This window comes from Apium graveolens, chromosome 9, assembly GCF_009905375.1.
Source record: "Apium graveolens cultivar Ventura chromosome 9, ASM990537v1, whole genome shotgun sequence".
Classification (NCBI taxonomy): Eukaryota; Viridiplantae; Streptophyta; class Magnoliopsida; order Apiales; family Apiaceae; genus Apium; species Apium graveolens.
In genome coordinates, this window is record NC_133655.1 from 245,123,610 (window position 1) to 245,195,698 (window position 72,089).

Consider the following 72,089-nt stretch of genomic DNA (forward strand, 5'->3'; position numbering starts at 1 on the left):
ATTATTGAGATTAATACAGGTTTCAAAGGATTTGATGGATGTGTGACGACCCAGATTCGTGACCCCGGATTTGGGGGCGTTACACCTTAGTAGATTTTACTTAGTGAAAAATGTAGCACTCGACGGATAAGGAATATAATCCCGACGGATGACTCAATATAGTCCCGACGGATGATGATTAATTATCCATCGAGTGAGTAGCTTGTGTAATAATGAGCCTGTAGCACATTTCTGCATACACCTTATTTAGATTCTGTAGTAGCACTCAAGTCATGTTGACTTTAATTAGATATGCAGAATAGGTTGATTAATTGTACATAGATGATGTCTTGTAATTCTGCATAAATGAAATGAAGTCAAGTGCCAGATAGCTATCCGACGGATAAACAACAATGCCACTCGACGGATGATCAACAAGGCAACCCGACGGATGATCATGTACCTGACGGATAATCAATTCAAACATTTGTTGACAATGACAACACAGTCACATGCGTCGAGTGTATGCAAAAGGAATGTGGAAGCCTACTCAACTGGGTTTTAGAGAACAAAGAAGCATTGTCATTTCCATGCTATTATGAATATATTCAAAGATGCTGGAATAGAGTAATGAAGCAGCATAATATTAGACTTGATAGATTTTTGTTTTATTATCTTGTCTTATTACTTTGTAATCTTGCTGATATATAAACCAAGAAGTAGCAAATAGAACAAATAGAACAAGACTAAGAACATAATCTCAGAGAAATAATTGTAAGCTGCATCCTTAGCATTTCTCTGTAAACTTAGTTGTTCATATTTGTAAGCAGCTGTGAGCTAATCTTGCTACACAGAGTTCTCTTGATATAATATATACCTCTGGTGGACACATTCAAATCCACTAAAAAGTTTTTAAAGACTTGTGTTTTTAGTTACTTGTGTTTTAATTTTACTAACTTCTTATTCCGCACTTTGCAAATCAAACACTCAAGCCAAATTCTCTTAAGAGAACTCAGAGACTTTGATAAGTCAAAATAACTATGGAGTGATGATAGATCTCGATAAGCCAATATACTTATCGAGATGTCAAGTTCTCTATATATCAAACTGGAGATCTCAAGGTAAAACTCAAAGTACAAAGTGCAGACCAGTTCAATATCCAAGATTATCAATCAACAAACAATCTAATCAGTTGGATTGACAAGTCTACAAAAGCAGCTTGAAGAGTGCAAGATCAAAGGACAAGATTAACTGGCAAAGTAAAGTCACAGGCGTGCAGGATTAGCAAAGATACACTAAGCCAGAAATAGAAAGATTTGATTATTTAAAAATAGGGTTTAGTACATACTGTTGCATGCTGTGTAACCAGTGTTTACTGTTCTATAAAGTAAACACTGGATGCTTTGTTAGCAGAAACAATTTAGATCAGAAAAATCTTGTATTCTCTCAAGGAAAAAGCTAAGCTCTTTATCAACAAAGAGCCTAGAATTTTTTTAGCAAAACATTCTTAATTTTAATATAAAATTAAGTGAGTTTTAAAATATTTGTGTTCACTGTTTTATTTGTTTAAATTCAGTACTAACACATTTTACTACAAGATTTTAATTTATTTTGTTCACCATCAAAAATACCTCAAGAAAAGCAGAAAAATACTAACACACATTCACCCCCCTTTGTGTGTGATTCATTATCTAACACAATTCTAGGATTTTCTTTTGCAAATATTCTTCTACTCACCTCAAAGTCAAATAATTGAATCTTTGGATCTTTGTATAACATAGTTGTCTTTCTTCCTTTAACTTTCAGAGTTTGAAGAAATTGACTTGCTTCAACACCAACTTCTATCTCCAGAATACCCTGGTCTTCATCAGCAACAGTTGGACTTCTTGATAAGTCATTCTGGAGTTCTCGAATGACTTCTCTACATGACTTCATCTGTGACTTGTAGATATCTTGACTTAAAACATTTGTCCTAAAACAGATTTATTCAACTCCAAGTTTCTTCACCTTTTCTCTGAGGCATGATCTTGTTGATCTTTTTCGAGAGTTTATTCTTAAGCTTGAGACTGTTCACAGAAAAATACTTCAGACTGATCTTTAACATTTTTACAGACTGAAGTGATACAATACAAAATACATATTTAGACTATCATACAACTGAATCTTAGGGTTGTCAATGTGACACTTAGTCTTGTTATAGTACATGCATGTCTTGCATAACAGTGGACATGCCGTAAAAAGTAGATACACCATACTTTTTAAAGAAAAAAAATTAAAAGCCTCGTTTGTTTTTATGTAATCAGACTATGTAACTTGAAGTTACTTGAATTTAAAATGAGTTAAACTGTTTATTTTCCTGTATTTTTAACTCGGTAAGGGAACTTGGAGTTCCGTGATTTTTGTAATTACCACAAAACATGTAAAGTTAATTATCAAGCCCCCGTGATCACCACAAGTTACGTAGCTATTTAATATAAAAATATTAATTACTTACCAAAATTAACTATGTAACCTCTAGTTACATATCAATAAACCAAACTCGTATATTTTAATTACCTTAAAATTTTTGTTCAACTCCAAGTTTCTTCACCTTTTCTCTGAGGCATGATCTTGTTGATCTTTTTCGAGAGTTTATTCTTAGGATTGAGACTGTTCACAGAAAAATACTTCAGTCTGATCTTTAACATTTTTACAGACTAAAGTGATACAATACAAAATACAGATTTAGACTATCATACAAATAAATCTTAGGGTTGTTAATGTGACACTTAGTCTTGTTATAATACATACATGTCTTGCATAACAGTGGGCATACCGTAAAAAGTAGATACACCATACTTTCTAATGAAAAAAATTAAAAGCCTCGTTTGTTTTTATGTAATCAGAATATGTAACTTGAAGTTACTTGAATTTAAAATGAGTTAAACTGTTTATTTTCCTGTATTTTTAACTTGGTAAGGGAACTTGGAGTTCCGTGATTTTTGTAATTACCACAAAACAGGTGAAGTTAATTATCAAGCCCCCGTGATCACAACAAGTTACGTAGCTATTTAATATAAAAATATTAATTACTTACCAAAATTAACTGTGTAACCTCTAGTTACATATCAATAAACCAAACCCGTATATTTTAATTACCTTAAAATTTTTGTAGTTGTAACTTAATTACGGGAAAGATCATGTTCCTATTTAATTATAAAATTTAACGAAAGAAACGAGACCCGGATACGTCGATGAACTTCTAAAATCACCGCATTATTTTTGAGAGCACTAAAATTAAAATATTTGTTTATGACTTATAATATTAATCATAATTCATCAAGATTATTAATCAATTAACTCAAGTTATATATTGTTTTTTTAAAAAAACTCAAACTATATAAGTTACTAAAAAATAATTTTAGTCCCGCAAATTACTTTTACTTTTCACCTATAAATTCCAAATGTAGTAAATCGTGATTATTTTATTAGTTATTTTTCAGTAATGTATTTGAATAGTTTATTAATTGTCGACATAATTCATATATTTTTATAAAAATAATATAATTCTAAAAACATATTATTAATTTCATTTAGTTAATGGTACATTTTTTTAATTTAACAAAAATAAATTAAATTTCTAATTTAAATTTAACAACCTACATCTCAAAGTAACAAAGCAAGAATCAAATCCCTCTCTATCTTTTGGCAAATGTTATATCCTTCAGAGCAAAAAACCCTCTTAAAAAACTGAATTTTTACTAGATTTATTAATGTACATTTAGGAAGGATATTTTAGTCTTTTCATATTACTTTTGCTGTGAAAATTATAACCGGATTTAACCTTGAAAATGGACTTTGCATTGAAGTGCCCAATTCAATTGCATCTGTGGCAACAATAAAGGTGGGTGGGTGACATGAAAAATTACATTAGAATGTACCTCCCCTTCTTTACTGTACAGCCACCAATGTAAAACTGCAACAGTAATTACTAGTAGAATGCTACTGTAATTTAAATATCAGCTGTTTGTGTAAATTCATTTCATACTCTCTTAAACCCTAATTGTTAATAATTCAAGTATTTAAAAGCCGCTCTTTTTCTTAAACCCCTTTTCTCTCTACAGATTACAATTTATATTCCAATGGGCAAATCTTCAAAGAAATCAGCTACCAAGGTCTGTAATCTCTTTATTTCAAACCCCTTTTTGTTTCACTGAAATATATCTATAATATATATTTATTTATCTGTATTTATATGTGTGTTTGTGATGGTCAATAGATAGTGTTATGTGTTTGTTTTTTTGTATCCATGTTTGTGTAATTGGATTAATGGAAGTGTTTGTTTTTTGATGGGCTGGTTTTTTAGGTTGAGGTGGCTGCTACCAAGCCATTAAAGAAAGGTTTGTGCTTTCTTGATTTTTTTGGTCTTTTTAAGTGTTTGTTATGATTGGTGTGTTGAATTTTGAGTTTTTGTTGATGGGTTTTGTTTGTTAAGGTAAGAGAGAAGCAGAGGAGGCTGCTGAGGAAGTGCCTATAAAAAAGCAGAAGCAAAATGAGGCAGCTTTGAAGCAGGTAGTTGCTAAGAAGAAAGCAGAGGCCAAGACAAAGAAGAGCAAGAAAGCCGAGAGTAGTTCGGAGGAGGATTCTTCTGATGAATCTTCCGAGGAAGAAGTCAAGGTAGAATCTTTTTGTGATTTTACCTGTTTCTTGAATTGGGTTATGATAATTTTTGAGTGGTTATGATTTTTGTTTTTGTTTGATGCATATAATGTAGCTGAGTGGTTGTTTTGTTGTATGGATTATCAGGTTAAGCCTGCTGCTAAGAAACTCGTGAAGAAAGTCGACACTAGTAGTGATGATAGTTCCTCTGATGAGGTATGTTTCTTTGATCAGTATTTGTTATAAATGCTGACATGTTATTTATTGGTTACGAGTTTACAATGGTTCTTGTTTTGGATTGTCATAGGAGACTGTTGTTCCGGCTAAAGTAGCCAAACCTGCTCCTAAGGCTAAGGTGGCCAGCAGCAGCTCTGAGGAGTCGGATTCTGATTCCGAGGATGATGTGAGTTAATGAAATACTGTTCCAAGATTAATAATTGTGTGTTTCTGTTGAGTTATGTAGATTACTTGACTATGTACTCACAATATAGCATTATGAAAGTCCGTGTACTGTACGGCACAATCTGGCATGATTTGTTTGATGTTTAAATTTCGAATATTGGAATAAGTTTTTTTTTGTGGAATTGAAGTTGGTATATAGTTGGTGTTCATCAAAGTCATGAACACTATTCGTGTCTGCTGTGGTGCTTAGAATTTAATGGAGTGATGCTAATATTAACATATACCCGGCTGACAGTTTACTTGTTAATATCATACATTAATCAAAGGAATAAGATGCCACTGAAGTATAAACCGCTCCTTATACATTGCAAGAATATGTTTGATCAGTAAGGACTGCAAATATTATTCTGTTCCATACTTACCTGAGTGGAATGATGTGTGTTACTTGTATCAATATTATTAATACTGTTCTAACAGTCAGTAATTCAGGAGCCCAAGAGTAAAGTTCTAGTGAAAAAGGTACCAGCAGCAACTATTGCTAAAAATGGTTCCGTCGCAGCCAAGAAGAAAGTCGAGAGCAGTGATGAATCTGATTCAGAATCTGAAGAGTCTGATGAGGAAGATGTGAGTTTGAACATTACACATGTTATCATAATTGAGTGGTTTTGTGTGTAAGAAATAACTTTATTGTATGATGATAATGCTTATGGCTAAACCATTCTCATTCTGTGGTCAAATGTTTTTTTTTTGTATTTATAATTGTTAAATGTTTTGTTTGTTTTAGTTTTTGATTTGACATCAAGTTGTATGCAGCTCTGTGTACTGTCATCACAGTTGCTGACAAAAACCTTGTCTGTTTTGTTGCTTTAATTTTACATTTTAATTGGAAACTATAAACTGCTACTTGTATTTTGCTAGAATAAGGTATATCCGCATGTATTAATTTTTGTTCTTTGCTTCCTTGTCAGAGTTATGCATGCATATGTTGTTCTAATAGTCTGTTATTTAGGAACCCAAGGCCAAGGCTCCAGCAAAAAAAGTTCCTGCCGCAACTGCTGCTAAAAATGGCTCAGCCAAAAAGAAAGCCGATGGTAGTGATGATTCTGATTCAGATTCTGAAGATGACTCCGAAGAGGAAGATGTAAGTATGAGGAAATTGCTCTTGTTACTTGAATTGTCCTTTTCCCTATGCCTACTCGATGCTGTATATCCATGTGCAATAATATCTGCTGTTTACATCCTTATTGGAATGTGTATATATGTTGTTACTGATAGTCAGTTCTATAGGAACCCCAGGTCAAAGTTCCAGTGAAAAAAGTTCCTACAGCAACTGTTGCTAAAAATGGCTCTGTTGCAGCCAAAAAGAAAGCTGATTGTAGTGATGATTCTGATTCAGATTCCGAGGATGACTCCGATGAGGAAGATGTAAGTATGAGGAAATCGCTCTTGTTACCTGAATCATCCTTTTCATTGTGTCGAGTGGGTGATCAGAAGTATAAAATTTATGTTGATTATGGTTATGACTAACATTTATATCTAAACTAAACAGGAAACTCCTGCAAAGGTAGCTTCTAAGGCTGCTCCTGTATCCACCAAAGGAAATGATGATACCTCAGAGAGTGAGTCTGAAGATGAATCAGATGACAGTGACTCTGATGAGGTTTGAACATTTTCCTCTGTACATTTCAAGCATTTCTTGATTTAAACTACAAACTTGCACAATTTATATTTAGTCATTAGTACATACCTTTTTAAAACCATCAATAATATAATATCAACACACTCATCTTCGAGAAGGGCATGAAAATCTCGTGAATATCTCATAGTTGTAAATCTATTTTATTACTTGATTAATTTCTTTGGGTATGATGTGCAGCAGACGCCTAAAGTTGCTGCAGCTAAAAAAGATGATAGCTCTGATGATGAGAGTTCTGAAGAGGAATCCGAGGAAGAAGACATAAAAGCTCCCAAGACACCGAAGCAAAAGGTACATAGCAATCCCCGAATAATGTTACATTAGATCACTGAATAATTCTTGCCCTTTGGGTTGAGTTGTAATTTACATTTTGCTTAGGATTAATGTTTGAGACTCTTTTGGTAAACAGGGTGGTGATGTAGAAATGGTAGATGCGGTTTCAGCAAAGTCAAATATCAAGAATGCTGTAAGTGCTAAACAGTGGTTGATTGTATGTTTTACCTACTTGTAGCTTATGTTGAATATGACTTTCTGTTGCAGCCAAAAACCCCTAGTACTCCTCATGTTGAAGCTACAGGATCCAAAACTCTTTTTATGGGCAATTTGTCATTCAGAATTGAGGAATATGACGTGTGAGTATATTTCTTTTAAATAAGGTTCTACTATCAGAAAATTCTAGTCTAACGACTATTGTCCTAACAGGGAACATTTCTTTAAAGATGCTGGTGAAGTTGTTGATGTTCGCTTTGCTCTCGATAGAGAAACTGGGGACTTCAAAGGCTTTGGCCATGTTGAGTTTGCCACAGTAGAAGCAGCTCAAAATGTACGCCCGTCTCTCCCTTTCACACTCTGTTTTCTTTTGCACCCAATTTGCAAATTTCTATATTTAGTCTTCCAAAAACTTGTTAATATAAGCTCGCAATTATGCCTGTGGATCTAGTTTTTCACACTCATTTAACTCACAATTCAGATTTACTCGATTGTGCAAAATAATCGTCGCAGCAAATTATTTATCTTGCCTTCTAAACTATAATGCAAATTGATGAAGTCCTAAGTCTCACCAAGAATGGTGGTATCTGGGAAGTGATTCTAATGCTAGAAATGTTTCTCCGATCATTCTGTGTTAAATTCAACTGTTAGAAATATATTCACATAATCTTTAATTAACTTAGGAAATGTCAACTGAGCATTTTGTTTGTAGTACAACTTGGTCAGATGTTGTAATCGTTTTGTGTTTTATCCTATATATCTAGAAGACTACAAAGTCAAAATGGTATCATGCTGTGACTTTTCCTTCACAGGCTCTTAAATTAAGTGGTCAGGATCTTTTGGGTCGCCAGGTTAGGCTTGATTTGGCCCGGGAAAGGGGTGCATTTACTCCAGCCAGCGGGTAATAATTCCTCAACTTAATTGCAGTACCAAGTTCTTTATATTACTTCAAAGAATTTATTTTGATCAAACAATATTCAGCAACGAGAACTCGTACCAAAAGGGAGGAAGAGCCCAAGGTCAAACAATATTTGTGCGAGGTTTTGATACAAGTGGTAGGGAGGACCAGGTATGCACTGTCTTTTTCTGCTGTACCGTATTTACAAGTCGATATCGATCTGACATTCTGAATGTTTTACATACGACAGGTTCGTAGTGCACTCGAAGAGCATTTTGGAGCTTGCGGACATATATCAAGAGTGTCTCTTCCCCAGAGTTACGAGGGTGGTTTAAAAGGGTATGTAATTAATGTTCTCTCAAAATCTTAAGTTGCTCATTGAGCTCATATTAGGCACATGCGTTGTTAGCTACATGTAAACAATTTTTAATAATTCATATATTTGTATGACATTGCTTAGTAGCTCTTAACAGTACTACTGTTGTTTTATGTATCTGTTCCTTTCTGTACTATCATAGCTTTGTCAATTATTAAGACGTGAAGTGCTTACCCGGTAATGATTCTTCCTACTTTCTTTTTCACTTTTCCTTATATAGGATTTCATTCGGAATCATCATGGAATTTAGTGTGATAAATTATATATCTGTTTACTTGTGATTCTTGTGAAGGAATTCCTGAATGATCAAACCAATGTAGTCTCATCTTCATTTTTGGTAATAGAATCCTGCGGTCTTTCGGATAACAAATGAGATTGTGGTCTTGTTGTCTCTGTCAAAATTTATCTCATCAATTAGCAACAACTTATAAGTAATTCAGGACTAGATTCATCTACTTTTGATGCCTATACTGTTTTTAATATGTATATCTCCATTTTGCAGGATTGCTTACATGGATTTTGCAGACAGTAATGGTTTCAATAAAGCTCTGGAACTTGATGGATCAGAGCTTGGAGGGGGAACATTGACAGTTAATGAGGCGCAACCTAGAGAGAGCAGTTTTGGCAGTGGAGGTGGCGGCGGAGGTCGTGGTAGGAGTGATGGAGGTGGTAGATTTAGTGGAGGTCGTGGCAGGTTTGGTGGTGGAGGTAGAAGTGGTGGTCGGTTTGCTGGAGATAGGTTTGGTGGTGGAGGTAGAAGTGGTGGTGGCCGTGGTGGGAGAGGACGGGGAGGATCTAACAGACCTAGCATGGCTACGCCTGGTACAGGTATAATTTAATTACATCCATGTTGTTTTGTCTCTAAATATCTAATCTGAAATGATTACACCTATACTGACAAGTCATTAAAATTTATCATTTAAAAATATTTGGACAGAATGCTTAAGTATTGGTTTCAAGTTTCTGCTCCTGTATGTAGAGCGGGCAATTTGGTACACGACACGTGAACACGACACGAAACGACACGAAAAATACGGATATGGGTTTTAATTTTTGGTACACGAAATACGAATGTACACGAACACGAAATTACACGATAGATTTAGTGTCGGATATGGGTTTCAATTTAGGTACACGAAAGTACACGAAATTACACGAGATAAATATATTTATAAATTAATATATTTAACATATACATATATTTATGTATATAATATAATATAATATAATATAAATATTTACAAGTTTTTATAGAATACTATGTAAAAATATATATATTTATATATACACTCTCCATATTTCATTAAATTATACATTAAAATAGATTTTTTTATATATTATATGTATATATATATATTATATTAATTTTTTATTTAATGTACACGAAAAGTACACGGAAAGTACCCGACACTATTCGAGTCGGATATGGTTTTCACATATGGGTACACGAAATCATTTCGGGTCGGATATGAGTTTCATGTTTACGTACACGAAACACGAAATTACACGACACGAAAGTACATGACACGACCCGATTGCCCGCTCTACCTGTATGTCCTAGTGTGCATAGTCATCTTATGTTAGCATTTGTAGCTAACATGGGGTGGTATATTAGTAATTTGAACAATATATCTGTCCTTAATGAGTGTTATATTTCTTATTCCAATGTCTCGTTCTTGTTTGATGCAGGAAGAAAGACAACATTCGATGATTAAGTTAGAAGCGGTTAAATTTGGAAGCTGGTTATGGTTGCCTAAAAAAATTTGTTTTCTAATATCCTATTTTAGTAAAGTTTTCTCCACATAGTATATATAGTAACATGTGGCTGAGAAGTTTTTAATTTGAGGTTTGGAATGCTGGAGTTTTTTTTAGTTGAAACTTGAAATGCTGGATTTACAGTATATTAGTTAGAATGTTTTTGTAGGCATTTACGTCTTATAATTGTACCAGACAGACAAAATATGGATGCTTTTAAGTTTTTTTTTTTTATGTTAAACAAGTTTTGCATAATAAAAGTTAATTGTTCTTCGTGGGGTATTGTCGATGGTCATGAATCTGGATAAAAATATGAAAAGTATTGTGTGGTACAGTGGTCAAAATATTGTTTATTTTAGATAATATGCAGACCTAAAAAATTGTAATCGGAATTAATCCACAAGCCATCCTCGTTAAAGGTATAATTAACGAGAATTGTTATTATACATAACGACCAAGTAACCTGTGAAATCAACAAAAATTTTAAATTTTAACAATACAGTAGGTTATTATTCTCCGATAGAGTGATGTATTATAAACCTCCTCAACTATTATTGAAAATTCATACAGTTGACGTTTATTTTGCTCATCACTTTGAAATTAACAAGGTATAAAATAAAGGAGAAGTGATGTGTAATTTGTGTGCATGACTTACAAGGGCATACATGTCTTTACATCACATTTTATTATTTATCTTTTAAAGTTTTTAAAATATGACAAACCAGCTCAATGTCTCTACTTAAATCAAAAGGGGGATATGAACTGCAAACCCTAATTCTACATTTCTCTGTATCACCCTAATTACACCCCTGAGTCAATTCCATGGAGACTCTAGCTCAGTCAAAATCAGGTAATTATCAATTACATATAAATATACGCAATTGATGTTTTATTACAAGTTTATGTTTCATTGCCATTCATGTACTTGCGCATGTGTTATATGTAGTTCTGTATGTGTGTATACATTTGTTTATAAGAGTCATTAAGTGATTAAGTTAGTCAACTTATGCTAAATTCATTTAGATGGAAAACTCGAATAATCTGTTCTTGTTTTGTAAAAATGGCCATCCTGTCTAACCAAAATGTTGTTCCTTTTTAAGAAGAATAATGTTTCGAGAAATATTTGGTTGCTGTGAAATTCGATTCGATATTTTTTTTTAATTAGATAAACTTATAATGCATATCAGTCACGATGTTAGTTAATTTATAGTAGTTAATTTAGTTATTATAAGCAAAAGTAAAAATTGTGGGGATGTGGAAGGGAAGAACTTGTTTAAGTTTGTGAGTGGAAGGGTAGAAATGGGATTTGGAGAAAAGTATTAGTTACACCAAAATGGTGCAGATGATTACTTTTGATGCTGTGTTGCAGATGACCTTAATTACTAGATTATTTTTAGCTTGTAATAGTGTTAACGGTGTGTTAATTCTCATTTTAGAAATTTGTAAAGCATGTTTTGTCTTACTATTGTCCAATTACTCTCTTAGTGGTTCTTCGAGAAGCCTCATTGTTCAAAAACCGTCTGCAAGAATACGCTCAAAAAGCTGGCATCCCTCTGCCAATATATCATACGACAAATGAGGGAACACCGCACGCCCCAATGTTTAAATCCACGGTGGTAATTAATGGTGCAACATATACATCACCTAATGTCTTTTCACATCGAAAAAGTGCAGAGATGGATGCTGCCAGAATAGCTTTGCCAAGTTTGCCACTTCAAATTGATGAAGAAAATTGTTCGCTAGAACTAGAGGTGATTGCATAGAATTCTGATTGTCTATAAATAATATTTTATCTTCTTTTGATGATATTTATTATATTCTCTCTGAAAGGTTCCATCAAGTCTTTGCTCTATGAATTCCTTAAATTAACTTTCCTCAAGGCAAATTTGTACTTGAATGTAGGGGTGTGCATTCGGTTAACCGAAATTTCGGTTAACCGAAACCGAAATAATAAAAAATTCCCTACCGAAAATTCGGTTTTAATCGAAACTGAACTAAATAATTCGGTTATAACCGGAAACCGGAATATAAAACCAAATTTAAGAAAAAAATGCCATAAATTGTAAAAAATGTTTCTGATTTCTGCATTCTGCTGGTGCAAGCCGGAAACCAACTACGAAAACACAGGAACAAGATTTAACATTGACAATTCTTTAAACAGCTTCAGGTGTATATATGTTTCTAATTCCATGACAAGATAAAAAGATTATATACAATATATCAATTGAAAAATTGTTAGATATACTTAAAAATAATGATTAATTATAGAAACTAGCTTTTCTTCTAAAACTCCACAATTAAACAAAGAAATCAAGTAAATGTGAAAGAAGGAAAATTAGCACAGTTGGCCTAGTTTATAGAAGTGGCCAATATTCACAGGGCAGCAGAAGATAATCGGATTGAATGGATTGTCAATGACGATGTCGAATTGTTGCGTGGTTAATAACCGAATTATCGAATAACCGAATTTTACAATTTTTTGTACCAAAAATCGAACCGAAATATGAAGTTTGGTTAACTGAACCGAATTTTTTTCGGTTATTCGGTTCGGTTATCGGTTAACCGAACCGAATGCACACCCCTACTTGAATGTTCTTTAGTTAGGGTAGTGTCTAGTGACTTAAGTCATATTTTTCCTCTTTCTGCTATTCTGTTGAGCAAGCAAGACCCGTATTACTATTTTTTGCTTGTTTCTTGTAAGCCAAAATTTTGAGGACCGTTAGATGTTAAGATCCAAAATGAGTTAATATGAAAAACTCATTCTGAGATTGCGTTTTGCCCCCATAAACACGAATTGAAGTTGCGTTTTCAAATTTATTTTTTAAAAAAAAATTAAAAACAGAACACAAAATTGCGTTTTTCATTAATAACAAAAACTTCACCCGAAACTCCGTTTTTTGAGTGACATTTGGGGCCAATTATTCAGAAAGTGACAATGAGGGCCATTTGCCCCCCAAAAGTGACATTTGGGGCATTTTTTCGCAATTTCTAACAAGCTATCATCATCAACATTGTCTCTGCCTATGTACAAAGAAATAAAAGATTGTAAGTAAATAAAAATACTTGCAAAAAAGTAGGGAAATATAAGTATATATTGACCGTACCAACATCCCAATATCTAGACGGACCTTCAGTGTATTCCTTTTCCTTTCTTGAGAGAAGTCTAACATTGTTGTGATTGTTGTGTATGTAAACCAAACTCTCAGTTCTCTCATTAGCTAATCTGTTTCTCTTCACACTTTGCTCCCATAAGTGCTCCAATTGCGTTCACAACATGATGACGAGGCTGGTTGTGAAAGCAGTTTAAATGTTAGACCTTGCAACAGTGGTGTGAATGAACCATAATTTGCCCACCATGATATAGGGTCTTCTTCCGATCGTGATGCAATAACGCGTGGCTGGCCAAAATATTCAAGGTCACAAGCAAATGAACCAAACTCTTTAAACACCCTTTTAAGGTCATCTGGATTATTAAAGTCTTTTAAGACACATGTCCCTATTTAGAGACACCTCTTCATCCTCATTTGGTGATGCACGACGAACACCATGACTCCCTCCTCCCAACCACTCCTGACTATAATATTTTGGGACAAGAGAGTGTGCTAAACAATGAAGTGGTGTATTACTTTTATTCCACCTATCTTCCAAAACCTTTTGAATAGCATCAAAAAAACTGATTTACCATTTAACAAGTCCTCATTCTCATGCTAAAAAATATATGACTCCTCACATCTTCAATGATAGTATCCCACGTATCATACACAAAATGTAAAATACTAGAATCTCTGTCTGCAACTCGCAAGAATACCACCATAGGCTCAGTAAATTTCAAAATATAATTAACTTTGTCCCACCAAGTCTCACTAACCAATGTGTCCTTAATTTCTCTAGATTTCAATTTATTTGCATTCCTCATATTACCTCTATTTTTTTCCAATCAGGGTCCATTACAGTTTTTTCCAAGGAATTTTTAACTTTCCTAATCCTTGACAACATCGCAATATGAGAAGCAAATCTTGTTTCTGCAACTTTAGTAACCTTATATCTGAGTAACGAGTAAAAATCATCAAACTATGATTTAATATGAAATATGTAATTTCACTAATTCGTTTATCCATACACAATGATCATAATGAGCAGATGATGGACTAGGTTCACATATATATTTTATTGCCAAATTCAAACAATAAATTACACATGGAGTCCAAAAAATTTTGGGATACTTACTTTCAATCAAAGCACCTGTTGCCTTATAATTTGAAGCATTATCAGTGATTATTTGCACCACATTAGAGTCACCAATCTCCTCGACAACCTCCATAAATAGCTTTGCGACAAACTCGACATTTTTAGTTGTATGATCAGAATCAAAAGCTTTCAGGAACATTGGTCCAGCCGCAGCAGCAACCATAATCATAATATTGATCAAAGCATATTGTCTATTGTTGGACCACCTATCCGAGCATATTGACGCTCCCTTCTTCTTCCAACTATCTTTAATGGGTTGTAGGAGTCTTTCAACATGTTCTTTTTGTTGAGACAAAAGTGTTGTACGAAGGCGATTGAAGGTGGGAGGTGCATAACCAACAACATTAGAATGATCTAAAATATAAAGTTAATGAATCAGGAAGTGTTAGAGTCTTATTACAATGCAAATTTAATGATAAGGTTTAGAAAATGAAGTATGATCAAGTTCAGTGTACATTCAGATTCATGAATAAGTTAATTATAGGAGCCCTAATAAGTCTAGAAGTTTGCTACAAACTCGAAGGTCCCTAGAAATAAATATTTCATTATGGAATTATTATGGGTATGGTAATTAAGTGAGTACATCAGAATGGTTCAAACATTGTTGCAAGACTTTTTTAGTATTGCTCCCGACGAAGTACTTGATGCTTTTCCTCCAATGTACAATATACAACATGCAATTGATCTATCCCACGAGCACAACTTCTAAATTTTCTGGCATACCAAAAGAGTCCTACTGAACATGAACATGCTGAGCTAAAGAAGCAGAAGGTCTCTTGTCAAATGGATTCACCATGCGCGGACCCGACTACTTTACTATTTTAACACCAAAGAAGGATGGTAGTTGAAGCATGCGCATATAATTTTGCAATGAACAAAATTACTTTAACTATCGCTTCCGAGTACCATAACTCAATGATTTGCTTGATTTGCTTGTCTGCTTCTCTATTTACAAAGGTAGATTTAATGAGTGGTTATCATCAAATCAGAATTTTGCCTAGAGATGAATGGAAGACTATCAAGAAGAGCACAACTCATTTTAATAATTACTACTAGTAAATGTTTATTTTCTCTGTTTTTACCCATCATGTAGGGGACTGTTTCCATATCAGTTGGGACAAAGGTTGTTAGTCTGCTTTGTCTGTTGTTCTATTTTGTCTACTAGTAGCTTTCTACATAAGGAATGGAAGACCATGATTGAGATTGGATCAAAATGAAACATTAATTATTCCTTACCATTCTTTCTCTCCTAAATTTATTTTGTTGTTCTTTCTCTAAGATGTGAATGATTGTGACAATCTCAAGCTGTGAGAGTTGGACATCTTCAAGATGAAAGCCAACTCTTTATTCTTTTTATCTAGATCTTTTTGGAGTGCAGCTCCCTGATTGAACCTTTTTCACATTTTCTTCTAGATCTACTTTTCTCTTTCTTAAATATGACCTCTACACCTTCAAGAATCTTTTTTCAAGACATGGTAACCCATTATTTCTTTATCCTTCTGATGGAACAACATCCATTCAGATTGAAAAACTACAAGGATGCTCAGATCATCGAGCCTCCTGGAAACGATCGATGAAATAAACCAACTGACTGAGGCAGTTAAGCAGAGCTTTGGGAGATAGCAACAATATGGTAAATAGCTTGGCTAAGTAACAATGTTTCTTCTTTGATTATGCGATCCATAATGTTTATGACATGCTAGAGATATATGGGTTAATCTTGAAACTCGATTTGCACTCACAAATGGATCTAGAAATTACAAACTGGATAGTGATTTGTATGAGTGAAAATAGCAGTCCAGCTCTGTTAATGACTACTATACATCAATGAAATCTTTATTGGAAGAACTAAATATGTTAGTCCCTAACAATGCAACAAGAGTTACAGAAGGGGGGTTGAATGGAATTCTTGAACCTTTTTCAAAAAAAAATATAAAATGTTCTATCTTAATAATATATAAGTGTTTGATTTGCAAAGTGCCAAATAAGAAGTTAGTAAAATCAAAACACAAGTAATTAAAAACACAAGTCTTTGAAAACTTTCTGGTGGAATAAGAATGTTCAGCCACCACACAAATTTCTTTACCATTCCTGAAAATTTTAGCAATTCTCCTTTTCAAAGCTGAATCAGTTGGATCCTTGTAGAAGGCAATGGATCTTGACAACAGTTTCTTCTCATTAGGTTTTGGTGTTTCATACACTGTATCCAAAGGGTTCTTTAGTGATGATTTTGGATAGTTCACCCTTGGCTTCAAAAGTACTTCAGCCTTTGGAGATTTGATGCAGGATGACTGTCCTCTTTCCAGATAGTTCATGCTCATTTCATTCACAGAGATTTGCATGACTTGAGAGTGATGAATGACTGACTTTTCTGGCTTCTTTGCTAGCCCAAACTTCTTTTGAATATCCTCATCAATTTTCTCCCAGTTGATTGGATTCAACTGCTCCTTTTCAGCTGCTTTCAAAGTAGCTGCTGCTTCCTTTATCAGATCAATATTGTCCTTAGCTGGTGGCTTTGAGATAGTAATTGTAGGCACAATTACTTTGCGAACTTGAATGTTGAGCACTTTTTGCTCCCCCTTACTCCTAGAACTCTCTTTCTCCCCCTTTTTGTTATCATCAAGCTGAGTAGAGGAGGAGGTTTTTGCAACCACCAGTTTCTGAAGCAAGTCTGTTTGTTGAACTTGGTGTAGATGAATTGCTGTAAGAGATGCTTCCATTGCTGTCATTCTTGTATCCAAGGTATCTATCTTTGTGGCAAGATCAGAATTTTTCCTGAGTTGTCTCTTAATGTCAAGCATTGTAGCTTCTAGAAGTTTACAGTCCATCTTGTCAGAAATGGTCTTTTTCATCTCATCAATATCACATTTGATAGTGTTGACATCTTGAGCATGTTGAAAACCTTGGATTTGTTGTAGTTGCAGAGAAGCAAGATGTGCTTGAAGGAGCTTTTTGGTGCTGGCATTTGTGGTGGTTTGAAGAGCAGAATTTGTCTGATTTATGAGTTGAATCAGGGTTGTCTTGAAGTAGTGTTCATCACATTGCTTTGAAAATGCCCAAGATGGCATGCCTGATCTTGAACTAGAGCCTACTTCCCCCCTATGTCCAATGGCTCTTCTTCACTATCTCCACCTTCACCTCCAAAGAATTCTTCTGAACCACCAGTCTCATAATCAATATCACCAGCTGTAGAAGGCAAAGCTGTGATGGCATCCTTGACTCTTTGCATGGACTGTGTGGTGTGCACCAAGTTTAGCATCCTTTCTGCATTGTCATTGCCCTGTCCAGCTAGAAGTTGGTAGTCCCTCCCTGTCTGCATCCTGGACATTCATTAACTCACTTACAATAACATCCACCGTTATATCTTCAGTACCTGCTTTTCTCTCATTTTCTCTCTTTTCTTGCATCAATGTCTCACCTTGGCTCACCACCCTCACACCCTCACCTTCACCATCTAAGGTGGGACTCCTCACACTCTCTTTTGCCAATCCTGAAGAACTGGATTGCATATTTTCACTCTTTTCCTCTCATTTTTCCTGGGAGCAACCCAGACTCTCACTCAGTTCACTCTCTTCCCTCAATCCTAGGAGTGATTGTATTACCACTAAGTCTTCTGCACTTGAGATAATTGATGAAATTTGAAGCTGTGCAGAGACACTCGACAGATAAGAGATATCCGTCGGGTTAGCAGTTTGACTATCCGACGGATAACTGCTGTTAAGCTTATCCGTCGGGATACAATCACTACTCGACGGATGAGCAGTATCCATCGAGTGAGTAGAAATGAATGTGTTTGGAGTGGAAACTATTGTGGACTCTGTGCAGATTGATGAGAATTTTGGCACAGATGTCTCAACAGTTCCTGAAAAAATTAGCAAGTGAGCCAACAAATCATCCAAAAGATGATGCTCACTTGCACTAGATTTTGGCTTCCCCAACAGAGTTAAAGACGGGGAATCAGGAATTTATGTGTTGATCATATCCACATCCAGAGAGTTTGTGGGAGAATTTGGTGTTTGAGGTGCTTCTATAACTAAAGATTTTGGCTGTGACTCCACATTTATTGGAGCCACATCAAAATGACTTTGAAAAGGTGCAGTGACTGTGTCTTCAGCACCAGTTTGCACAGTGTGTGAACCCTGTGCATCCCCAAGGGTTTTTGGTTTCTTCTTTCTAGTATAGGTTTGGGGTGAACTTGTGTCCCTTACCCTTTTGGTCTGTGCTTTTGGCTGAGAGCTTTGTTCAATAGTCACATCCTTTTGAGAGGATGCAATTAGCAATGAGCTTATGTCCTTATTAAGCCCTGCAGTTTGTTGGGAAACTGCAGTGTGGCTAGGCTGGGAAACACTCACCTTTCCAACCTTATCCTTAGGATTTCTTTGATGTTCACCCTGTCCCTCACCTTTCTTACCCACCTTCACACTCCCCTCTTTTGGTTTGGTGAATTTTGCAACTGGCATCTTTTGAGAGATATCAGAGGGGGCTTTCTTTAACTTGAATTTAGAAATTTTTGATGGTGTGGTAGCTTGGGTAGGCAACTGTTGGGTCATTGACACAGTTGCCAGAGCTACACTATAAGGCAAAGAAATTTGTGAGGCTGGAAAAGTAGGGACAGCTGATCTTACCTCACTAACCTGAGGTGCCTATATAACAGGAAAATAGAAGAGCGACACCTCTTTGTGATGGTTTGCCCTGTTCAAATCTGCAATAATCCTTCTCTCTTGAACCCAACAATCTAATTTGTTGGTTGGGTTCTCAAGCACAATATCCTCAAAGAGGTGGTTAGCAATCATCATTAAAAATCTAGCATAATAAACATTTTTACCCCTCTTATTTAGCTCCCCTAACTTAAACCCCAACTCAATTATGATAAGATCACTAAAGTTGAAAAATTTATCAGTAACAATCATGTAAAGCATGTTAAGCATAGAGATATTGACGGAATCAAAATTACTGATTTTACCAGAAAAGACCTTGGTAACTACATCACACAGATAACTCCATTCATTTCTAAGACCCAACCTCCTAATTTCACTTAATTTAGAAGTAGAGAGTGCATAGTTCATGGAGTTAAGCATGTTAATAATGTCAGTGTCTGTGTGGTGAAGTTACAGTATTATCAGGAATCTTGAAACATGCTTTAACAATGTCACTATTAACACATAATTCCTTACCTTTCACTATAATAGTGAAAGTGATAGTCTTATCAGCTGAGTTGTATGTAGCAGTTGTCCACATCTCTTCAACAACCTCACAGTAGATGGTGGGTGATTCCAGCATGGCATAGTTAAGTTTGCAGTTCTTCACAAAATCCATCATCTCGTGGTAGTCACCAGTAGAGCTGTTCGCGAACCGAGCTATTCGCGAACAAGCTCGAGCTCGGTTCGTTAAGGGCTCGAGCTCGAACACAAAAATATGTTACTTAAGAAAACGAGCTCGAGCCGAGATTTTGGCATGTTCGGCTCGAGCTCGACTCAGCTCGGCTCGAAAAAAAAATTAAAAAAAAAAATTATTTTTTATATATTTAATTATTATGAATTTTATTCATATTTTTTATAAATATTTTTAAATTATTGAATTATACTAATGTCAAACTATATTTTGAAAAAAATCAGATATTAAAAATAAATTTTTTAATTTGATATTTTAATAATTAACAAGTGATTTAACTACTACTTGTAACTAGTATTTATTTCCCGATTGGTGTTTCGATTTTTTAAATATTTATGAATGATATAACCGTATGAATGTTAATATCTATATATTTTAGTGACATGATAAAAATTTTAGAAAAAAATAAATTTATTTTGTTTGTTATTTTGAATATCAACCAATTGTTTCAACACTACTTGTAACTAGTGTTTAGTCTCATATTAATGTTTCAATTTTTTAAAAAATATTTATGAATGATACAACTGTACGGATGTTAATATCTATATATTTTAGTGACATGATAAAAAATTTAGAAAAAAATAAATTTATTTTGTTTGTTATTTTGACAATCAACCAATTGTTTGAACACTACTTATAACTAGTGTTTAGTCTCATATTAATGTTTAAATTTTTTTAAAAATATTTATGAATAATCCAACCGTACGGATGTTAATATCTATATATTTTAGTGACATGATAAAAATTTTAGAAAAAAATAAATTTATTTTGTTTGTTATTTTGACAATCAACCAATTGTTTGAACACTACTTATAACTACTGTTTATTCTCATTTTAATGTTTCAATTTTTTAAAAAATATTTATAAATAATCCAACGGTACGAATGTTAATATCTATATATTTTAGTGACATGATAAAAATTTTAGATGAAAATAAATTTATTTTGTTTGTTATTTTGACAATCAACCAATTGTTTGACCACTACTTGTAACTAGTGTTTAGTCTCGTATTAATGTTTCAATTTTTTTAAAAATATTTATAAATGATCCAACTGTACAGCTGTTAAGATCTATATATTTTAGTGACATGACAAAATTTTTAGAAAAAAATAAATGTATTTGGTTTGTTATTTTAATATTCAACCGGTGTTTTGACCTGTACTTGTAACTAGTGTTTAGTCTCGTATTAATGTTTTAATTTTTTTTAAAATATTTATAGATGCCAACCGTACGGATGTTAATATCTATATATTTTAGTGTCATGATAAAAATTTTAGAAAAAAATAAATTTATTTTGTTTGTTATTTTGACAATCAACCGATTGTTTGAACATTACTTGTAACTAGTGTTTAGTCTCATATTAATGTTTTAATTTTTAAAAAAATATTTATGAATGATCCAACCGTACGGATGTTAATATCTATATATTTCAGTGACATGAAATTTTTTTTAGAAAAAATAAATATATATGATTTGTTATTTTAACAGTCAACCGGTGTTTTGACATATACTTGTAACTAGTGTTTAGTCTCGTATTCATGTTTTGATTTTTTTAAAAATATTTATAGATGATCCAACCGTACGGATGTTAAAATCTATATATTTTAGTGATGTGATAAAAAAATTAGAAAAAAATAAATATATTTGATTTGTTATTTTAACAGTCAACCGGTGTTTTGACCTGTACTTGTAACTAGTGTTTAGTATCATATTAATGTTTCGATTTTTTTAAAAATATTTATGAATGATCCAACCGTACGGATGTTAAGATCAATATATTTTAGTGATATGACAAAATTTTTAGAAAAAAATAAAAGTATTTGTTTCGTTATTTTAACAGTCAACCGGTGTTTTGACCAGATTTTTTTAATTCAGCTCGGCTCGGCTCGACTCGTGTTTTGACCAGATTTTTTGATGGAGAAAGCTCGTGTTCGGCTCTGTTCGACTCGGCTCGATTTTGTTCGATAAAAGCTCGTGTTCGGCTCGTTCGTTAACGAGCTCGAGCTCGAACATGAGTTTTTGTTCGTTAAGAAAGCTCGGTTTGGCTCGTCTCGGTTCGATCAAAACTCGGCTCGGCTCGGTTCCTGAACAGCTCGAGTCACCAGACTGTTGAATCCCCTTGTTCACAAGAGCAGGGAAGTTGTTCTTCTCATAAATAAATCCAGTTTGAGACATTATCTTGACGACAGGTGCCATTGTTAGAGAGTAAAAACTTGCAGAGAGAGCAAGTGCTTTTGAGAAAGAAAGAAATTAGAGCAGATGATTTGAGAATGATAAAAGAAAAGTAATGAAAATGAATTAAGTTTTTATACTATCTTAATAATAACTGTCAAAAATAATAAAGTAAAATAAAGTAACCAATAAGAATTGCCCAAAGTAGCTGTTTAAAAAAAATAAACTGTAAAAATTCCATCAATTATCCGTCGTCAAAATAAACTGGAATATTGGTATACTCGATGGATAATGTTCAGAGAATCAACGGCTAAAAATAAGACAATTCGACGGATGAGGATAAATCAGTTATCCGTCGAGTCATAAAAATATTCCAGAAAAATGATTGATTTTATTAACAAAATGTATACCGACGGATGATCAAACTCGATGGATAGTGATCATCCGTTGAGATGTAAATTTTGACTTAGCCAAAATTTCATCCAAGACTGAAAAACCAATCAAATCAAGTTGATTTTGGTATCCAAGTTTCCTTGGGTCCTGCCTTGTTAGCTTTCTTTTTCTGTTTCTTAGGTTTGATCTCAATTGAGTTGGGGATATCAGATTCATCCTTAGTCATTTGAGTTGGACCTTTGAAACCATTCATTACAGCTGAATTATCATGCATATTTTGATTAACAGGAAATGATATGCTACTAGTAAACATGTTATTCCAGTAAGGCATGCTAAATGTCATTTGTGGCATACTAAATGCAGCATAATAAGGATTAGGTGCAAATGGCATATTAGCAAACTGTGCATTCATATTCTGTGTAGACATATCATTCATAGGCATAGAAGACATGACATTTATGTTGGGAAAATGAGGTGGCACAGATATGGAAGTAGGCATGACAGTTTTGTAATTAACAGACAAATGATTTACACTACAACACTTGACACGATTTTTCTACGAGCATATTTATCAGGTGTGTAGTTGTTATGCTTGTTAAATCCTATTTACCATTTCTATTATTTTTCTTTTTAGCCTCTGTTTTAACCTCAATCTTTTCCAGTCTGTCACTCAATTGCTTGACAGTCATATGACCAACATTAGCCTTTTTCTCCTTCACTTGACTGGATTCTCTTGGAACAAAATTCTTGGAAACTGTTCCATATTTCTCATTTAACTTGGCAAGTTTGGCTTTACTCACAGGTTTGCTCACAGTCGACGGATGAAGATTTATATCACTCGACGGATAACCCTTTTTGTTATCCGACGGATGACCCTCATCATCCGTCGAGTCGACATCTGTTAGCAATCCTTCAACCAAATTGGATTCCAGCTTCTCCTTATTCTTCTTCCAGTCTGCATCACAAAAGGACTCAATACCTTGAACTTTGGTGATTTGAGCATGAACATCTCTAGATGTTTTCCATGCCTTAATCACCTCCTGTTCTCGTTCAAGCTGCTTCTTCAAGATCTCTTCTTTCTTTAAGGACTCAGTTAATTCATCCTTAGCAATTTTACACTCAATTCTCAATTTTTCAAATTCAATGAACTGGGACTCTAGCACATTATTCCTCTCACTTAAAAACAAATTGTTTTCTTTGATTTTAGCATATTCCTTAGTAAGAGACTTAAGTGTAACACGCAAATGATATAATTACGCAAAGGTTAGTGGTGATTACCTGATTACTTGAAGAACTTGTCTCTGTTTTATCAGACTTGGCCATTAGGGCTAGATTGACATAGCTGACATCCTCATCCTCATCCAGACCATCTGTTGCCCAGTCATTTTCTTGTGTAATGAAAGCTCTTTCCTTTTGTTTGAGCAACTCAAAGTATTTCTGTTTATAATCCACATGCTCAAACTTCTTTTTGCTGGAATCTGACTTTCTACACTCACTGGCAAAGTGCCCTGCTAAGCCACATTTGAAACATTTGAATTTTGATTTATCCACCATGTTTCTATTTGGCTTAGCTGCTCCAAAGTTCTTGTTGAACTTGAGCTTGGCAAATCTTCTGGAAAGAAATGCAAGATGTTCATCAATATCCTCCATATCATCTTGGCTCAAAAAAATTTCATTTTCTGCTATCAGCCCCTTGCCCTTGTTTTCACAGACCTTTGAAGTTGATTCAACAGCTTCCATCTTCATCTCCCTCTCTTTCTCTAACTCAGCAACTAGTGCAATGGATCTTCCTTTCTTCTTTCCTCTCTCCATCCTCTCATCTTGTTCTATTTCAAGCTCATAAATTTTCAGGATGCCATACTGTCTCTCCAAAGTAAACTCCTTGTAATCTTGAGAGTTTCTCAATGAGACTGTCATAGGTTTCTATTCCTTTGGAAGAGATCTAAAGAATTTAAGATTGGAGTCTTTTGTCTGATAGACTCTTCCATGCAACTTCAGAGCATTTAGTAGTTTTTGAAATCTACTAAAAATGTCAGTGAGAGACTCACTATGAAAGTGCTCATATTGCTGAATTAGCAGCTGCATCTTATTTTCCTTGACTTGTTCAGTGTCATCACAGATAATCTGTATTGTATCCCAAACTTTCTTGGCAGTTTTGCAATTGATGATGTTGTCAAAAATGTTACCATCAACTCCATTGAACAGAATATTCATGGCCTTCTTATCCTTCCTTCCTGACTTGTTCAATATCAGGATCTGACCATTCATGCCTTGGCTTGGGAACTAATGGCTCATTTCCAGTTGCAGGTCTCATTGGTACATAAGGGCCTCTCTCTATGCAATCTACATAAGTCTCATCTTGAGAAAGTAAGTGAAGATGCATTTTTACCTTCCAGTGATGATAATTATCTTTGTCCAGAAAAGGAATCTTGCTGTTTGTTGTGATCTTTAAACTCTTTGTTCTTCAAGAGCTTGCTCTGATACCAATTGTTAGTCCCTAACAATGCAACAAGAATTACAGAAGGGGGGTTGAATGGAATTCTTGAACCTTTTCAAAAAAAAATATAAAATGTTCTATCTTAATAATATATAAGTGTTTGATTTGCAAAGTGCGGAATAAGAAGTTAGTAAAATCAAAACACAAGTAATTAAAAACACAAGTCTTTAAAAACTTTTCGGTGGATTTGTATCCACCAAAGATATATATTATATCAAGAGAACTCTATGTAGCAAGATTAGCTCACAGCTGCTTACCAATATGAACAACTAAGTTTACAGAGAAATGCTAAGAATGCAGCTTACAATTGTTTCTCTGAGATAATGTTCTTAGTCTTGTTCTTGTTCTATTTGCTACTTCTTGGTTTATATATCACCAAGATTGCAAAGTAATAAGACAAGATAATAAAACAAAACCTATCAAGTCTAATACTATACTGCTTCATTACTCTATTCCAGCATCTTTGAATATCTTCATAATAGCATGGAAATGACAATGCTTCTTTGTTCTCTAAAACCCAGTTGAATACTCTTCCACATTCCTTTTGCATACACTCGATGCATGTGACTGTGTTGTCACTGTCAACGGATGTTTGAATTGATTATCCGTCGGGTACATGATCATCCGTCGGGTTGCCTTGTTGATCATCCGTCGAGTGGCATTGTTGTTTATCTGTCGGGTAGCTTTCTGGCACTTGACTTCATTTCATTTATGCAGAATTACAAGACATCATTTATGTACAATTAATCAACCTATTCTGCATATCTAATTAAAGTTAAAATGACTTGAGTGCTACTACAGAATCTAAACAAGGTGTATGCAGAAATGTGCTACAGACTCATTATTACACAAGCTACTCACTCGATGGATAATAAATCATCATCCGTCGGGACTATATTGAGTCATCCGTCAAGACTATATTCCTTATCCGTCGAGTGCTACATTTTTCACTAAGTAAAATCTACTAAGGTGTTTTATTAATGAAATCATCAAGTTCACAACATATCCACAACAAAATACACTAAACACTCTCCCACTAGTATCTTCACCTAATGATCAGGTTAAAGCTTTCTTGCTTGCTATCTCAAATCAGCAAGAAGAGACAAAATTGTTTGAGTTCTTAAATGGTTTAGATGAAAGCTATAATGCACAGAGTAGCCATTTCTTGTTGCTCATTCCTCTACCTAGTGTTGAAACTGCATCAATTGCCTTGCAACAAGAAGTACAAAGAGAGGCAAAGTTAACAATGATTTAAGTGTTATGTACAGCAAAGTGCAAATAGACAGACCAACTGTTGTTTGCTCAGCTTGTGGTGTCAAAGGACATGGAGGTGACAAGTGTTGGACCGTTGTTGGGTACCCACTGTGGTATCCTAAACATACTACAACCAGGGTAGAGCTAAACCTCAAGGTAGATTCAATCCTAGAAGAAAGAAGAACACCTGGTTCTAAGCAAGGAGGAGTTACGCACAGAGCTATGGCTGCTAATGTGTCTTTCACAGACTTATCCAACACATTGTTCACACCCAACTTCCACAACTTGCTAAACTGGTGCCTCAGTTGACTCGACCAAGAGGTTCAGATATTGATGAAGAATTGGATCACCATTTCTCAGGAATGATTTCCTGCAACTCTGTCCAAGGCAGCAACAGCTCTTGATTATTCATTTTGGTGCAAGTGCATATGTGACACCACACATAGACAAGTTGTCTGACTTAGGGAGTGGCTGCAAACCTACAAATAACCTTGCCTACTGGAGATAATGCTGTAGTTACACATGGGGACTGTCCGCCTTAATGCCGATTTGGAGCTCAAGAAAATGTTAGGTGTTCCATTATTTAATTACAATTGCTTGTGAGTACAACAGTTGATTGCAAATAATGATTGTCAAGTTTTGTTTCATCCAACACACTGTGTTATACTGGACAATGCTACAAACCAGATCAAAGGGATATGACAAGCTGAGAATTGGTATTATTCAGACAGTTACCTGCCAGTTGCTGTATTTGATCCTCAAACTGACGAGGCAGCTCCAAAAATGAGTCTCTCTGCTACTTTTGATGATCCAACTAGAAAATCCAAGCATGTTATTCCAAGTATTAATGATTCTGTAGAGTTGTGGCACCACAGACTTGGCCATGCTGCCACTCAAAAGCTCAAGCACATTCCACGTATCAGCTCACCTATTCATTCTACAAGTAAAGTATGTTTAACTTGTCCAATGTCTAAGTTTACAAAATTGTCATACTCATGCTGGTAGCTCATTTGATCTTATTCACATTGATATTTGAGGGCCCTCCAAGGTCTGTACAAAAGGGAAATTTAGATTCTTCCTTGCTATTGTTGATGATCGTACACGTTATACATGGGTATATTTGTTTGGTCACAAATCTGACTCCTTAAAGAATTTAGAAGCGTTCTCTAATTATGCTCAGACTCTTTTAGTAAAACTAGTAAAGTCATAGACTCATAAGGTCAGACAACACTTTGGAATTTTATGATGCTTCTTGTAAAAATTTCTTCAGAGCACGTGAGAAGAAACGCATACAGATTTTGGAGATAGATAGGACTGTTCCTCCGGCTTACCGGGGAGAGTGTATCATGATAACAGTAAATATAATTAATAGATTGCCTTCTCCTGTAATTGAAATACAACGGGCTCATATGAAATCCATCCGAAAAGGAACTAATGGCCATAGTACTATCCGTGCAAAAACGGCGACACTACTTTTTGGGCCACACATTTTTCATTAGAACAGACCAACAAAGCCTTAAATTCCTAATGGAGCAAATGGAGGTGGGTGTGGAGTACCAAAGGTGGGTAAGCAAACTGCTCGGATCCAATTTTCAAATTGTGTACAAACCAGGAGCAACGAACAAGACCGCGGATGCTTTATCTCGCGTATCGAGTGACACCGTGGAGTTGGGTCGTCTGATTTCGATGGGAGGGGTGCAATGGTAGGAGGTCCAAAAAGAATTGCAAGGGGATCAGTTTTTGCAGAAAATTAAGGAGGATTTGACGACTAGCAGACCCTATCCTGCAGGGTATGAACCGGTACAAGGCCTAGTTAGGTATAAAGACGAATGTTGATACCCTTACACTCCTCATTAGTCAGAGCTTTATTGCACGAGTATTATGATTCACCCATTGGGGGGCACTCCGGTGAATTTTAGACATACCAAAGATTGGCAAAAGAATGGTATTGGGTCGGCATGCGTAAAGCAGCCGCAAAATACGTCAAGGAATGCCACATGTGTCAGCAACAAAAACAGTCAACGCTGATGCCTGCAGGGTTCTTACAGCCCCAACAAGTTCCTACTGCATTTGGGAAGATATTTCCCTCAATTTAGTTGAAGGGTTGCCGAGGTCCCAAGGGATTGACACCATTTTGGTAGTTGTAGACCTTTTGTCGAAGTATAGCTCAGATATTCCTAAAAGAAATAGTAAGGCTTCATGGATACCCCTCAACTATCGTCTTGGGCAGGGTTCGCATATTTATGAGCCTTTTTTGGAGGGAAATTTTTCGTGTTCAGGGGTCAGCTTTACATCGAAGCACGGCCTACCATTCGCAAACAGATGGCCAAACCGAGGTGGTTAACAAAACATTAGAAAGCTATCTCATTGCTTTATTCAAGGAAAACCTTGCAGTTGGGCACGGTGGTTACCATGGGCAGAGTACTGGTATAACACATCCATTCACGCCTCAACAAAGCACTCCCCGTTTGTAATTGTTTATGGTCGAGCACCACCCCACCTCATTCGTTTTACAGAAGGGGACACGGCAGTTGTACGAAGAGCAGTTGCTAGAAAGGGACTTTAGATAATTTAAAGACAAACCTCATCTTGGCACAACAGCGTATGAGAGCATATGAGGACGCTCACTGACGAGAGGTTGAATATCATGAAGGGGAACAGGTTATGTGAAACTGCAGCCGTATCGTCGGAAATCCTTAGCTACACACAACAATAAGAAACTGTCACCTCGGTTCTATGGACTTTTTCCTATTATCAGTCGTGTTGGCAAGGTAGCATACAGATTGCAGTGATCAGCCACTTCTAAGGTGCATTACGTATTTCACGTCTCCTAGTTGAAGAAGGCAGCGGGACAAGCTCAGGTACTCCGTCTCATTCCACCTCAAATTTCTACAGACTTAGTGCTGGAAGCCGAACCAGAATATCTGTTGCAAGTTAAAAGCAAAAGTGATGGAGACCATGCCACTGTGGAAGTTTGATGCATTGAATCTACGTTTTCCTAATTTTCACCTCGAGGACAAGGTGGCTATTTGGGCCCGGGTAATGATATGACTGGGCCGGAGAGTGGACCAGCCTATGCTAGAAGGACTGAAGGAGCTTAAAGGAATTATGAAAATACATCAGGGGTAAAAGAGTAATTGCAGAGAGAAAATATATTAAGGTTGGTGTGAGTAAGGAAAGGGTATTGAATCATTGAGTATCAGAGTGTAGTGGCTGGAGTGTACCACCTCTCGGACTGTGGCTAGGTTCATTTGTAATTCCTTCGTATTGTAAGAGATTGCAATTGAATTATATTTATCCTTTCAATGAAATTATCTCTGTTTATGTCTAAAGTAGCTCTGTTCAGATTATTTCCGTTGTTACAGTTGTTAATTAAGTTGGATTGGATCGAGTCTCTAGCTGACCATTTCCATATCAGTTGGGACAAAGGTTGTTAGTCTGCTTTGTCTGTTATTCTCTTTTATCTACTTGTTCATAAGGATTGTAAGACCATGACTGAGATAGATCAAGATGAAACATTATTCATTCCTCACGATTCTCTCCTAAATCTATCTTGCTATTCTTTCTTTAAGATGTGAATGATTGTTACAATGTTAAACATTGTTATCAAAGACTAAACCAAAGATGGAGTTTATGAATAATTGGTCTTGCCATTTTGGTTATGCAATGCTCCAGGGCCCAGGCACATTGATGAGGGTATGTACCCAAATATTTTTCCCTTTTATTGTAAGTTCCTCGTGTATTTTGAAGATATTTTGAAATATAGCAAGATTAAGGATGAGCATCTCTCTTGTCTAAGATGGGTTTTAAGAATTCTACGACAAGAGAAACCCTACATCAATATGAAAAAGTGTTCATGACATCCAGTGTTGTATTTTTGGGATTCGTTGTATCTTCCAAAAGCATGGCTGTTGATTCGGAGAAAATGGCAAGCATTATCGATTGGCCAGTTCCACATTCATTAAGCGATTACATGATTGAAGTTCTCATGGATTGACAACCTTTTTTCGGCGTTTAATTAAAAATGTCAGCGCTATAATTAGAGGAGTTCTCAGCCAAGAAGGCCATCTGGTAGCATTTTTACTGAAAATTTCAAAGCCAAGCTAAAAATGCTACATACTAGAAGAATTTTATGCATTTCTACAAGCACTTTGACATCAACGTCACTAGTTTTTTCATAAAGAATTTGTGCTTTATTAAATCATGAAGCTTTTAGACACCTTAATAGTAAAAAAAAAAAAGCCAAACCAAAAGCATGAGAATTGGGAAGTGGATTGAGTTCATGCAAGAGTATACTTTTGTCGGGATCGTGGTTATTTCAGAAATTCCAGACAATTGCTATGGTAGAAAAAAGATTTTTCTAGCCATGTTTAAAATAATATCTTTAATCTAATGAGAATCATCTAGAATATGAAATTAATGAAGTGTATTGCAAAGGTGTTGGAGTCTTTATATATTCAGGTAGTACTCAAAGCTTCTATAGTAAATTATGCCTTAGGAACTATATGCATATTGAGTAACCGATCGCTCTAAAATCTTAAGGTATTAGAAGAATAAATTGTGAGAATGTTGGGGGCAGTTTCGCCTGAACTCTGATACCATGTTGAGTAACCGTTGCTCTAAAACCTTAAGGTATTGGAGGAAGACCTCAATTGCATCTTATATTTTATTCTACCAATATATCCCAGATTTGTAAGTTGTCAAGGCAATGATAAAAAAAATCCCTAAAATTTCTCGGGCAACTACCAAAGTTTGCTTAATTCAGATCCAGCTTCAACTCCTACTTTTACTTCCTTACTTGGCTGCATCTAGTATTGATAAAATGAAGCAATTTGTATCTTTAATTAGGAAAAAGTTACATATCAGATTGTCTTAATATGATAAAATAACATATATCTCAGCAGAGCACAAGTGTATGCCATTATTCTTAGCATCAGACTTGCATACAATACAAAGCTAAAAGGCGGCCAAATTGAATTGTAGGACCCAGCCTCTCATGAAGCTTGTAATAATGCTGTGTTCCCGAATTTAGGATAGAAAAGAAAAGAATAGAAAATAACCAATTTTCCTTTCTCTCCTGATCTTTCCAAAAGTGGGAAGAAGGTTTTGGAGACAAAAATAAAGAAAACTTCTTCCCAAATCTGCAGTTTTCTTTTCCTTTCTTTCATAAAAGTTGTTCGGGAACAAGTTGAAGAAATATATTCTTTACATTTCTTTTCTTTTCTCTCCAAAAAAAGTTTCTGGAACACAGCGTAAGTATGAAGCATGCAATAAGTAATATAGCTTAGGAAGTATATGGTCAGTATCTTGAATTCAAGTTATAAACTCATAGGAATTTCTGGTTAATTATTTTGCTTCTGGAAATCTGGATATGTAGCTTCACACGATAAAGCATAAACATCTGCTTCTTTAATATATATCTTTGTATCCATATGTATTTATATTATAAAATGTCTGCCGTTTGTGCTTTACAGGATAACTTCACTTACAAGTCCATCCTTAACGAGTATGCTGTCAAGATACATGCAGAAAATCTCATTTATGAAACGAAAACATCAGATGGTCTTTCCCCAGCATTTTCATCTGTAGTATTGAATGGCAAACAGTATGTTGGAGACGGAGGCAGGAACAAGAAAGAGTCTCAGCAATTGGCTGCACGTGCTGCTATCTTGTCTCTTTTAGGTACTTACCTGACCTTTTGAGTTGCTGAGTGTGTTGTTTAGAAATAAACAGCAGCCTAAAATTTCATGTGCTATTAACCTTCTTTATTAGGCTTTAGTACAAAAACATGCAGTAGGTTTTAATATGTTTAACATGCGCAGATTCTGATGCGTGCACTTGATTTCTAAGATTAACCCTCTTCATTAGGCTTTATGGTTCAACAAAGTGCAGTGTGTTTTAATTATTTAATTCATTTGCAGATTCTGATGAACGCACTGTGATTTCTAAGATTATTACTAATAAAAAGAAAAGGCTCACTGCAGCAAAGGAAAAAGATAGGTATCCATGTGATACACAAAATGAGGTCATGCCTGTGAGTAAACAGACAGAATCTAATGTTAGCACCAGTGCAAGTAAAGGGAATGAGCTAAAAGTTGTTGTACTGAATGAAAACATGCCCGGAGCATCTACTATAGAACACTGCACCAGAAATTCTTCTAGTGTTTCAGCAAAACCTGTTCCCCTTCATGAATCCAGATCACCTGAACTAGAAGCATCACTTGTTGAGGGCCTTGAGGCCAACGGTTCTCCAATAATATCTGTGCCTCCAAATTCAGAACAACTCATTGATTCGACATCTGCAGAAAAAAGGAAGCGGAGGTCTATGAAAGCTAAGAATAAAGTTGGAATTGATGCTCAGTAAGTTTTATTTCCTAACTTGATACACAAAGTATCAGAAGAGTGCTATTGCAAATATTTAGGATGCTTTTTCCATGTTAAACTATCAACACTACAAAATAAGTATATAGTAAGTCAGTAGTGCGAAATATCAATGAAGTCATTATTATGATCACCAATCATAAGTGCAATATTGCATTTGTACTAAGAATAAAAAGAAGTGGTCATTTTGCAGAAAAAACTGCAAAATTGAATTACACATATGACGTGTGAATCTTCTCTTTAGAACATAGGACTTGTGATGCTCAATATGTGACCCTATGACTTAAACTTCTTTTCTCTTCCCGATATTGAAGTCATGAGAAAGGTAAGCGAGGATAATGATAAGATTTCTATACTTCTTACTAGATAATTGAAATATGTACTAAAGAGAAATTTGATGTATTTGCATGTTTAGTTGATATGCATGTCCTAGTTATCAAGATGTATTTATTTTTATTTGAATTATTGGATAAGCCCAAGTGCTTGGATGCCTTAGTCCTGTTGCAATTCATACGTTTTTCTCCCTTTTGCATCGGGAAAATCCTTGGGATGTGAGTTCTTCGATTTTAGTTCACCCAAGTTAATCCGTTTTTTGGGCATTGTAAAGTGTGCGGATAGTTTCATATTTCAGTTTCTTATAGGCTACTTAATCATCATATGAAAGTATTGTGAAAAAATACCCGAACTTGAATTCACCTATGTCGGTGTAAGCAAATGGACCCCCTTGTAAAGAAGTCCCTTTATTTTGCAATTGTCATTATGTTATATTGCGGTGTACTACTAAAACTTTGATGATAAATAACTCGTAGTCTTTTGCTCATAAATGTTTCGTGATCTTGTTAAATCACTTGTTCCTTTCATAGGAATCTTGGTTCAAGCAGTTTAATTTTTGATTATTATAAGCTCAATTTATCAACTGGTTGCATGTATCTATAGACTAAATATTTTTCCTTTGCGCCGTTCTTTTGTAATGCAGATATATTAATGCTACACTTATTGTTAATTAAAATTTTGAATAGCATATTGTAGTCAAAGCTCTATAATGTGTGTCTATATATTGTTGTCTACTAGAATCATGATATCTAACAAAGACATGTACCATGTATAGCATCAAATATTTTGATCATAACCCATTATCTAAAAACTGGTTTACATTTAGAAGGTCAAGTGGGACACCAGAAATTCAAGGAGTTAATGTAATTTTTGTATCATTTATGTGTTAAATTTCAATTTATTTAAGAAACTTTTGGACTCATCACCCTTCCCTGTGGCAAGGTCTTGGGCTCAATTACTCATTCCCTCTCCTGTTATACTTCATAAGTAATGGGTTGAAAAATATGTATTATGCCAACAAAAGGAAGTACAGTTTACAGCAGTCTCATGTTTTAGAAATTATAAGAAATGAGATTCCATGAAAACATGCATTAGGGAGTTGTGCTTCTTGGCATTTGAGCATGTGATGCCTGTTGTGAAGGTCAATTTTTTTAGAATTATCTCTCTGTTGGTATTTGAGGTAAATTTAATAGTTCTCGTCCTTGGCTACTGTCGATAAATTAAAGTTATTAATCAAGAGAACAGTTCCTTGCCGAGTTGTATAGTTAATCTCTTATTTTCATTCATTAGATGTTCTTTTTTTGTTGAGTATGTTGCTATCCACTAGGAGAAAGGTTACAACCCTGGAAACAGGAAACAGCCTTTAAGTGAAAAAGAACAGAGTCAAGCCCTGAAGCAAGAGAGCTTCTTTTTTAAGGAAAAGCTTCATCTTCACATCTTCTTGATCAGTTTTTCTTATCTAACCAAATAAGATAATAGGTGTTGCACGGATTAAAGCTCTGCCGAGATGTGAATTTTAATGAGCACAACAGCCCGCTTCAAGCTACACAAATTGTTTCTAGATTAAGTGATATAGTTTTTTTTGTCAGGATTAAGTGATAAAGTTGGTAAACTGTAGTAATCTGTATTTTGCGAACTTGAGTGCCTAGGCTGCTTGTGGGCTATGTACCTTTAATTTTCTCGTGCTTAAATTTGTCTGGCCTTTCAATCTTCTTTACCTGACACAATAAGAACAAAAAAGAACAAACTGTATGCCCACTGAAGTGAGTTACTGAGATTTATATATTACTTATCCATATTAGTTTCTTTGCATGATTGGCAATGTTTACAACTGTTTTTGGATGGTTTTGTAAGTAATTCAACATCTTAAAAAGCAGGGTACAGATTGCTGCAGTTCCGTCAAGTGTTCTTTTGAATGACAGCATGCCTAGAACAACAGAACTCACTGGAAATTACACTTGTGTTTCAGAAAAACACGTTCCCCTTCATGAATTCGCACTACCTAGAGAAGAAGCATTACTTGTAATGGACAACAGTTCACTTAAATCAAGATCTGCGAAGAAAAGGAAGCACATGTCTACGACTGCTAAGAAAAAAACAGAGATTGATGCTCAGTAAGTATTAATGGAATAAAAACAATGGTGTTTCAAAATAGAGCTGTAAATAGTATTAAACTGCATTGGGCATGTACTATTCAACAACTTGCTTTTAAATATATGAAGTATTATATCTAATAATATACAGGCATGAGCGATGCTTGTATAAATAGAGAGTCCAGTACCATCAAGTAAAATGGCTAATCCCTAATATAATATAGCTTATCTTTTATTTTAATTTTATTATAATTTCATTGTATAATGCTCTGATTTGCGAGATAGTCAAGTGTGTGCTTGCCATTTGGAAGGTTCTGGGTTTGGACTTTAAACCGTGGGAACTGGAAAAGTAATAATGGGAAGTAAGGCGCTCATGCAAGAGAGTCTCATGTATGATAGTTTATTTCATTCTTAAATTGAACTTCAATAAAGAGGTTCCCTGGCTACTTGCCTAGTGTACACTATCCACTTTTAGCTGCGCAGAATATTGGTCTAAAATAAGTGATATGGTTATCAACCTGCAGTAATCTGTAGTGTGCAAAGTTGACTGCCTAGGCTGCTGCTAGGTTGAATATATTCCTGTTGCGCCTTGTCGAACTAAGAAAGATGTTGAAAGTTTGACTGCGTGAACAAATTTGTCTTTTGTTTTAATAATTTTCCCTGACCATGGTAAATAGAAAAAGAATAAACTGTATGACTGATTCCCCATTAAAGAAAGAGAAGAAACTCTATATTGACAAAAGTAATTTACGTAGTTTTATACATTATATACACATTAGTTCCTCAACATGATCGTTTTGAGGTGGTCTAACAAGTACTTGATCATTTTAATTTGCAGGTTACAGATTGCTGCAGTGCCATCAAGTCAAACTACTATACGTATAGTGCCCCAAGCAATGCCCAACAATTGTGTCTCCCTGCAAGGTGAATTACTGGTTGGTTTGTGATATATAGCCAATCTAAAGTTGCAGTCTTGGAATTGCGTTACACTTTCAATTATCCTACTAGGAGATTGATACGAACATATCCCTCATTTTTAAAGAGGTTTACTAATTCATTGCTTGTCACAAGTTGCAGGTTTTGAAAATGCTGTATTATCTGGATCTTGTGTCCTGCCGAAGGGAAGGTCAGGATCTGATACACATTTTCTGGTCTATTGGAGGAAGCCTCCAGAGGGATTTATTGCTTTAAATATTCGTGGAGCTTTACAAAATGGTATTGCAGCAGGGGGTGGTGTTCTCAGGAATTACGCTGGAGAACATCTATCTAATTTCTACAATAATTATGGCAGTGTTTCAATCAACTTTGCTGAATCTAAAGCAATTCTAGATGGTCTTTCTGTATGCAAAGAACTGGGATACAACAAAATCCAGATACAGACCGACTCAGCTCAGGCTGCTCTGTGGTTTCACCGGCACTCAACATTAACAGTTCCTTTGGAATTACAAACTATATGGAATGAGATATATAGGTTCCAGGATATGCTGTCCATTGAAATCTTGCATATATATAAAGAAGGCAATAAGTTGGCAGAGCATATTTCTAAGAAGGGCATTCTATCAGAAGGAACGGGGTCCATCAATATCAGCCAAGAAACATTAGCAAGATATCATCTCACAGCAGATAAGATGGGAATTTCGTACCTAAGAAAACTGAAAAACTAAGTTAAGCTTGAACAAGTAACAATGCTTGTAAGCAAAGCCACTCAGGTGCTGTTTGGTCTTCCATTAACTCTTTCCTTCTTTATGGCCTCACTTGTTAGGCCAATTCTGTTAGAAAATTAGGATTTTAGAGCTTAATTTAATTATGTTCTTGATGTTAATCCTAAAATCTAATGATTGGAAATTGTTCAATGATATTTGAACTTAAATTTTCATGTATGGTTTTAAGAATTTTCTTAATGAAATCCATATGAAATGAGAGTTGAAAGTAGCTTGGAAAAGCTTGGAAAAATTTGAGAATGTTTGTCCCACATTGAAATAAATAAAGGGGGTTGTGTGCTTTATATGGTATTACCCACATGAGTAGTATACAACTACTAAGGTGTGTGATAGTCCATTGTGTTGTTGTGTGCTTCACGCGCACACACACACGCGCGCCCCGCCCCGCACCGGACCGGACCGGACCGGGTCGAAGGGCGATTTGGGCGAATGTCTCGGCGTCTCGCGTACGCGAGGCGACCTGGGCGAGGATTTTATTTATTTGAGAATTATTTTAATTCGAATGGATTATTGGGCTGGGTACTGGAATAGGCTAAGTCCTGCAAATAATCTGATCTGTAACAAGTTCTGATATCAGAATCAGAACTTAAGAACTGATGAATAAAATCAGAACTTAACAAGTTCTGATATCAGAATCAGAACTTAAGTACTGATGAATTCAAAAGCTGTTCAGTTTTGATTTTTTCATTAATGAATTCAAAATCTGATCAGTTTTTATTTTTTCATTAATGGAGCAGTTTAATTCAGACATTAAGTGTGTGGACAGTTTCATTTTTCCTCTCCTATAAATAGAGGCTAAACTGAATGAATGAGATATAACATACACTACATTCTTATCTCTTCTCTTCAACCTCTCTGCATTTCTCTCCCATAAGTCCTGAAGTGCTGATATTTTCCGGCGACTGAGGTGCTGGTCGAAGTGGAGGTTTTGTTGCTGCTGTTAACATAATCTCCGAGCTGTTTTATCCTGGTGGAGATATTGCGCACATCCCAAACGCAGCAGGTAGGGGGCAATAATCTCTTCAAGAGCAGCCAGGACTTCGTGCAAGGTCTGGTGACTCAGCTGTGATTATTTTCTTGGCATTTTGTATCTGTAAACCTTTATTTCAGTCACTGTTGAAAGCTATGGTTTCGGGTACATCTTTCTTTCTCTCTTCGTTATTTCAGTTACTGATTTTGTTTACCTGCATGTTTTGTATTGTTAACTGTGGTCTTGGCCTAAACTTGTTAAATTCTTTATACACTTGCCTCTATGTTGCTATACTTGTTAGTGAGTTTCTCAACATTCTTGAAGAGATTATTAGTTATTTAGAATTTAACATAATGGTTAACGAAAGTGAGGTTATCGTTGGTGGTGGTAGCAGTTCGGGTGTAACTGCTGGGGCCATTGATTGGACCACCTATAGTTTCCCACAGGCTGTTGAACTAACCGGTTTACCGGAGAAATTCAACGGTGGCATTGGCTTTTCTCGCTGGCAGAAAAGGATGAAGTTGTGGTTGACTATAAAGGGTCTGTGGCCGGTTGTGGAATATGAGAAACCAGTAGTGGATCAAGAGAAGGCTGAAACAGTTAAGGCTTTTGCGAAGTGGGCTGAGAAGGATGGAGTGGCTAGGGCGGCCATTCTGGCGGCACTAACAAACACTTTGTTTGATGTCTATTCTTCTGATGCCTACTCTGCAAAACTCTTATGGGAGAAGCTGGACCAGACACATAATACTGACTCACAAGGTCTAGAAAAGTATTCTGTGGCAAGGTTCCTCGAGTTCAAGCTGGTGGACAATAAGTCCATGACTGAGCAGGTGCATGAGTTCGAGATGATAGTGCATGCTTTGAAGGAGTCTGGAATGAATCTCCCGGAGAAGTTCAAGGTGATGAGTGTGATTGAAAAACTCCCGAAGTCTTGGGAAGAGTTCTCTCTCTCCCTGAAAAGACAGAAAGGAGAGATCACCTGGACCAACCTTATGCTGGACATCTCGGTGCAAGAACAACACAAGTCCAAACAGGGACATGTGATGCCAACTGAACACGGTACCTCGAAGGTAAACATAGCAACTGTAGGACAAAAGAGGAAGGCTTTTGCTAAGAAAGCTAATAGTAATAAACCTAAGAGTGACAAGGACAAGGCCAAGAAACCCAAGGCAAACAAACCATGCTGGTCTTGTGGGCAGGTTGGGCACTGGAGTAAGGACTGCCCTACGAAGAAAGCGAAGAAAACCGAGGTAGCGCAAGCGAATGTTGTGCTTGGAACCGCAAGTGGGCCTGTAGTGAACATGGTTGTTGGTGAGGCTACGGCTTCTGAAACCAACGTTGACCGGTATGTATCCTACAACCCTGTGATATTTTCTACCTATCTGTCAAATGAATGGTTGATAGATACTGGAGCTAATGTACATATTTGTGCTGATATTAGTTTATTTGTATCTTATCAACAGAGTCATAGCTTGACTGTGAAGATGGGGAATGCTAGTGCTGCTCAAGTACATGGAGTTGGAAACGTGGATCTGAAGTTCCCTTCAGGACGTATTCTATCTCTGACGAGAGTGCATCATGTTCCCAACATGCGTAGAAATATAATAAGTGGAAGCTGTTTAGTTTCTAGTGGTTTTGAAATTTCGTTTAAGTGTAATAAAGTAGTTCTTATTCACACTGGTACATTCTTTGGCAAGGGTTACTTGTCAAATGGTTTATTTGTTATTAATGTGGATCCCGTTTTGGGAAGTTTGAATAATAATGTTATTCCTACTGTTAATTGTATTGAATCCTCAAATATATGGCATGCTAGACTAGGTCATTTAAACTTTGGTGCTCTTAAGAACATGATGAACTTAGAGTTGATTCCAAAATATACCATAGAAAAGAATTCTAAATGTCAAGTATGCGTGTCTGCTAAACAGATAAGGAAACCTTTTCATAATGTTGTTAGGGATTCAGACTTGTTAGATTTAGTACACACTGATATTTGTGAATTTGGTGGTGTGTTGACCAAGGACCAGTTTAGATACTTCATTACTTTTATAGATGATAGTAGTAGATATTGTTATGTTTATTTACTTAGACATAAGGATGAAGCACTTACTAAATTCATTATATATAAAACTGAAGTAGAAAAACAAACTAGTAAGCTACTTAAAAGATTGAGATCTGATAGAGGTGCTGAGTATACGAGTAATGCTTTTAATGAATTTTGTGCAAACAATGGTATAGTTCATGAAGTTACTCCACCATACACACCTGAGTCTAATGGGGTTGCTGAGCGAAAGAACAGAACATTTAAAGATATGATTAATAGTATGCTTATTAACTCTGGGTTGCCTAAATACATGTGGGGAGAGGCTCTAAATACGGCTTGCCATATTTTGAATAGAGTCCCTCTGAAACACATGGATAAAACACCCTTGGAGTTATGGAAAGGCAGGATGACTAGTCTTAAGTATCTTCGTGTGTGGGGGTGCCTTGCTAAGGTGCTTGTTCCTGAACACAAGAGAAAGAAACTAGGTCCAAAGACTGTTGACTGTATCTTTCTGGGCTATCTTGAAACCACTACAGCTATGAGATTTTTAGTGTTAAAATCTGACATAGATGGTATAGTGGCAAATACGATAGTTGAATTTCGAGATGCGACATTCTTTGAGGATGTCTACCCTATGAAGACTGGAATACCTGAAACGACTTCTGAGGAAGATCTTACTCACACATCAAGTTCTATTCCTGATCATGTGGAAAAGATGACAAATGTGGGGGCGGAACCTAGTAGTAGCTCTATTCCTAAGGAATTAGAGGAACCAAGGAGGAGTAAGCGTGCTAAAGTAGTCAAGGATTTTGGAGGTGATTTCATCACTTACAATATCGAGGACGAACCTTTAACTTTCCGGCAAGCTATGGATTCTTCTGAGTCAAGGCACTGGAAGGGCGCTGTCAAGAGTGAAATTGACTCTATTGTTTCCAATGGAACATGGGAGTTGGTTGATCTCCCTCCTGGGTGTTCTACTATTGGGTGCAAATGGGTCTTTAAAAGGAAGTTGAACCCTGACGGCTCAATAGATAAGTACAAAGCTAGACTGGTAGCTAAGGGTTTTAAGCAAAAGGAAGGAATTGATTATTTTGATACATACTCTCCGGTTGCAAGAATGGTAACAATCCGAATGCTTATAGCATTGGCTTCAGTCCATGGTCTTATCATCCATCAGATGGATGTAAAGACGGCTTTTCTTCATGGTGAACTTGAAGAAGAGATTTATATGGATCAGCCTGATGGATTTGTTGCAACAGGCAATGAAAGGAAAGTATGTAAGTTGATCAAGTCCATCTATGGCTTGAAACAAGCTCCCAGAGATTGGCATAAAAAGTTTGATGAAACTATATTGCCTTTCAGTTATAAGATTAATGAAAGTGATAAGTGTGTCTACACTAAAGTTAAAGGTAATGAGTGTGTTATTTTGTGCCTATATGTGGATGACATTTTACTGTTTGGAACCAATATTGAGATTATTAACGAGACTAAAGAATTCTTGAAAAAGCATTTTGAAATGAAGGATATGGGTGAGGCAAGTGTGATTCTTGGAATCAAATTGATTCAGTCCACTGAAGGAATAACCTTGACTCAATCTCATTATATAGAGAAATCTATACTTGAGAAATATGGTTATTCACAGTGTAGAATCGCTAGTACACCTTATGATTCGAAAGTTGCCCTTGTCAAGAATACTTCAGGAGTGCCTGTGTCTCAGTTAAGGTATTCTCAGATTATTGGGAGCTTGCAGTATCTTGCTAACTGTACTAGACCAGATATTTCATATTCTGTGTCTAAATTGGCGAGATATACAAGCTGTCCAAACAGAACTCATTGGGATGCTCTTGATAGAGTACTTAGATATCTAAAAGGCACAATGTACCTTAGTTTACACTACAGGAGATTTCCTGGTGTGCTTGAAGGGTACAGTGATGCAAGTTGGATAGCTAAGAAGTCTGGTTCCAATGGAGTGACTGGATACGTGTTCACCTTGGCTGGTGGAGCAATATCCTGGAAGTCAAGTAGACAGACTATTGTTACTCGGTCTACTTTTGAGGCTGAGTTGTGTGCACTTGATGCCACAGGGACGGAGGCTGAATGGTTACACGGACTTTTGTCTGCAATACCTGTAGTAAGCAGACCGCTTCCTGCTATTGCTATTCACTGTGATAGTCGAACAACTATCGACAAGATTAGCAGTAAAAAGCATAATGCTAAAACTAAGAGACACATCCAAGTTAGACTCAAGTCTATAAGGGGTTTAGTGACTGATAGGATCATAGCTATAGAGTTCATAGGAACTCAGAATAATATAGCTGATCCTCTTACTAAAGGACTGGAACCTGCAGTGGTCCTTAAGTCAAGGTTGGGGATGGGATTGTCAACCCATCATAATTCATCAACAGTGGGAACCCAATACACATGAGAGGAGATCCCTCGAAGTGTATTCAATGGGTAATAACAAGCTGTAAGGATGAGTTGGTAGTACCTTTGCTACATAGATGATACTATAGTATCTGAGTCTATCCCCTGTAAACCTAGAAGGTACTGACACTGCCAGAAAAGCAAGAGTGGTAAAACTCTGAATGGGATCAAGTCATTTGACGAGATAGAGGCAGTATATCTCTGGAGATGCCCAGCTAAGCGAATGTAATTGTGTGGTCGCAATTAGAGGATTGGGTTAATCCTTGAAGCATTCGACGAACAGGATCGAGACATGACCATTAATGTCTCAAAGCCGTAGATTGGCACCATAACCTTTGACTTGTCGTCGTCTATGGAATATGGTTATACTAAACGGATTAAGATTCAAGGTGAAACATTCCATCTAAGTCCGATAGCCATTGAAGTAGAGGAATTAGGAGGGTTCAAACCTGGAAGGGTACCGACTCTGAAAAACAAGTCATGATGGGAAATTGATCACATTTCTGTATGGATTTGTGGGGGATTGTTAGAAAATTAGGATTTTAGAGCTTAATTTAATTATGTTCTTGATGTTAATCCTAAAATCTAATGATTGGAAATTGTTCAATGATATTTGAACTTAAATTTTCATGTATGGTTTTAAGAATTTTCTTAATGAAATCCATATGAAATGAGAGTTGAAAGTAGCTTGGAAAAGCTTGGAAAAATTTGAGAATGTTTGTCCCACATTGAAATAAATAAAGGGGGTTGTGTGCTTTATATGGTATTACCCACATGAGTAGTATACAACTACTAAGGTGTGTGATAGTCCATTGTGTTGTTGTGTGCTTCACGCGCACACACACGCGCGCCCCGCCCCGCCACGCACCGCACCGCACCGCACCGCACCGCACCGGACCGGGTCGGGTCGGGTCGAAGGGCGATTTGGGCGAATGTCTCGGCGTCTCGCGTACGCGAGGCGACCTGGGCGAGGATTTTATTTATTTGAGAATTATTTTAATTCGAATTTATTTATCGGTGATTGGATTATTGGGCTGGGTACTGGAATAGGCTAAGTCCTGCAAATAATCTGATCTGTAACAAGTTCTGAAATAAGAATCAGAACTTAAGAACTGATGAATAAAATCAGAACTTAACAAGTTCTGATATCAGAATCAGAACTTAAGAACTGATGAATAAAATCAGAACTTAACAAGTTCTGATATCAGAATCAGAACTTAAGTACTGATGAGTCAAATCAGAACTTAACTTAATTTCTGATTATAATGTGGGTGTTTAATATGAAAAGCTGTTACAAATAATTTAAATTCAAAAGCTGTTCAGTTTTGATTTTTTCATTAATGAATTCAAAATCTGATCAGTTTTTATTTTTTCATTAATGGAGCAGTTTAATTCAGACATTAAGTGTGTGGACAGTTTCATTTTTCCTCTCCTATAAATAGAGGCTAAACTGAATGAATGAGATATAACATACACTACATTCTTATCTCTTCTCTTCAACCTCTCTGCATTTCTCTCCCATAAGTCCTGAAGTGCTGATATTTTCCGGCGACTGAGGTGCTGGTCGAAGTGGAGGTTTTGTTGCTGCTGTTAACATAATCTCCGAGCTGTTTTATCCTGGTGGAGATATTGCGCACATCCCAAACGCAGCAGGTAGGGGGCAATAATCTCTTCAAGAGCAGCCAGGACTTCGTGCAAGGTCTGGTGACTCAGCTGTGATTATTTTCTTGGCATTTTGTATCTGTAAACCTTTATTTCAGTCACTGTTGAAAGCTATGGTTTCGGGTACATCTTTCTTTCTCTCTTCGTTATTTCAGTTACTGATTTTGTTTACCTGCATGTTTTGTATTGTTAACTGTGGTCTTGGCCTAAACTTGTTAAATTCTTTATACACTTGCCTCTATGTTGCTATACTTGTTAGTGAGTTTCTCAACAAATTCAAACTCATGTCTTGTAAATTGTAAAGGGTTTATGCTTATTAAAGATGTAATTTTGGCAGAGAAAGAGCTCAAGAGAAAGAGCTCAACAGATGATTATTAGCAACTTTTTAATGATTTAGCAGTAATCGTTGGTTGTGACTTGTAGTTTCTTTTAATATTTTACTTAACATGTTTCATTTGATTTTTTTTTAAATTTATATTTGTCATATTTTCTTTAATTGTATTTTATACCTTGAATAGACCATTATTAAATTCCTGACCATCTTAATTTATTACTTGTATTCATATATAAGAATATATTTAATTGGTTTTATATATTTAAGCTATTGGTTTTCTAAAAATAATATAATTTCTATATGTATACTTTTTATATGTAATTATGTAGATGCTTGCATGTGTATTTATTAATACTAGTTTAAATCCCGTGCGATGCACGGGTTGCCTTTAATATTTAAATTTTTTATTTATCTCGTCATATTTTAATTTTAAAATTATTTACATAAATATATAATAATAAACTTATAAAAAAAATAATGGATAACCTGTGGTCGTAGTTTAGTAGGATAAGTATACTAGTTTAACAATTTATTAGTTTAACGGATATATGTTACTATTTTTTTTATTTTTTTAATAATAGGATAAGTTGTTTATAGATAGTATAGATTGATCTCATGTCCGTGTCTAATACATGTTAATTTAATTGGTCAAATTATTTAGTTTACTTAATTTTTGTATATAATATATGGCATTGCTTATTGTGCAAATATGAAGGTATGGTAGATATCTTAACAGGACAGAGCGCAGATTAATTTCATAGCATCAGACTTGCATAAAAAGAAACAGGGATTCAAGACAGCAAGTTAACATCTAAAAAGTAGGAGGGTCCGGGTAGTGTGACGCTTTAAATATTCCAATGAACAGATGTTGTGAAAACTGAAGCTATTGGTTCAGGATGGAACTATGCTGTATAAAAACCCTAATCAGAACTCATAGAAGAAGCCAGATGTAACTTTTACTGTCATTGACCTTGTAACTGCAGCCGATGGAATTTATGGTCCGTATCTCAAATTCAACTCATGAAAAGGCTTTTCTTGGCTCTTCTTTTCGGTTTTCGCTTACGCTTCACTGCACTGTGCCTAAACATGCCAATGATGATGATCCAAATATATGCTAGTAGTTGATTAGACATTATTGGAGATCTTATCTTTTACTTCACATTAGATATCATCACTGAAAAGTTAAGAAAAAAGGATTAGAGTAACCAAAAGCTCCTTAATCAAGACCAATGTAATTTATATATTTAGGCAGATTGCGGCATGTTGAGTACTTGGACTTTCCTTTGCATGTAATTATCACTCAATGTCATGAAACCATAGGAAAACATTTAAAGGTACAGGATATTTTTGCTTGTAAATTTCCTTCAAGTTCTCTGTAATCCCCGTTCTCCGATGTCTTCAAACCTTGTTATTGTTATGTCATGGAATGGGAGATGAAAGTAGTATTTGTTGACAGTATAGTAATTTCTGGTATTCAATGCTTTTGCAAAGCTTCATATGTTAGCTTTAGTTGACATAGTATAAAGTTGTTCGTTTCTACTATACTTTTGTTAACGTATTATGTTCTTATTTAACAGGACACTCTTTTATGCAAGTCGATTCTTAACGAGTATTCAATGAAGATGAAGGCACAAAAACCCATTTATTATTCAGAAACAGCATATGGTCTGCCTCCAGAATTTGTTACATCTGTGACATTTAATGGCAGACATTACATTGGAGCCAAAGGCAGGAGCAGAAAAGAGTCTCAGCAATTGGCTGCACGTGCTGTTATCTTGTCTATTCTAGGTACTTTTCTTTATTTTCAAGTATTTCATTCTTTAACTTAAAAAGAAACAGCTGACTAGAGAGTCTTGTGCTATTCACCCTACTCTTATGATTTAGTGTGGCTGTTAATTTCGTTACTTAAAATCAGTGTATTAAATGACAGGAATCAGTATTAGTCGGGTTCCCAGGTGTGCAATTCACGGAATTGCCAGCACTCAAGAGGTTTTCTTCACCGTGATATAAAGCCTGATAACTTTTTCATGGGATTAGGGCGAAAAGTACGTGACTGATTATGATCTTGCTAAAAAGTTTAGGGATCTTCAAACACACAAGCACATAGGTTTTTCATAAATCAAGGGTTAGGCTTTCACGGACGACACAAATAAATAATTAACGCTGTCGAGGTGATGTTTAAAAATACCCATTTTTTGGGTGCAGTGGTTGAAAATACCCATTTTTAAAATATATGGCTGAAAATACCGTTTTTGTTACGTATTTTGTAATTGGGTAAGTGTAATACGCATTTGAAAATTGGGTATCTAAAAAAATTACTAGAGATACGCATTTGTAGTTTGGGTATTATCATTGAGATACGCATTTGGCAAATGCGTATCTTAAAAAAAAATGGAAACCCATTTGACAAATGCGTATCAGGTACAAAACAGGATATCCAAATGACAAATGCGTATCCAAATTGGTATTTTTAGCCATCCACTTCCAGAATGGTATTTTCAGCAATTTGCACCAAAAAATTGTTATTTTTAACATTTTTTCCTCTGTTGATTGGTTAATTTTAATGATGGAGACATATACTCCCCACGATTTGACTGTATAAACGTAGACTCTTTTGTCATCTTCGAAGTCCCATCTCGGTTCCGATGTTGATTCCAAATATCATAAAGGATCGAGTGAATCCTTAATAATTGTGCCTTGTGTTAATTGTAGTCAAGAGAAAATGTTACGATTAAATATTGAATGTGGCAATGAGTGTAAGTTTTTGGCCAGTACATTAAGAATTAAGGAGTAAGATGTTTCTTACGGCATAGGTAAGTCCCATGTGATAAAAATCATGAGTTAAATTATTGTCCCGCTTACTTTTACGTACTTTTATGCATTATTGTATATCATTTTGTACGTAGATCACATATATATATGCACAAACAAGTCGGAGGTCTTTTGAGAAAACAGTCGCTTTATTTTTTGGAATGATAGTATAATCTACCAAACAATGCCCTAGACAGTATATAGTGGGTAGAGTTGATTGATTGGATAGAATATATAAGAATTACTATGATCCATTGAGTAGTGCAAGGATGGGTGAATTCTATAGTTGGTCCTATCATACTCAAACGTATCTTAATTTAACATATTATTTATAATTTTTCACTTTATTTTGGTTGGAATTAAAATAAATCCGGTTAACCGCACTCCGTTTAAGAAAGTAACGGATCTTTTTAAAATGTTTTGTCGAAACGTTGAATAGATGATGGGGAACTTATCTTCATCCACTTCTGCCTCATACTTTTTTTACTGCCTTTTAGTCTTGTCAATTTCTTCAAGTCTTAATTTACCAGTAGTAATTTCCAATTTTCTTAAAGACTCATCTTATAATCAAAGCATAAGAGGTTGTTGGTTATAGTAAGTTGAGGACAATATTATAAATTAACAATCATTGATTAATTAAGAATTGTTGACTTAATCGAGTTATGTCGATATACTGTCGTAATTCGTAAATACTTATTAACAATGAGTTGTTTCAGTACACAAATAATCAACGAACGCTGATTGTATCTGTTGACAATCAACGAATATTGACTTGAACCCTGTATATATGGGGTATGTAGGCATTTTGAGGGGTTACAAATTATTTTGCACCTAACAAACTCTCAAGAGCAGTCATATAAATCTAAAATCCTATTTTCACCATTGAAGCTCAAGCTCTACAAGCGCACCATTGACAAATCCTTGACGCCTAGTCTCCGACGAAAAAAGGCATCAACAATTGGCGCGCCAAATAGGGGTGTGTAGAGTAATTAACAAAAAACTCCATTAAAGTTATTAGCCGTGTCTCAATATTCAAGACTAATGATATATTGTCGTAGAGTTAGAACCTTCGTTATCCCTTATGCAACACCCAGAAGCATATTCGCCCGTGTCATCGACGTTCCCCGGTCATCCTTCATGATGGGTGCTACCAAAAGCATCTTCGCCCGTGTCGTAACCGAATATGAAGGAAACGAGATTCGTCTCCAAAGAGAACAATCCTCACGAGAAGAGTAAAGTAAGGGTTATCACCATGCCGGAGAGGGTCACGGTCGTGATGTTCAGTGGGGGCGTGAATCCGTTACTATGTTGTTGAGAGGCGAAGCTTTGAGGTGGCCCATAATCATGGAAGTAGGAGAAATATGATCGAATGTAGGAACTTGGATGATGATTCTAACCAAACTTATCATAGGGGATGATAGACGAATCGGATCATTGTCAGTTAGAGTTCTTCCAAGCACTGAAGAGGAAAAGATGCAACGCTTCAGAGCGTTAGAGCTCTAGAAGCAAGAAATATAGAAAGTACAATGACACTTAAAATTGGACATGACATGATAAGGTATTCGCCTCGAAATAACAACAAAGATGGAAATTAAAATGATGAGGTCGCGATCATCACAACGGTGATTATGGTTTTCGTGTGGACCATCGCGAACAAAGAGGTAGAACGCTTTTGTACTATCGCACCCATGATGGAGGATGAAACAACAACGGAGGAGGAAACAATATTAGCGGCGGTGGAGGTGACGGAAGAAATCATGATGATAATGGTGACTATCAAGACGGTTGAGATCAAGGTTATCATAACGATGGTCTGGGTCATTGAGATGGCCACCACGGTCGAAGATATGATGACGATCAGGATTACTATTATCAAGATGAGAATAAATTAAAGACTAGAGAAAATGAAGGAGGCTTTCATGAGAGGTGGCAGTGACACTTATTTAACGGAATCCCCAATTGGAAGAGAATTGAGAGATTATGTGTCATCGACGATCCATGACATCCCGAAAATATCAAACTACCATGGGAAAGGAGATCCTCTCGAACATGTAATACAATATGAAAGACAAATGAAGTGTGCAGGTCATGATCAGAATGTTATGTGTAAACTCTTTAAGGTGTATCTTAAAGGTACCGCACAAGGATGGTATAGAATTTTGAAGCCTAAATCTAATAGGACCTATGAGCAACCAATAGGAGAATTCCTCCAATACTTTGCTTATAATCGAAGAACATGCAGCACATGAAAGGAATTTACGGATGAGCGGAAGCGTGAGATAATAATTATTCCGTAAAAATCATATACCGCACATATAGAAAAACATATAAAAGGGAAAAACTGAGGAATCGAAATCATACCTCGTGAATCGAAGCTTTATAAAATTGGAGTGCTAGCAGTTGCTCCTCAGTGTGTGAAGCACTCTACCGATATCCACCAAGAACGATCCGCTTCGATGAACCTTTTTATAAAACTAAGCTTTTATAAAAATGGAGTTTTGGGAGAGAGAGAGAGGAAGAAGATGGAGGCTAGGGTTTTCACAAAACCAAAGTTGTGTGTCTTTTTAAATGAGCCATCCATCTCATTCTATTTATAGGACTCTCCTAGGGTTTTATAATATATCTTTATATATATTAACCCCCACATTTTATCTTCATAAAATGCTTTAATAATAATTAAAACTATTTTAATCATTATTTCTTTTTCTAAACTATTTAGAAAATAATTCTCTCTCTCATTATTTCATCAAAGGAAATATTCTTTTATGGTGTGACCCTGTAGGTTCAATATTATGCCGGTAGTAGAAATAAATAATAATAAACTTTTTATTAATTATTTATATGAATATTAAAATTCACTAAATATAATTAACTGATTAATTATATTTATTCTACATCGTGAGTGATGCTTCTCAACATATCGCGACTATCCGGATAATATGAATTCACTGCTTAGAATACCAAGAACCTGTCAGTGAATAGTTACCGTACGATTAACTCCTTCTACCCTCCAATGTCCTGATTAAATACAAGGCATGGATCTTGTGTCAAGCCTATCTAATTTAATCATTTGCTTTCCCATTCACTATGCTCAGTTCTATGTAAATTAGAAACTCCTTTCTAATTTCATTCACTCTGACCAGAGATTCCTGAACTAGCATAAGTGGATCAGCTATGAACATTCTCTTCCTTCACTGGAAGGGGTAGATCCTTTATTGATCATACACTATCTTCGTGTACAAATTCCTATACCCAGCAGAGCCCTAGTAATTGACCCTGGAGACTAAAAACTAAACCAAAGCATAGTTCAGTGTACACAAGATGACTATGATGACCTCAAGTCTAAGGATACTTGTAAAACTATCACTATGTGAACAATTGCTGACACGTGAGTGAACTCCATCAGTTGTTCAGCTGTGCGAGTCATGTTCAGTGAACTTATTCTATAATAAGCACCTACATACTAGCTATAGTGTCACCACACAAATATCTATGAGAACAGACATCCTTCAGAATGAAGCAAGCATAGTATGTACCGATCTTTGCGGATTATTAATTATCAGTTAGTAATCCTATGACCAGGAACTATTTAAGTTTAGAGTTATCATCTTTTAGGTCTCACTATTATGATCTCATCATAATCCATAAAAAGCTTTACTCTAAACTATGGTATATCTTATTTAAACACTTAAATAGATAGAGCCCGTAATAAAACAAAACAAGTCTTTTATTAATATCAATGAAATCAAAACAGATTACATAAAAAGTTATTCCTAAATCCTCATTCATGATTGGACTTAGGACATATCTCTTTCAATCTCCCACTTGTACTAAAGCCAATCACTCTGGTATCTAATACCCATATTGTCTTTATGACGATCAAAGTGACTTTCAGAAAGTGGCTTTGTGAGTAGGTCTGCTATGTTGTTATGTGTGTCAACTCTTTTTCAATACAATACAAGAAATGTTACCGCGCTGCCACTAACCCTTTTGTAGACACATGGTTCATCTACGTTTTTGATAAAACCAAACTCTTTGATTGTCTCATCAAAACGGATGTTCCATCTACGAGAAGCTTGCTTTAAACCACATATGGTTCGCAGCAGCTTACACACTAGGTTTTCATTTCCCTTGGAAAGAAAACCATCTGGCCATTTGCCAGATCTCATAGTCGTAGTAAGCACCAATCGCAAGCAAAATCTGAACTGATTTTAACAGGGCTACAGGTAAAAAGTTTCATCAAAGTCAATCCATTGCCTTTGTTTGAATCCTTTTGCCACAAGCCTGGCTTTAAAGGTCTCCACCTGGCCATCTGCTCTAATCTTTCTTTTATATACCGTATACATAGATTCCATTTCGGATTTCATGGCACTTTGCCATTTCTCTGAGTCAACACTACTCATAGCCTCATTATAGGTCATAGGGTCGTCATCATCAATGATTGACAACTCATTATCATTCTCAATGACAAGGCCATAATACCTCTCAGGTTGGCGAGACACTCTCCCTGACCTACGAATGGGCTGTTCCACAGAAGGTTGTTCAGTCTGAACAGGTGTTTCCACTTGATTCGTAGTAGTTTGTGCTTCTTGAACTTCATCAAGTTCAATTTTGCTCCCACTGTTTCCTTCAAGGATAAACTCCTTTTCCAAGAAGGTAGCATGTCTGGAGACAAACACCCGATGATCGGTGTAAAAGTAATACCCAAAAATCTCTTTAGAATATCCCACAAAACTACATTTTACGGATCGAGATTCCAGCTTATCTGGGTCAACTTTCTTGACATAAGCTGGACATCCCCAAATATTAACGTGTTTAAGACTCGGTTTCCTTTCTTTCCATATCTCATATAGAGTTTGAGGAACAGATTTGGAAGGCACCTTATTCAGTAAATATGCTGAGGTTTCCAATGCGTAACCCCATAGGAATACTGGAAGATTCGCATAGCTCATCATGGACCGCACCATGTCTAACAAAGTTCGATTTCTCCTTTCAGATACCAATCTGGAGGAGTCCACTGGGAGACTATACCCTTTTCTTTGAGATAATCCAGAAATTCTCCATTCAAGTATTCAACACCTCGATCTGATCGAAGAGTTATAATACCATTTTTGGTTTGTTTCTCCACTTCATACTTATACTCTTTGAACTTTTCAAAGGCATCAAACACATATCTGAATCTAGATATATCATCTATGAAAGTAATGAAGTATGAAAATCCACCCATGGCTTGCGTAGACATTGGTCCACATACATCTGTGTGTACCAATCCTAGCAAATCTGCAGCCCTCTCTCCATGTCCACTAAATGGAGACTGCAGTGCCACAATGAAGTGAGATCTTCATCATCCCTTTTCTTTTATTAGTTTGTTCAATCTGAAGTAAATTATGTCACATTTATACAGACCATTATTTAAAATACCACGTCAATAAAGAATATTATCTCTAAGGATAGAACATTCATTATTCTTAATAATAAAATGAAAAACCATCCAAATCCAACATAGGAATAGAAACAATATTCCTTACAATCGAGGAAACAAAATAACAATTATTTCAAACAATAGTCTTGCCCGTAGGCATATGTAAATGAAATGATCCTACATCTTCTGCAGCAACTCTTGCTCCATTTCCCATCAGTAGAATCACCTCCTCTTCCTCAAGAGTCCTACTTCTCCTTAGTCCCTGCAACGAATTGCAGATGTAAGAACCACAGGCGGTATCTAATACCCAAGTAGAAATTTGATTTAATGACATATTCACTTCTATCATGAACATACCTGAATCAGAAGCAGTAGTCTCACTACCCTTCTTCTCCTTCAATTCTGCTAGGTAAACCTTGCAGTTCCTCTTCCAATGCCCCACCTTGTTACAGTGAAAGCAAACAACTTTGCTCTTGGGGTCTTCAGCTTTTGGTGGAACCGGCTTTTCTTCACCTACTTTCTTCTTCTTGGAAGGGTTCCTTTTCCTTTTCTTAGGATTGGAACCTTCACCAATTAGAAGAACAAAACTCTTCTTAGGGAGAAAATTCGATTCCGCAGTCTTCAACATGTTGTGGAGTTCAGCCAGGCTGACATCCAACTTATTCATGTGAAAGTTCACAACAAACTGCGAGAACGAACTCGGAAGCGATTGCAAGACCAAGTCTTGGCTCAGCTCCTCATCCATGGCAAAACCAAGTTGTCCAAGACGTTCAATCAAATTGATCATCTTAAGTACATGGTCATTCACGGATGATCCCTCAAACATCCTACAACCGAACAGCTCATTCGATATCTCATATCGAGTTGTCCTCCCTGCCACATCATACGACTCTTGTAGATGCATAAGGATAGTGTGAGCATCCATATGCTCATGCTGCTTCTGTAGCTCAATGTTCATGGAAGCTAACATGATGCATTGAGCAACATTTGCATCATTTATCCACTTACGATACACAACATGTTCATCATTATGTGCATCGTTAGCAGGTTCAGTAGGCTTAGGTGAGTCAAGCACATATTCCAGCTTCTCCACCCTGAGAACAATTCTCAAGTTTCGAAGCCAGTCAGCAAAATTAGGACCAGTCAACTTGTGAGCATCTAGTATACTCCGGAGTGATAGTGCAGAAGACATAACGAATATAGTAAATCTGTGAATGATAAACACATAACAACACTTAGCAAATATTCAATTTCATTTCAAAAACACTATATGAATCGGGTCTTTATTCATAAGTGGCTCCCACTAGTTCATCTAATTTATTCAACCCCCTACGTGAAAAATTAAGCATTCATAATGCTAGTGGGAATAGGGATCCTACATTCCATCACACAACCTCGGTTGTGGCACGAACCGCCATGTAATGTTCAATAGGCAGACAACTCTTGTCATTTACATCTTATGTTATTCCCTAATCAAACTTTAGCCTCTTGAATACTTGAGTCACAGCTGTGGCACGACAAACTCAATATTCTAAGTCAAGTCTAACCCAACATTCCGTATAATTGAATCAGTCTCCAATGGCCCACGGCTGTAGCACGTACCGACCTTTAGATTCTAATTCAATGTACACAAATCTATGTAATAGACAAGTATTTCTTATTTCAAAATCAAAGCCCTCGGCTGTAGCACGAAACGACAATGATTTAAAATATAAGAACCACTTTCTATCATGTTGGAAGGCTATGACCGACACAAGCCCGTTGTGTCATTAGCCAATTACTACTTGATATTATTTAATTTTAGAGGGATTATATTACGTTACAATCATAATCATATTATAAAGAGATTCTTCCTTTTAAATTAAATATTTCAAATCAATAATCGATAATCAGATGATTCCCAGATCGGGTGGAGCATTGTCAAGAGACGTCACTTAATAACCCTTTCTTACAGATAGAAATCTGTTGTTGACAGAATCATCCTTTCTCTCAAAATTGAAAATTCATATTTAATTACGTGTTTCATAAACACAAGAATCTCATGATTGTATTCATAATATTATTGTCAAGGCAAGAAACGATTCCTATTCTAGATTTTCTAGAGCACGCCTTATATTGATTTAAGTTCACCTAAATCTATCATCGCATGGTAAATATAGGCATATATCTCATATATAAAAATAAATATACAAGTAAGCATGCAAGTAATATCATGTCACACATTGATATAATGATGTATGGATTTATTATAGCATTTAAAAGCAATTAAAACAATTAAAACACGCTTTAAAACACTTTCGGGAATATAAACAGTTCAAAACTTTTATATAAATAATATTTGACCACTCCATTAGATCCGTCTCGGAAAAACGAATCCAACGATATATTGCACGCCCAAAACGGAGTTACGAAACTCCCAAAAAATCAAATTTAATGAGAACATACGGGCTGTAACGCATGTACGTAATGCGTTACAACACTATTGAGCCATTTACGCGTGTAACGCATTCCGTAAATGCGCAACAGTGTGTAACGCATTCACGGAATGCGCAACACACCCCCGCCCTGCGTGCGCTGCACGCGCCTGCAGCAGCCGATAGCAGGTTTTGCCCCTCTTTTTTTTTATTTCTTCCCTGCTAATGCCTGTTGCCTTTCTGCTAATGTTACAATTTATGAGATGTAACCCCCCATTTCCCTTTACTCCCTCATTAATAACTCTTTATTAATTTATTATTTTAATTTTATAATTAATAAATTAATTAACATTTAATTAATAAATTAATAAAAATCAAAATAATATGATTTCTCAAATCAAGGAGTAGCAGAAAAATACCAGATCAGCCATGGGTCCTTGTGCAAACCAAATAAACTTGCAAAAAACATAATAAATCTATACATGCATTAAAAAATCTGAAATTTTTTATATGAATCTCTATATGTAGAACCTGGCTCTGATGCCAATGAAAGGAATTTACGGATGAGCGGAAGCGTGAGATAACAATTATTCCGTAAAAACCACATACCGCACATATAGAAAAACATATAAAAGGGAAAAACTGAGGAATCGAAACCATACCTCGTGAATCGAAGCTTTATAAAATTGGAGTGCTAGCAGTTGCTCCTCAGTGTGTGAAGCACTCTACCGGTATCCACCAAGAACGATCCGCTTCGATGAACCTTTTTATAAAACTAAGCTTTTATAAAAATGGAGTTTTGGGAGAGAGAGAGAGGAAGAAGATGGAGGCTAGGGTTTTCACAAAACCAAAGTTGTGTGTCTTTTTAAATGAGCCATCCATCTCATTCTATTTATAGGACTCTCCTAGGGTTTTATAATATATCTTTATATATATTAACCCCCACATTTTATCTTCATAAAATGCTTTAATAATAATTAAAACTATTTTAATCATTATTTCTTTTTCTAAACTATTTAGAAAATAATTCTCTCTCTCATTATTTCATCAAAGGAAATATTCTTTTATGGTGTGACCCTGTAGGTTCAATATTATGCCGGTAGTAGAAATAAATAATAATAAACTTTTTATTAATTATTTATATGAATATTAAAATTCACTAAATATAATTAACTGATTAATTATATTTATTCTACATCGTGAGTGATGCTTCTCAACATATCGCGACTATCCGGATAATATGAATTCACTGCTTAGAATACCAAGAACCTGTCAGTGAATAGTTACCGTACAATTAACTCCTTCTACCCTCCAATGTCCTGATTAAATACAAGGCATGGATCTTGTGTCAAGCCTATCTAATTTAATCATTTGCTTTCCCATTCACTATGCTCAGTTCTATGTAAATTAGAAACTCCTTTCTAATTTCATTCACTCTGGCCAGAGATTCCTGAACTAGCATAAGTGGATCAGCTATGAACATTTTCTTCCTTCACTGGAAGGGGTAGATCCTTTATTGATCATACACTATCTTCGTGTACAAATTCCTATACCCAGCAGAGCCCTAGTAATTGACCCTGGAGACTAAAAACTAAACCAAAGCATAGTTCAGTGTACACAAGATGACTATGATGACCTCAAGTCTAAGGATACTTGTAAAACTATCACTATGTGAACAACTGCTGACACGTGAGTGAACTCCATCAGTTGTTCAGCTGTGCGAGTCATGTTCAGTGAACTTATTCTATAATAAGCACCTACATACTAGCTATAGTGTCACCACACAAATATCTATGAGAACAGACATCCTTCAGAATGAAGCAAGCATAGTATGTACCGATCTTTACGGATTATTAATTACCAGTTAGTAATCCTATGACCAGGAACTATTTAAGTTTAGAGTTATCATCTTTTAGGTCTCACTATTATGATCTCATCATAATCCATAAAAAGCTTTACTCTAAATTATGGTATATCTTATTTAAACACTTAAATAGATAGAGCCTGTAATAAAACAAAACAAGTCTTTTATTAATATCAATGAAATCAAAACAGATTACATAAAAAGTTATTCCTAAATCCTCATTCATGATTGGACTTAGGACATATCTCTTTCAATCTCCCACTTGTACTAAAGCCAATCACTCTGGTATCTAATACCCATATTGTCTTTATGACGATCAAAGTGACTTTCAGAAAGTGGCTTTGTGAGTAGGTCTGCTATGTTGTTATGTGTGTCAACTCTTTTTCAATACAATACAAGAAATGTTACCGCGCTGCCACTAACCCTTTTGTAGACACATGGTTCATCTACGTTTTTGATAAAACCAAACTCTTTGATTGTCTCATCAAAACGGATGTTCCATCTACGAGAAGCTTGCTTTAAACTACATATGGTTCGCAGCAGCTTACACACTAGGTTTTCATTTCCCTTGGAAAGAAAACCATCTGGCCATTTGCCAGATCTCATAGTCGTAGTAAGCACCAATCGCAAGCAAAATCTGAACTGATTTTAACAGGGCTACAGGTAAAAAGTTTCATCAAAGTCAATCCATTGCCTTTGTTTGAATCCTTTTGCCACAATCCTGGCTTTAAAGGTCTCCACCTGGCCATCTGCTCTAATCTTTCTTTTATATACCGTATACATAGATTCCATTTCGGATTTCATGGCACTTTGCCATTTCTCTGAGTCAACACTACTCATAGCCTCATTATAAGTCATAGGGTCGTCATCATCAATGATTGACAACTCATTATCATTCTCAATGACAAGGCCATAATACCTCTCAGGTTGGCGAGACACTCTCCCTGACCTACGAATGGGCTGTTCCACAGAAGGTTGTTCAGTCTGAACAGGTGTTTCCACTTGATTCGTAGTAGTTTGTGCTTCTTGAACTTCATCAAGTTCAATTTTGCTCCCACTGTTTCCTTCAAGGATAAACTCCTTTTCCAAGAAGGTAGCATGTCTGGAGACAAACACCCGATGATCGGTGTAAAAGTAATACCCAAAAATCTCTTTAGGATATCCCACAAAACTACATTTTACGGATCGAGATTCCAGCTTATCTGGGTCAACTTTCTTGACATAAGCTGGACATCCCCAAATATTAACGTGTTTAAGACTCAGTTTCCTTTCTTTCCATATCTCATATAGAGTTTGAGGAACAGATTTGGAAGGCACCTTATTCAGTAAATATGCTGAGGTTTCCAATGCGTAACCCCATAGGAATACTGGAAGATTCGCATAGCTCATCATGGACCGCACCATGTCTAACAAAGTTCGATTTCTCCTTTCAGATACCAATCTGGAGGAGTCCACTGGGAGACTATACCCTTTTCTTTGAGATAATCCAGAAATTCTCCATTCAAGTATTCAACACCTCGATCTGATCGACGAGTTATAATACCATTTTTGGTTTGTTTCTCCACTTCATACTTATACTCTTTGAACTTTTCAAAGGCATCAAACACATATCTGAATCTAGATATATCATCTATGAAAGTAATGAAGTATGAAAATCCACCCATGGCTTGCGTAGACATTGGTCCACATACATCTGTGTGTACCAATCCTAGCAAATCTGCAGCCCTCTCTCCATGTCCACTAAATGGAGACTGCAGTGCCACAATGAAGTGAGATCTTCATCATCCCTTTTCTTTTATTAGTTTGTTCAATCTGAAGTAAATTATGTCACATTTATACAGACCATTATTTAAAATACCACGTCAATAAAGAATATTATCTCTAAGGATAGAACATTCATTATTCTTAATAATAAAATAAAAAACCATCCAAATCCAACATAGGAATAGAAACAATATTCCTTACAATCGAGGAAACAAAATAACAATTATTTCAAACAATAGTCTTGCCCGTAGGCATATGTAAATGAAATGATCCTAAATCTTCTGCAGCAACTCTTGCTCCATTTCCCATCAGTAGAATCACCTCCTCTTCCTCAAGAGTCCTACTTCTCCTTAGTCCCTGCAACGAATTGCAGATGTAAGAACCACAGGCGGTATCTAATACCCAAGTAGAAATTTGATTTAATGACATATTCACTTCTATCATGAACATACCTGAATCAGAAGCAGTAGTCTCACTACCCTTCTTCTCCTTCAATTCTGCTAGGTAAACCTTGCAGTTCCTCTTCTAATGCCCCACCTTGTTACAGTGAAAGCAAACAACTTTGCTCTTGGGGTCTTCAGCTTTTGGTGGAACCGGCTTTTCTTCACCTACTTTCTTCTTCTTGGAAGGGTTCCTTTTCCTTTTCTTAGGATTGGAACCTTCACCAATTAGAAGAACAGAACTCTTCTTAGGGAGAAAATTTGATTCCGCAGTCTTCAACATGTTGTGGAGTTCAGCCAGGCTGACATCCAACTTATTCATGTGAAAGTTCACAACAAACTGCGAGAACGAACTCGGAAGCGATTGCAAGACCAAGTCTTGGCTCAGCTCCTCATCCATGGCAAAACCAAGTTGTCCAAGACGTTCAATCAAATTGATCATCTTAAGTACATGGTCATTCACGGATGATCCCTCAAACATCCTACAACCGAACAGCTCCTTCGATATCTCATATCGAGTTATCCTCCCTGCCACATCATACGACTCTTGTAGATGCATAAGGATAGTGTGAGCATCCATATGCTCATGCTGCTTCTGTAGCTCAATGTTCATGGAAGCTAACATGATGCATTGAGCAATATTTGCATCATTTATCCACTTACGATACACAACATGTTCATCATTATGTGCATCGTTAGCAGGTTCAGTAGGCTTAGGTGAGTCAAGCACATATTCCAGCTTCTCCACCCTGAGAACAATTCTCAAGTTTCGAAGCCAGTCAGCAAAATTAGGACCAGTCAACTTGTGAGCATCTAGTATACTCCGGAGTGATAGTGCAGAAGACATAACGAATATAGTAAATCTGTGAATGATAAACACATAACAACACTTAGCAAATATTCAATTTCATTTCAAAAACACTATATGAATCGGGTCTTTATTCATAAGTGGCTCCCACTAGTTCATCTAATTTATTCAACCCCCTACGTGAAAAATTAAGCATTCATAATGCTAGTGGGAATAGGGATCCTACATTCCATCACACAACCTCGGTTGTGGCACGAACCGCCATGTAATGTTCAATAGGCAGACAACTCTTGTCATTTACATCTTATGTTATTCCCAAATCAAACTTCAGCCTCTTGAATACTTGAGTCACAGCTGTGGCATGACAAACTCAATATTCTAAGTCAAGTCTAACCCAACATTCCGTATAATTGAATCAGTCTCCAACGGCCCACGGCTGTAGCACGTATCGACCTTTAGATTCTAATTCAATGTACACAAATCTATGTAATAGACAAGTATTTCTTATTTCGAAATCAAAGCCCTCGGCTGTAGCACGAAACGACAATGATTTAAAATATAAGAACCACTTTCTATCATGTTGGAAGGCTATGACCGACACAAGCCCGTTGTGTCATTAGCCAATTACTACTTGATATTATTTAATTTTAGAGGGATTATATTACGTTACAATCATAATCATATTATAAAGAGATTCTTCCTTTTAAATTAAATATTTCAAATCAATAATCGATAATCAGATGATTTCCAGATCGGGTGGAGCATTATCAAGAGACGTCACTTAATAACCCTTTCTTACAGATAGAAATCTGTTGTTGACAGAATCATCCTTTCTCTCAAAATTGAAAATTCATATTTAATTACGTGTTTCATAAACACAAGAATCTCATGATTGTATTCATAATATTATTGTCAAGGCAAGAAACGATTCCTATTCTAGATTTTCTAGAGCACGCCTTATATTGATTTAAGTTCACCTAAATCTATCATCGCATGGTAAACATAGGCATATATCTCATATATAAAAATAAATATACAAGTAAGCATGCAAGTAATATCATGTCACACATTGATATAATGATGTATGGATTTATTATAGCATTTAAAAGCAATTAAAACAATTAAAACACGCTTTAAAACACTTTCGGAAATATAAACAGTTCAAAACTTTTATATAAATAATATTTGACCACTCCATTAGATCCGTCTCGGAAAAACGAATCCAACGATATATTGCACGCCCAAAACGGAGTTACGAAACTCCCAAAAAATCAAATTTAATGAGAACATACGGGCTGTAACGCATGTACGTAATGCGTTACAACACTATTGAGCCATTTACGCGTGTAACGCATTCCGTAAATGCGCAACAGTGTGTAACGCATTCACGGAATGCGCAACACACCCCCGCCCTGCGTGCGCTGCACGCGCCTGCAGCAGCCGATAGCAGGTTTTGCCCCTCTTTTTTTTTATTTCTTCCCTGCTAATGCCTGTTGCCTTTCTGCTGATGTTACAATTTATGAGATGTAACCCCCCATTTCCCTTTACTCCCTCATTAATAACTCTTTATTAATTTATTATTTTAATTTTATTATTAATAAATTAATTAACATTTAATTAATAAATTAATAAAAATCAAAATAATATGATTTCTCAAATCAGGGAGCAGCAGAAAAATACCAGATCAGCCATGGGTCCTTGTGCAAACCAAATAAACTTGCAAAAAACATAATAAATCTATACATGCATTAAAAAATCTGAAATTTTTAATATGAATCTCTATATGCAGAACCTGGCTCTGATGCCAATGAAAGGAATTTACGGATGAGCGGAAGCGTGAGATAACAATTATTCCGTAAAAACCACATACCGCACATATAGAAAAACATATAAAAGGGAAAAACTGAGGAATCGAAACCATACCTCGTGAATCGAAGCTTTATAAAATTGGAGTGCTAGCAGTTGCTCCTCAGTGTGTGAAGCACTCTACCGGTATCCACCAAGAACGATCCGCTTCGATGAACCTTTTTATAAAACTAAGCTTTTATAAAAATGGAGTTTTGGGAGAGAGAGAGAGGAAGAAGATGGAGGCTAGGGTTTTCACAAAACCAAAGTTGTGTGTCTTTTTAAATGAGTCATCCATCTCATTCTATTTATAGGACTCTCCTAGGGTTTTATAATATATCTTTATATATATTAACCCCCACATTTTATCTTCATAAAATGCTTTAATAATAATTAAAACTATTTTAATCATTATTTCTTTTTCTAAACTATTTAGAAAATAATTCTCTCTCTCATTATTTCATCAAAGGAAATATTCTTTTATGGTGTGACCGTGTAGGTTCAATATTATGCCGGTAGTAGAAATAAATAATAATAAACTTTTTATTAATTATTTATATGAATATTAAAATTCACTAAATTTAATTAACTGATTAATTATATTTATTCTACATCGTGAGTGATGCTTCTCAACATATCGCGACTATCCGGATAATATGAATTCACTGCTTAGAATACCAAGAACCTGTCAGTGAATAGTTACCGTACAATTAACTCCTTCTACCCTCCAATGTCCTGATTAAATACAAGGCATGGATCTTGTGTCAAGCCTATCTAATTTAATCATTTGCTTTCCCATTCACTATGCTCAGTTCTATGTAAATTAGAAACTCCTTTCTAATTTCATTCACTCTGGCCAGAGATTCCTGAACTAGCATAAGTGGATCAGCTATGAACATTCTCTTCCTTCACTGGAAGGGGTAGATCCTTTATTGATCATACACTATCTTCGTGTACAAATTCCTATACCCAGCAGAGCCCTAGTAATTGACCCTGGAGACTAAAAACTAAACCAAAGCATAGTTCAGTGTACACAAGATGACTATGATGACCTCAAGTCTAAGGATACTTGTAAAACTATCACTATGTGAACAATTGCTGACACGTGAGTGAACTCCATCAGTTGTTCAGCTGTGCGAGTCATGTTCAGTGAACTTATTCTATAATAAGCACCTACATACTAGCTATAGTGTCACCACACAAATATCTATGAGAACAGACATCCTTCAGAATGAAGCAAGCATAGTATGTACCGATCTTTGCGGATTATTAATTACCAGTTAGTACTCCTATGACCAGGAACTATTTAAGTTTAGAGTTATCATCTTTTAGGTCTCACTATTATGATCTCATCATAATCCATAAAAAGCTTTACTCTAAACTATGGTATATCTTATTTAAACACTTAAATAGATAGAGCCCGTAATAAAACAAAACAAGTCTTTTATTAATATCAATGAAATCAAAACAGATTACATAAAAAGTTATTCCTAAATCCTCATTCATGATTGGACTTAGGACATATCTCTTTCAGCACATAACAACAGTATTAAATACAAGACAACGTCTTAATGGGTCGGTGACTGCCTATGCCAGAAGGTTTAAACAAGTGTGTGAAAAAGTTCTTTATATGAGACTCAAGCTGTGTAAATTTTTCATAAAAGTTTGGATCTCGTGAAGATTTGAAAGGTTTTGAAGTCATTTACGCTATAACTTGAAGAAATCTCAATGAGATGTATACAAGGGCCGAAAATATTCGAATGAGAGAAGAAGCATTTGATACAATCAAAGATATTATTAGGATGAAATATATGGGTAAAAGAGGAGGAGATCGTAGAATGGTGCAAAAAGTACATCTCTTGAATCCTCTGAAGGTTGGATATTTGAGGAATATGAGGATGAAGAGAAAAAGAAAGAGGTCAAAAGTAAAAAAAAATAACTAGTGGAATCATTGAGATCATTGACATACCTTGAATAATGACTTGCGAGTTAAGAACCGTGGATGATGTTCATATATCCAAAGACATGTAACATTGCTTGTTTCAAGTGAAACTGTCAATAGATCATGTTCACCTTATATGTAATCATCATATAATATTAGTATACTTGTAATAACTCGATTTTTTGAGACTTTATAAAACACTTGATGAATAGTAACCCTGACAATCGGGGAAAACTTTTTAGCCCACATTATGTTGTGCATGAGAAATTTGTTTTCCGAGTCGATAACATGATTATACGTACCAAATAAGTGTATGTAAACGCTATTAGCTTTCGAAGAAAATGAACTTTGAAAAACGACCGTATCTACGAACCATCAAGGATTACGAAAATCACAATATAATTACAAATTTAAAATCCTACAAATTCAAATCCAAGTACGAGACTTCAAAATGTAAAGAACGTATAAGAAAGGATTTACACCGCGAACCGTTTACGAGGGTTTATTACGAAAATGAATAAGCGACCGAGCGAACGTGTAAACGAATAAATAAACGTATCAAGCCAAGCTGACCAGACAAGCTAACTAGAGTAAAAAACTACCCATGGTCATAGTAACCTAGCTAATAGGAATGATAACCTAGCTAGTGAATATTGTTGAAGTAGTAACCAAGTACCTAAGCTAGTATTATAGCTTGGAAATTAGGATGGCTAACAAGACTTTATTTGATTTCCTAGTACTAGATGATATATACAAGATTATATCACTAATCTTTCATAAAAAGCATTTCAAAAAGCCACAAAAACACCCTCTTCTCTCTCCTTTAAGCACCATTCGGCAAAAACAAGAAAGGAAGGACAAATCAAATTTCAAACACCCACTTCTAACCATGGAAAAATTCCACAATTAAATCCCAAGCTTCATACATTCTAAAATAAGGTAAGATAAATTTTTGAGAGCATTCTATTAAGGTTTTATGGGTGAAATAAATTCAAGAAAATTGATAATGAATAGTAACTCTTCTTGGTTTCTTGATTTTTATGGCTTGATCTAGGTTCCTTAAACTCAACCAAGTATCCCCAAGACTCCACCATCAACAGGAACACATCACAAGCTTGCAAGAAAGGTATAAATCTTTGACCAAACTTTGTTTAAGGTTTAAGTTTCAAGAAACTTTGATATTTTAGCTATAACCTACTTTTAGTAGTTGATTTGCTATTATCTTGATGTTTAGTTAGTTAGTATTAAGATTGATGATTGTTGCCTCAAGAGCATGATGTTATTAAGAGAAGTTAGTGTTTAGATGATGATATGGTGGTTGTTGATGGTTGAATAATGATTTAAGATGTAAACGAAACTTGAATCGTAATCGTAACATCGTTAAAACGAACAAAACACAACTTAAAGATTTTGCAGAAGTTCCCGAATGTATAAACTGTAGTTTCTTGAAAAGTAAGACTTGATTATGATATAAAATTTTATAAATATCGTTTAGTCACTTGAATCGCTTGATTTCGATTTACGGATCAAAAGTTATGACCGTTTTAGTAAAAGTGATTTACACGTTAAAAACTGCTACAAATTACGAACTTTGGAAATAGAAATGATCGACATAAAAATATTCAAAAATCATGAAATTTTTAAAGAGAGTAATAAATAGAGTTAATTAACTTTTATAAAAATTTCAAGTGAAAATATGGATTTTTCAATTTTATAAAAATGTCGGAGCCGAGACTGCGCGATTAGAAACCATTAAGAATCATACGTGGAGCCGACGATCGAAATGTAAAAGGTATAAACGAACATAAGGGATTTCGGAAAAAAAGCGAACATAACGATTACTTGTGCTTAAAGGAATAATAAGAGTAAAGTGAGTTGCGAGAATGATTAATAAGTAGCGCGTATGTACGAGTCGCCATAAATAAGAACGGGATCTAATGAAACGATACATGTTTATGATTATAGATTTCCAAGCGGACCCTAGAGAATCCTCCATCTCAAAGTACCCAGGCAAGTTTTCGGACCCAACTCCATATATTGTTGTGTTGTGAACAGATTTTTTACTATCTTTTGTATAAATGTCATGCTTGCCATGATAATAGCATTTTGAGTTTTACGCATTGATAACGATTGTGTTACGAGGTATATGTCACAGAATATTTTAGCGCTACCATAAGCGTGATGTATAAATCATAAGATCAAAAATCGCTCGGAGTTTTAAAACGCCAGGAATCATTCCGGTGATGTTTCGGACGATCAAAAGTCCGTACTTATTTATTCCAAGGGACTCGATGTCCATTTGCGAAGTATTGAATACCTCGAATTTATTTCAAACAAATTTCCAAAGATTGTAATCCTTAACTATATTTAATTACTAGAACAATCAATATTATTTCAATTATTCACTTAATATAGGAGAACTATTCTCCGACGATTATTATCTCAAACTCGATTCACTATATTATTAAAGATTATTTTAATTATTTAAACATAAATTAGTTGAGAAATATAATTTCAAATATTTTTTTAAAATATAATTATTCAAGGTTTAATTATTTAATAATTATATTTAATTATTAGATATTTATTAAATGATTTAATACGATTTAAAAATCATAAAACCTAATTTAAAATATTTTCTGAATTTCAGAAAATCATAGTAATATTTTCAGATCGTCGAAGAATATTATCTCGAAATACTTTAAATATTTGAGTATAGTTTCAAAAGAAACTCCCCCTTCTTTATTTATCTGTTGACAACAGTCAACTCACATTATCTTAGTACTTTCTCCGAAAATTCTCGGAAGTACATATATATATATATGAGATGAGTTGTGCCTATCAACTAGCAAAACGCTTGGAGAACTTCGATGTGGTTCGAATTCTTGAGAGATGATAAGATTTATTAAAGGACAGGGGAGGGTAGAGATCCTGTACTTCGTGTATTGGGGAGACTGCCAGTACCGTGGGAGACGGTACTATGTGTACATAAGGACCTGCGAAGTGTGTGTAAACCCGAAATGAGACACATAGCCCGTATGCGGCCAGGGTGGTAACAAGGAGTTTGGAAGTCATCCTCCTACTAGTAGAAAAGGTTACTAATTTTCGTTTTACGACTGATCATCGTAAGCGGTGGCTCCATTGAATGTCCTAAATTCTTCCAATTGGAATTGAGATGCAATACTGTAACCCAAGTCTAGGTGCCATGTTTACCATTAAGGTATTTGCAGGATAATAAGTCAACAAAAGAATTGTTTTCAAAAGAAGGTGTATATCACCGAGGAAAACTATTTTAAATAAACATACTTAGTGTATATGGAATCATACATGAATTTCTCATTCAGTCTGTTCATACTGTACATTATTATGCTGGGCATTATAGCTCACACTTATTTTCTTAAATTGACACAACACAACAGTGAATCAAGATACCTATCATGAAACTCACAGTCAGGAAACGGGTTGGAAACGGCCAGCTGTTCCGTAGGATGTTTGGTGTTGTACCTCAGGTAGACCGAATAAGCTGGATTGGTTTTCAGTTATTTTTAGTCCGTCTTATTTACAAATAAGACTTATGTAAGATAATAAATATGAAACGTATATTTGGCCGCCAGTCTAAACTTACTTAAAGGTTACTTTCGCGGTAAGACTTGATCACTTTTGGGATTGTAATAACTACCACTTTGTGGATTGATACACTCTAGTAATGCATGGTTTGTTTCCAAGACAATAACCTGTAAGTGTGTGTGTGTGTGTGTGTTGATAAGTGTGGGGTCATAAAGGTGTGAGTATTATATTATTGTACGAGATAAGTGTATATTCATGATTCAAGATGAGGTGGCCTCCTAGATCCCTGACCCCGAATTTTGGGGCGCCACAATACTACTAGTAGATCTAAGACTTTTATGAACGAATCCAGACATAGTCACAAATCCAAAACAACCAAAAATTTCCAACAGAATACATAGCGCGACAACATAAGAAAAATCGTCCATACACGCAGCAACACAAGAGAAAACAGAGCAATTCAAGTGTATCCAACCCAAAATCAGAGTTAACAAGAAATCTAATCATCAAGAGAAGAATCATCCACGTTATTCAATAACCAAAACAACTTTATAACTAAAAGAAATCTGTAACTATCACTACTAGAAAAAGTAGAATATACATCGCCTCTTAGACATCGGTTGTTTTTGGAGCCGATATAAAAGGTATTTTCTACATCGGTTTTAACCAACCGATGTCTTTTGTTATTATAAACATCGGTGTTTTAGCCCAACTGATATTATAAGTCTGTTTTAAAAAATTTAATCAGCACCCCTTCCCCCTTATCCCCCTTAGCCAAATAATTCATTCCCTCCTTATTTCCCCCTTATTTTTTGTCTTAGAAAAATTCCCCCTCTTTTCACACAGATCTTTCCTCTCTTTTTAATTAAAAATAATTAAAGATTAAAATAAAAAACATAAAACATAAAACACAGATCTTAAAATTATATCCAAAAACTATCCTCTCTCATCTCCCACTCCAATCGACCTCTCATCCAAGAACACCCACTACTCTCTCTCCATGTAATGTTGTCTCTCTCTATGCTCTCAAATATCTCTCTGTGCTCTCATATCTCTCTCTTCTCTCTCTCTGAAGTTTAAATCTCAGTCGAAATTTAAGATTGCAGTTTAAGTTAGAGTACAAGTTCAAGTTGGAGTTTAGAGCTAAGTCTAAGTTTAAAGCTAAGTTGAAGTTAAAGCTTGAATTTGGTAAGTTTTGAACCCTGATTTTAGAATTGGGTGTTTCAGTTTAAAACCCTAATTTTTTAATTTTTAATTGGTTCTAATTAAGCTAAGTTGTACGATCTTTAATTGTAGAATTGTAAATTGTTGATTTTTCAGTTGGATTAAGGTTCAATTTATTCGATGATTTGACTTTTGTATTGGGTATTGATTGACATGATTATTGGTTGTATTAAAGGTTTGTGATAAAATGGCAGATGAAAAGAAACAACATGTGTTCTGTAAGGTTGTGGAATTTCGACCGGGAACTTATGGGCTTAATCTCACTGTAAAGGTTGTTAGTACTGAAGTGGTCACACAAAGAGGCCCAAGACGACAAATGCGTCTTGTTGAATTCCTGGTTGGTGATGGAACTGGAATGATAGTTAAGTGTGTACTTGTCTAAATTGGAGGCTGTTTGGAAGTTTTCCATTATGTAACCATGTGCCCATCTATAAGGGCATTCAAACTGAGGTAAACAAATTCATTCTACTCACTATTGACAATTACCCAATTTATTATCAGTAGTACTGAACTAAATATTATAGATTCAGGTGGTCTTTATAAATATTAAGTCCGAGAATATTATTATAGTACTAGCATCGGTGAAATGACTGGTGTCAGTTATCATTCAGGGAGCAGAGAGTGGCAATACTAATACTGTTTGACAAGATGTTTTCTTCTCCAAGTTTACTAAGAAAGTTATATTGTATCAGTGGACATAATTAGTGTTGACTAATCTTGAAAGGGCTTTGTGATTATTCAACACAATTATTACCTAACAATTTGTGGATATGTTTATCATAAATTTCAGTTAGCAGGGTACTACTTTTATGTTATTACATGATCAGTTATGCATCGAAAGTTTTTTAAAGCTTATAAGATTGGAATCACAAGGCTTCAAGTAATTGTGTATCAAAAGGTTTTTTAAGCTTTATAAGATTTGTTGTCACTTTGATTTCATTCAGTAGAGCACGACATGGTTTAGCTGACAAACATTTTTTAATTTTATTCCCATAATTATGGCTTTTGTTCTCTCTATCTAGTTATTGCTTAAAAGGTTAGCTTATTATTGTTTCTACTATTGCAGTTACACTTGCAAATCAGGCAAGAACAACATTAAATATGATGAGAGAAAACAAAGACAGATTTGACCTGATTATTAGTGATGTGCATATGCCGAACATGGATGGTTTTAAACTACTGGAGCTTGTTGGACTTGAAATGGACCTTCATGTCATCAACAAGCGAGCATTTCTTATCTCTCCTATATAGATTTTTGGTTATCTCTTCTGTCATCATATCATAACCAATAGGTTTCTTGTTATGAATGATTTTTTCTCTCATTAAAAATTGTTGACACGTGAATCTGCCTCAGGGTTGTCCGCCAACAGTGACCCTAAACTTGTAATTAATGGGATTACTCATGGTGCCTGTGACTATCTTGTAAAACCTGTTTGAGTTGAGGAACTCAGGAACATATGACAATATGTGGTCTGAAAGAAGGTTGACCCTAAGCCACGAGATAAATCAAACTCCTCTTATGACAGAGATCAGCAGGGAAGCGAAGGCGGACAAGGACCTGCGATGACTGGTAACATGGACCAAGATGGAAAAATGAGTAGGAAACGAAAGGATGAGGAATAAGACAATGAAGAGAATGACCAGGATGAGGTCGATCCATCAACACAGATTGTGTTTAATATATGGATTCGGGATTCATAACAACACGACACAAATAAAATAAGCTAATTTAATCACATAAAATCAACAATAACAATGAAGTCAACGAGAATCATCACAGCTTAAACCTTGCGATGATGAAATAAAGCATGCCGCATTATGCAAGTACTAACACTTCAGAGTAACTGAGATACTAAAATTTGTCATGAACATATAAAGCTAAAGGAGGCTGCTAGATAAAAGCAAGAAGGAACCTAAAGGTAAGCTGTGAAGTGAAGTTAATCCAAAATGCTACTTACAGATTCTAACTTGTTCAATTAGGCACCACCATTTTTCTTATTAGAGTAAATAGTAAGATTTTGACTTTGCAAGGTCCCTACAATGTGTATTATTATATATATTTAATATATATCTGATATCAGTTGGGGCCTTCATATGATATAAAGGCAGTTCAGAGGGGATGCATCAGGATGTCCCTCTGCGGGAATTTTAAATGGTGGTCATATTATTGTAAAATCCATGTAAGAAGTTTAAAAGTAATAATGATGAAGCAAGTAAAATTGAGACCTGGATAGCCGGCAACAGTGATGCCAAAGTAGTCACTGTATTTAGATCGCATGTGTTTGACCTGTCAAAATTGGGAAACTTGGAATTGTAAGACATTTAAATGCTCTTTATATTAGTAGATTTCAAGTTACACATAATAATAATGTATTGCACAATCGGTGGAGCCTTATGCAGCTGGTGAACACTTCCCTTTCTAATTAAGAACTTACACACTAGAATCTCCTGCCAAACTTTTTTTTAATATATAAAATTAACGAAAATACACTTCCAGCAACCATCCGCTTACGAGACACACAAAGGCGCACACAGTTCCATCCTGGTAAGTTATCCACTTACTTGCAGCATTTAGTATTATATTTCTTTAGCATTGTATTCAAACTTATGATGGGTAAATATTTTTCCAATATTTTGTATTTTTGGACTCCATTAAATGGAAAGTAGTTATAGTTTATGAGAGAGAGGTTGTCACGATATGCTGCGTGTGAGGGAAAATCAAGCTCTTCCAAGTTTTTAGAGTTTTGGGTTCCTTCTCTAATATCCAATGTGCAGTTTGAGAATTATTGTGATACTCTTCTAGTAGAATAAATGGATGGATATGTGTAGTATTTGATGTTTGGATTAGATGTATCTTTTGTACCGGATGTTTGAATATTGGTTGTTAGATTTATAGATAACTGGTATTTTACAACAATTGGTTTTGGTAGTTCATTGATTTGGCAAATTTTTGGTATCTATATTTTTAAAATGTGCATTAATAAAACATGTACAAACATCATTAAAATGGAAAACGATGTCTGTCAAAGCTTAATACATCAGATTTAGTTGAACATTGACATCAGTAATACCGATAAAAACAGATGTTAAATACTACAACAAAAAAAAATCTTAAAATAGAAAACTGATGTTATTAAGTTTTATAGACATCGATTTGTCATAAATAGATATCATTTTGAAATAAATAACCGATGTCAAATGTTATATTTACATCGATTTATCTTGAAAACCGTTGTTACTGGTATTAGTAACATCAGTTTAATGGGTAAATGAAAATATTTTGCTTATCTCACATATGTTTAAATTGATAAAAATATCATATTATGATAATATATGAAGATTAGATATGCATTAGAAATTTAACATCTTTAAAAACTGATGTTATACGTCTTCTTTAACATCAGTTTAAAATCGATGTTAAATGGGGGGTCTTTAACATCACCCACGAAGACATCGGATTTTTTTTGTTCATAGAAATCGGTTTTTAGCCGATGTCTATTCTACTTTTTCTAGTAGTGTATCGAAACTAAATCCAAATAACAATTCTGCAACCATCGAAACTAAATCTAAACATAAAATCAAACCCAATAACCAATTCAAAGAAAATCCAAATAACTGAATCCAAGTCAACAAACTTTATCCAATCCTTGGCTAAATAAAAAATTATATCCAAATCTAATCAAATCTCGTAAAGGGCCAGTGTGCATGGAACACCACATAAACTAAATCAATGTGCCTATAGCACCAAATAAACTAAAGCAATCACTCGAAGGGTCAATGTGTCTTAAGCACCAAATAAACTAAACCAATCTCGCGAAAGGTCAATGTGCCTTGAGCACCA

At 35.4% G+C, this 72,089-nt stretch overlaps 3 protein-coding genes across 7 annotated transcripts; all 3 read left to right on the top strand.

Annotated features, from left to right (window-relative positions):
* The first annotated feature begins 3,995 nt into the window (after positions 1-3,995).
* On the top strand, positions 3,996-10,516 carry LOC141686892 (uncharacterized). Of its 4 annotated transcripts, none has more exons than XM_074491983.1 (18): positions 3,996-4,133; positions 4,325-4,358; positions 4,454-4,635; positions 4,765-4,833; positions 4,925-5,020; positions 5,497-5,643; positions 6,029-6,160; positions 6,307-6,444; positions 6,569-6,679; positions 6,896-7,006; positions 7,125-7,181; positions 7,256-7,347; positions 7,418-7,538; positions 8,017-8,105; positions 8,186-8,273; positions 8,353-8,441; positions 8,981-9,306; positions 10,168-10,516. In XM_074491983.1, exons 1-18 carry the CDS (start codon positions 4,101-4,103, stop codon positions 10,191-10,193), a joined length of 1,941 nt encoding a protein of 646 aa, XP_074348084.1. In that variant the 5' UTR covers positions 3,996-4,100; the 3' UTR covers positions 10,194-10,516. The 4 variants fall into 4 exon arrangements, with proteins under 4 accessions (XP_074348084.1, XP_074348085.1, XP_074348086.1 ...); XM_074491984.1 differs by having other exon boundaries at positions 6,899-7,006; XM_074491985.1 differs by having other exon boundaries at positions 6,316-6,444.
* Positions 10,517-10,928: 412 nt separating this feature from the next.
* On the top strand, positions 10,929-36,927 carry LOC141683980 (uncharacterized). Of its 2 annotated transcripts, XM_074488794.1 has the most exons (8): positions 10,929-11,083; positions 11,719-11,984; positions 24,745-24,804; positions 31,663-31,870; positions 32,110-32,548; positions 34,780-35,016; positions 35,834-35,919; positions 36,073-36,927. In XM_074488794.1, exons 1-8 carry the CDS (start codon positions 11,056-11,058, stop codon positions 36,657-36,659), a joined length of 1,911 nt encoding a protein of 636 aa, XP_074344895.1. In that variant the 5' UTR covers positions 10,929-11,055; the 3' UTR covers positions 36,660-36,927. The 2 variants fall into 2 exon arrangements, with proteins under 2 accessions (XP_074344895.1, XP_074344896.1); XM_074488795.1 differs by lacking the exon at positions 24,745-24,804.
* Positions 36,928-44,793: 7,866 nt separating this feature from the next.
* On the top strand, positions 44,794-46,991 carry LOC141687265 (double-stranded RNA-binding protein 4-like). Its single transcript, XM_074492474.1, has 3 exons — positions 44,794-45,145; positions 45,725-45,935; positions 46,078-46,991. The coding sequence occupies exons 1-3, from the start codon at positions 45,134-45,136 to the stop codon at positions 46,155-46,157; spliced, it is 303 nt and encodes a 100-aa protein (XP_074348575.1). The 5' UTR covers positions 44,794-45,133; the 3' UTR covers positions 46,158-46,991.
* The last annotated feature ends 25,098 nt before the right edge of the window (positions 46,992-72,089 follow it).

What these genes read in the sequence shown, in the direction of transcription:
- LOC141686892 (XM_074491983.1), top strand. Translation starts at nt 4,101, where the DNA reads ATGGGCAAATCTTCAAAGAAATCAGCTACCAAG. An exon ending in CAAAGAAATCAGCTACCAAG is followed by an intron (nt 4,134 to 4,324) that starts GTCTGTAATCTC and finishes CTGGTTTTTTAG; the next exon opens with GTTGAGGTGGCTGCTACCAA. An exon ending in ATGACTCCGATGAGGAAGAT is followed by an intron (nt 6,445 to 6,568) that starts GTAAGTATGAGG and finishes TAAACTAAACAG; the next exon opens with GAAACTCCTGCAAAGGTAGC.
- LOC141683980 (XM_074488794.1), top strand. Translation starts at nt 11,056, where the DNA reads ATGGAGACTCTAGCTCAGTCAAAATCAG. An exon ending in ATTGTTCGCTAGAACTAGAG is followed by an intron (nt 11,985 to 24,744) that starts GTGATTGCATAG and finishes TTCCAGTTGCAG; the next exon opens with GTCTCATTGGTACATAAGGG. An exon ending in CAATTGTGTCTCCCTGCAAG is followed by an intron (nt 35,920 to 36,072) that starts GTGAATTACTGG and finishes CACAAGTTGCAG; the next exon opens with GTTTTGAAAATGCTGTATTA.
- LOC141687265 (XM_074492474.1), top strand. An exon ending in TGTTATCTTGTCTATTCTAG is followed by an intron (nt 45,936 to 46,077) that starts GTACTTTTCTTT and finishes ATTAAATGACAG; the next exon opens with GAATCAGTATTAGTCGGGTT.